General features: G+C 38.7%; 5 protein-coding genes across 9 annotated transcripts in view; all 5 read left to right on the top strand.

The window, feature by feature from the left end:
- The window catches only part of LOC128526586 (membrane-spanning 4-domains subfamily A member 4A-like), a 24541-nt gene extending 4752 nt beyond the window's left edge, over window positions 1-19789 (top strand). For all 3 annotated transcript variants that reach the window (XM_053498591.1, XM_053498590.1, XM_053498592.1), the window contains exons 3-8: window positions 50-160; window positions 253-309; window positions 4634-4786; window positions 4993-5100; window positions 13674-13754; window positions 19617-19789. In XM_053498591.1, coding sequence (XP_053354566.1) covers window positions 50-160; window positions 253-309; window positions 4634-4786; window positions 4993-5100; window positions 13674-13754; window positions 19617-19703 — 597 coding nt within the window. In that variant the 3' untranslated portion in view covers window positions 19704-19789. The remainder of the gene's footprint in view (window positions 1-49; window positions 161-252; window positions 310-4633; window positions 4787-4992; window positions 5101-13673; window positions 13755-19616) is intronic.
- Window positions 19790-29427: 9638 nt separating this feature from the next.
- Window positions 29428-46144, top strand: LOC128526727 (high affinity immunoglobulin epsilon receptor subunit beta-like). The gene is made up of 7 exons (XM_053498861.1): window positions 29428-29589; window positions 32170-32280; window positions 32381-32437; window positions 33951-34082; window positions 37484-37597; window positions 42657-43055; window positions 46139-46144. The coding sequence occupies exons 1-7, from the start codon at window positions 29428-29430 to the stop codon at window positions 46142-46144; spliced, it is 981 nt and encodes a 326-aa protein (XP_053354836.1).
- A 991-nt stretch (window positions 46145-47135) lies between these two features.
- Window positions 47136-51652, top strand: LOC128526075 (membrane-spanning 4-domains subfamily A member 8-like). The gene is made up of 7 exons (XM_053497645.1): window positions 47136-47319; window positions 48438-48548; window positions 48648-48704; window positions 49392-49505; window positions 49752-49865; window positions 50402-50482; window positions 51066-51652. The coding sequence occupies exons 1-7, from the start codon at window positions 47158-47160 to the stop codon at window positions 51126-51128; spliced, it is 702 nt and encodes a 233-aa protein (XP_053353620.1). The 5' UTR covers window positions 47136-47157; the 3' UTR covers window positions 51129-51652.
- A 436-nt stretch (window positions 51653-52088) lies between these two features.
- Window positions 52089-66275, top strand: LOC128526335 (membrane-spanning 4-domains subfamily A member 12-like). 3 transcript variants are annotated; one of them, XM_053498094.1, is made up of 9 exons: window positions 52090-52690; window positions 56750-56933; window positions 59172-59365; window positions 59504-59614; window positions 59720-59776; window positions 61542-61697; window positions 61946-62059; window positions 65187-65267; window positions 65885-66275. In XM_053498094.1, exons 3-9 carry the CDS (start codon window positions 59198-59200, stop codon window positions 65948-65950), a joined length of 753 nt encoding a protein of 250 aa, XP_053354069.1. In that variant the 5' UTR covers window positions 52090-52690; window positions 56750-56933; window positions 59172-59197; the 3' UTR covers window positions 65951-66275. The 3 variants fall into 3 exon arrangements, with proteins under 3 accessions (XP_053354070.1, XP_053354069.1, XP_053354067.1); XM_053498095.1 differs by lacking the exon at window positions 56750-56933 and having other exon boundaries at window positions 52089-52690; window positions 59185-59365; XM_053498092.1 differs by lacking the exon at window positions 56750-56933 and having other exon boundaries at window positions 52093-52690.
- Window positions 66276-69947: 3672 nt separating this feature from the next.
- LOC128526334 (membrane-spanning 4-domains subfamily A member 4A-like) overlaps window positions 69948-72089 on the top strand; it is a 6276-nt gene continuing 4134 nt past the window's right edge. Inside the window, exons 1-2 of the mRNA XM_053498091.1 lie at window positions 69948-70151; window positions 70887-71059. Coding sequence (XP_053354066.1) covers window positions 70913-71059 — 147 coding nt within the window. The 5' untranslated portion in view covers window positions 69948-70151; window positions 70887-70912. The remainder of the gene's footprint in view (window positions 70152-70886; window positions 71060-72089) is intronic.

Here is a 72089-nt window from a genome sequence, read left to right as displayed (position 1 = left end):
CTTACATACTTATTAAAAGGATTTTAAAAAGAATGTGTTTTGACCACAGGTTGTCCAAATAATGATTGGTGTGTTGACCATATTGTTTGGTATCGTACTGGCGATCCTAGCTGGCAATCCCAGCGTATACAGTGGAGTTGTTTTTTGGAGCTCACTGTTTGTAAGTTTTCTCCTGTTTTTCTTTTCTTTTTTTAAACCTAAAGATACTGAGTAAATATCGTGTTACTTTAAAATAAAACTCTGCATTTACAGCACATCATTGCTGGTTCTCTGGCTGTTTCAGCGAGCAACAAACTTCATGTCTGTGTGGTACGTAAACATCAACAGAATCTTTCAGCATGAAAATACACAGATTTTTTTTTTTAGTTTTTTGTCTAGTATAACATAGTAGTATAATATAGATTTCTCTGTATTTATTTTCTGAGATATTTTTATTAACACCTGAGGTCACTTTTTAAAAAAAAATATTTATTTCCTAAACTGTTTTGACTTGAATTTGTATTCTATAATGTTTTAAAACATTACCAGTAAGCAAATTCAAAACAAGTCACTGGAATTCTACTTTAATAGACATAGACCTGTTTCTTACTTTAGCTAGTTCTACATTCGACAAAAAAGTCACACATTTATTATTATTATTATTATTATTATTATTATACAGTGGCAAGGAAAAGTATGTAAACCTTTCGGAATAAAAAAAAAATGTCATTGATCTTGATCTAAGTCAAGGGTACTGACAAATATAATGTGTCCAAAAATAGTAATAGAAATTATAAAATGTTACACTTTTATGTGTTTATTAAACACATACATTGAACATTTATAATGGCAGTGAAAAAAGTAAGTGAACGCTTGTATGTATAAGACCTGCACATCACCAAGAGGAATTTTAGCCTGACCCTTATAGCTAGGTCCTGATGCAGCAAAGCCAACCATGATGTTTCCTCCACCGTACTTTATTGTTAGGATGATCTTTTCATGATGACTTTAGGTGTGCACCAATTTAATTTTTAATAAGTAGCTACTTCTTTTGTGTTTTTCTGCCTTGGACACCCTACTTGTTCAATGTTTTATGTACTGTAGACTCATGAACACAGATGTTAGACAGTTTCAACGATGTCTTCAAATCTTTGGCTATCACTCAGGGTTGTTTCATCACCCAATTGATAAGTCTTTGTTGCTCTTTAGGTCATTGCGACAAAAAAAATGTCACAAGCCTCTTTTTGGGAGAGAAACAGTCCCAAAGTCTCTATTTAAATAACTGCAGACAGATGAAGTCTTTGAAATCACTTTGTACCTCTTTTCAGCTTTATGCAAATCAACAATTCTTGATTGTCATGATCTGGGTGTAGATTTAAAGGACGCAAATGCAGGAATGGTGAATATACAGCCTTTCAGCAGTTTGTTTATTTTTCAGAATGTCTTTTCAACCAAAACACACAAAATATAAACTAAAACAACAGAGCGTGCTTCTTCCGAGCCTCCTCAGGCTGGGTCTGCAGGCGGATAAATGCTTAAACACAAAGATTAGTTCCAAACGAAAAGTGACAATCACAAGAGCTTCCAAGCCCGATGTTTGGCGTTTCGACCTTGAACTTGACGAAAAAACGTGTCTGTCTGTGACAGACCTTACCCCGACCCTGCAGACTTTGGCTCAGCCCTGAGGAGGAAACATGCAGACGTCTCGGGTTAGTGACCAGCAGCAATCAAACATAACGACAACAGTGCACGGACGTGATTCTCCGGGTTCGACTGGTTAAATAGAAACACAGGGGAGAGACACAGGTGAACATAATTAGTGCTGGGGAGACATACCAACATAGACACACTGGGGGGGGACAAAGCTGTGTCTCAGTAGTCCGGAGACCCAGATCTTAATCCTCTGGACTGTGGAGGTACAGGTGTGACATTGATCATAGATCCTTTGAAAGTTTTTTTTTTGGTGAGGCCTGGCTCTCATAATCGTGTTCTTCTTAAAAACTTAAAGTTTTTTTTTTTTTTTTTATCAGTCAAAAGTGGCTCTAGTCCACAACTTTAAACTAATTTTTTAACAAGACTCCAGGTATATCAACATCTTAATCCAATCAGCTTTTTTTTTTTTTTTTGAGGCCATTAACTGAAGCTTTTACTTACTTTTACATCTCATTAGCACTATTTAAGGTTGTTCTTAATAACGCATAAAGGATTAGAATCTTTTGTGTTATTATTTCAGGCACGTTATATTTGTCAATACTCGACTCATAAAATGTAATCTGATCTTTATTTGACAAATTAATGCAGAAAACCATGAAATTCCAAAAGGGTCACATACTTCTTCTTGCTACTGTAACAACAATTTAATTTTACACCCATGAAGACACTTATTAAATTTAACTATACAGCGATGCACAACACAAATCTTGCTGTTGAAGGAATACCCAGAGTGTTGAACTAACACTGTACAGTACAGTATTATATGTATACATACAGACTGTCAGAAGCGAGTAGCACATACAGCTTAGAAAGCTATAAGACAAAGACTTTTCCCACACACAAGCATTATTACTGAATTCTAATTATCATGCCTGCAAACTGTTAGCCACTAGTATTCATGTGAGAGACACAAAAACTCTGTGGGTACAAAACATACATTCTTGTGAATTTAACCCTCCTTTTGTGTTCAGGTCAAATCTGACCAATTTACAAGATTCTAAAAAATGCAGTAAACTTGTATACACCCATGGGGTTCCCGATCATTGGATCAGAATAGGTAAAGCTACAGTATATATACAGTACCCTTAGTATATAAAACAGAGTTCACGCACATTTCTACACTCCTTTCCCACACCTCAACACGCAGGTGTCTTTGAGGAGACACACACATATCACACTTTTTATGCCCTTTGACGTCCATGGCAACATGGACGGGAATCTATCAACAACATAATTTTTAACTGTTAAAAAAACAAAACTTCAACATTGTTTCAATCATACAGCTTTCTTGCAGCTCTGTTATATAAAGCTTTTTTGAGGCCTTAATCACAGGTTAAGTCTTTGGGAGCACAATGGCCAAGAGATATACTGCACGTGAAGTCGTAGAATTCTATTTGGCAATGACAGTGATCAAAAGGAGAGAAGCCAGGTTGACAGTGAGGAGGGTTTAGAGAAGGAAGAGTCCAAGGTTGAGGATGATACATAAGTATAACCTGAGGAGGAAGACTCTGACACTGATGAAGAAGAAGAACCAGATGAAGTTGTCTTCTCCTTTTATTTTAAAATGGAACCAAACAACAACCTGATATGCCATATCATGAATATGACAAACCTGGAAGGGAGAAGGATTTATGGCAACACCAGGAAAGAGGTAGGCCTGGCTACTATTAAAGCCGATGTGGGTGTTTTGATTTTTCTGTGGTGTCTACAGATCCTGGAACGAATCTGCATCCAGCTTATGGGATGTGGACATTGATCTGGCAATTTTTCACACCACAATGATCGAAGACATTATGATTATGATTAGGACATTATGAGTGTGAGCCGAAAATGAACACAACAGGAGGGTTAATCCATTATGGTACCAAGTTTTTTATATTGCATTTGCTTTTTTTGTGTTTAAGCAGTTTTTTTAATTCATCATAATAATTATTATTATTATTTTTAGTAGAAATAGTATTAGTGGTGCTTGCAAAGCAAAACACTAGTATTATCTCACAGGCTTATTATTATTATATGTTTTTTATTATATTTTATTCTTTTTACATACAAACTTTGTCTACAAACTGTGACTTTTCTAAGGGGTGAGGGGTAAATTGCCCCCATAGACTTAACATTCTAACATTGGGACCAACTTCTAATTCTAATGTAGAGCAGGAATTTGGTAGAGATATAAAATTTAACACATCTGTGGTTTTATATACTGTACTGTGTATAAATATTTAATTTTGATAATGTTTTTTTTTGTATTTATACACGGTACTGTCACTACTTTATGTTTATGTTTGCCCCCACTGTGGGACGAATAAAGGAATAACTTATCTTATATTTTTAACATGCTAATCATGTTAGCATCATGCTAATCATAATGGAGTCATGCTAGCAACATGATAATCACCTTATCGACATGCTAGCAAGATAATATAGTTAGCATAGGATATTCCGCTGTGGCGACCCCTTGCCGGGAGCAGCCGAAAGACCAACAACAACAACAACAACATAATGCTAGCAACATGCTAATCATTTTAGCATCATGCTAACTATATGATAATGATGTTAAAGCACACATGCCCAGTCAAAGAAAATTTTATAAATTGGAGGAAATACATTTCAGGGGTCTTATGGATTTACAGGTATGTGTCACTTGTAATAAAACCTCAGAACTTTAAAATTATTTAGCAATATCTTAGTAATAACTGGGTAATTTCAATAAAGACATCAAATACACTTTATAGTGAAATTTCTCTGCATCACCTTTGCACAATTTGCTGTGTAAATCACTTAATGGTTTCTTTTTAAATAAAAGGAAACAATAAAACAAAACCGGTTTACTAATAAAAATTAAAATTTATTAACAGATTGCCACATATGCGCACTAATATGAATGATGAACAACATTTTTGTTAAATCTTTTGTTAATCTTTTCTGATTATCTTCTCAGGTGAAGGCAGCGCTGGGGCTGAATATTTTTAGCACGATAGCTGCAGGAATTGCCATCGTAATGCTTTCTCTGGATTTCGTGTTTGGCCCGTATCCTTACTCTTGCGGCTACTATAATTACAATTATGGATGCAGCTATTACTACTCATCAATGGTATAATTTACTAATTTATTATGATTTTAGTGTAAAATGTGGCAAGGGTAAGAATTGGCAAAAAAAATTACCAATACAAAATTTAATAAAAGGTTAACAAAAATATATTAAGTATATTAAAGTCAATAAATTGAAAGCATTTTTTAAACATCTGAATACAAAAAAAGTTGAAAGCTGTATTTTTATACTGTGAATCTATATTTCAGAGCAAAGGAATCAGTGGAGTTCTGATAGTTTTCTCTGTGCTCCAGTTTGCCATCTCTATCGCAGTTTCAGCCTTCACTTGCAAAGCTTTCTGCCCCAATCAACCTACTGTAAATACTGTTTACTTATCTATTAATTATTTGTTTGTTTTTAAGATGAATGTCACAGTTTTCTGAGGTTTTACACATGTCAAAGGAGAGTTTCTTTATTATGATAAAACTGGTGTGGAGCTAAAAAGTCAAATAATTAACAAAAAAGAATAGCGGAACAAGGTGAACAAATGTCTCAACCAGGTGTAAAATCAGTAAAAGGAAGTGAACTTTCAATCAGGATTTAAAAGTTTCTAATGTAGGTGCCGCTAATATTAATTATTAAATAGTATATGGTATAATGGTAACTGTTTTATTACTTTTTAAATGGTTTTACAAAATTCACAATTCAATACATCTCTGAGCTTTTACAACGAATACATTGTCAAGAAATCTCAGATCATCAGACCAGTTACTCCTCTCTGCCCCAAGGTCTGGATGAAAGCTCAGACGTGGCCATGCATTCGCATGTACAGTGGTTAATCAATCGGAATGTAGGTCCTACCGTCGCCGCGCTCGGCGGTACCGTTTGGCTTTGTGCGTTTGCTGGCTTTTACCGTTGAGTGGCGCTATATAACTACAGGCTGACGCCTCATGCCTTAGTTCATTCTCTGCTGGATTAATGAGACACGGAGTTTTAGAACTGCACGTAGTGGCGGATAAAATCAAGTAAAACATTGTAGTTAAACAAATTTATAATCACAGAACTAAAATGACGATACAAATGTAGAATTTAAATTAAATTAAATCTTATTAGGATCAAATTTAAACAAAATAAATGTTAACACAGTGACCTTTTAAATTTTATCACGTGTAATTAGAAAAGACGCGTGTAGGGTTTTGTGTCGTCTTATATCTTGTGTTCTTTAAATTTATAGTAGATTTATTAACTAAAATAAATGACCATAAAAATTATAACATTGTCAGGACGTTCTACTGCGTCAGCTGATGTTGGTCATTCAGCCCCGCTGTGTTTGTGCGTTATTATAAAAATGAAATGCAGTAGACTGTTATGATCTGTAACGGATTCGACCCATGTTGCACGGGCGGCACCATAAAGCACGGACACGAGGCGAGGTCTTACGGGAAAAGGGTAATTTATTTAGGTAAAATGGGAAAGGAAAGTGTTGAAGGAGGGAGAAAGGAAAGAATGGGATAAAGGTTGTGCATGTGCAGTTCCGGGGGCTGTGCCACACTGGCATGCGGGCACACAGCTGATGCTAAGTGTTGGTGCGAGTGGCAGAACTGAGCACGCGGAGGCAGCGCTCCTGCACGCTCCCTCGTGACGGCGCTTCTCCCGCTGTCGATGGCCGGCGCGAGTTCTCGCTGACGCAAAAACCTAACCACACTTTTTATCGAAGTATAATAGTGCCAAAATTCCTCAAAGCAAAATAGCAGGTTGAATTACATGAACTAAAAAAAAATGGTTGCAATAAATATGTTTGAATTTTTCTGCATTGCAATTTCATCTGAATTGAAAAAAATCCTTAGAGCATTTACAATGTTTGAAATTTTTGCCACTGCAATTTATTGTTGTTGTATATTTCAAGTAAAAATGTAATTCAAGCATTTAAAATTCAATGCAAAAAGATTCAAGTTACTAAATTGCAGTTCAAAAATATTTTCAAGTGTTAAAAATACAATCTTACAAATTCAGGTCGATAAAATTCAGGTAACAAAATTCAGGTTGCAAAAATTCAGGTAACAAAATTCAGGTTGCAAAAATTCAGGTCACAAAATTCAAGTCGCTAAAATTCAGGTCTTCACATCCGGGATATCACAGGCAGAGCAGTGGAGAGCCGATTGCTGCTGTCCGTGCCGCAGTGTACTTTAAAGTGTGCTTCCTGCTTCCTGCAAAATAAAGTGTGTATGTGTTAAAATTACTCCTCTGCTGTAAACACTATATTCAAAGCAAAGCCAGCGCTCTTTCATTCACACGCGAGAGCGATGGGTTTCCCGCCCCTGAGCTCGGTAATGTTCAGTCTGTGGAAAAATTCAGTACAGCAGCAGAAACAAATTTAGGAAGCAGTCAAACAGCATGGGTTCAGCGCGTGACACCAGAGTAACTGCAGAAGTCTGACTCTGTGCGAATAAACTGATAGGAACAATTCCAGACAAAAAAATAAAGACAGATATATACGATAGATAGATAGATAGATAGATAGATAGATAGATAGATAGATAGATAGATAGATTAATACTTTATTGATCCCGATGGAAATCCCAGATATCCAACAGCAATAGAGACAGTAACAGTAAGACAGGTTATAGACTCCACACTGTATATCTTACAGTCAGTATACAGTCAGTATACACAGGGTAATGTGAGAACTGACCAGAGTTACTAGTGCAATGATGGACAAAAACTATATATAAAAAGTATATAAAGATAATAAATATAAATTACAATAAAAAATAGAAATGGGGTTAATTGCAGTGCAGCCATTGATGTACAATGTTATATGTGACAATGTCACAGTGCGACAGGTATTTATGAGTCGCCGTATAAAGTTTAAATCAAACTTCACTCATACACACACATATATGAAACAGTCACATATACACTACTAACTGTTTAAATAACTACATGAAGACTTATGACTTCATACTTAATATTAAACTGAAACTGAAATGTTGTAATTGCATTGCATAAAATAATTTATATAATTTATTTATATTATATTTTAATCAGACTGACATTAAACCGTACTATCCACACTTTACGTTTTTCCTAATTACAAAGTTTTTGTGTTTACCTTTATTTATAAGCAATATAAATTTAACAAAGTCTAAACAGCATGTATGTTGTTGCTGCTGCTGAGGAAATTAATCACATCTTGTTACTGAATGTGACTGAACATCACCGAGCTCAGGGGCGGGAAACCCATCGCTCGCGCGTGTGAATGAAAGAGCGCTGGCTTTGCTTTGAATATAGCGTTTACGGCAGAGGAGTAATTTTAACACACACACTTTATTGTGCAACTGGCAACCCGGCCTGTAAGTTAAGAGGGCTGCGTTCCGATCGGTAAGTAGTTTCTGAGAAGTAGACTGCACAGGGAGCAGGAAGCACACTTTAAAGTACACTGCGGCACGGACAGCAGCAATCGGCTCTCCACTGCTCTGCCTGTGATATCCCGGATGTAAAGACCTGCATTTTAGCGACTTGAATTTTGTTACCTGAATTTTTGCAACCTGAATTTTGTTGACCTGAATTTGTAAGATTGAAAAATAATGAAGATTGTATTTAACACTTGAAAATATTTTTGAACTGCAATTTAGTAACTTGAATCTTTTTGCATTGAATTTTAAATGCTTGGATTACATTTTTACTTGAAATATACAACCACAATAAATTGCAGTGGCAAAAATTTCAAACATTGTAAATGCTCTAAGGATTTTTTTCAATTCAGATCAAATTGCAATGCAGAAAAATTCAAACATATTTATTGCAACATGTTTTTTTCAGTTCATGTAATTCAACCTGCTATTTTGCTTTGAGGAATTTTGGCACTATTATACTTCCATAACTTTTCCTCTTCGGCAGCGGGGCTGCGAGGGCGGGCACGGTGCGGGAGTGAAGATGCCGCGGGAGCTCGCGCAGCTCTTTCTCGCGCTGTCCTCAGCGCGGAGATCAAAGGGCGGAATTCTAGTGTCCTTGTTTAAAAGCCCTGGGCCGCGTCACATCTCCCCACTGACATGCTTTTTTTTTTTTTTTTATATTCTCCATTACATCACGTACTTCCCAGACCTCGGACAAACCTCCGCGCCTTGCTTTTATAATGCGGAGCAAGCCCGAGATCATATTAACGTTAATTATCGCCAGCCGGCACAAATAGGTGGCCCCGTCCCTTTGCCGGCTATTTAGGGAGCCTACGGAGTGAGGGAGTAGTTATAGTAGATTTGGGCGTACACCCATCACACGCCGTGGCAGATCATCATAATTGTCCTAAACTTGTATTTCATAAGGTTTTCCGAGCGGTGGTACAGCGCAACGGGGGTCATTATTTACTATTAAACATTAAACGAATTTACAAAACTTAATGCATGCGATTAAGCGCTGATTCTACGTAGGAAAGTAAAGAAGAGGATCCTGATGCTCAACATTTCGGAGACCAAACCCCATTTAAATTAAATTAACAAATATTGCATATAAATAACAATAGCCCATGTTTAAAAAAGCATTTTATTTAGATTATAAAAAAATAATCCTGCATCTGTTTTAGGGTCAGCAGATGTCGGTCTTTCAGCCCCGCATGTGTTTTTGCGTTATTATAAGAATGAAATGCAGTAGACTGTTATGATTTGTAACGGGTTCGACCCATGTTACTCAAACAACTCAGTTCAGGTGTAAGTAAATGGATAGAAAGTAAATGTCTGTGCTGTTTGGGGGAGGGACGTGCTAATGATTTGGTCAGCTCTGTGTGTGTGTGTGTGTGTGTGTGTGAGAGAGAGAGAGGGGTGTCGCGGTCATTTTCAGTGAAACAAAGACTCAGCTGAAAAATGTTCGGCACATCAGTCACTTAACCCCCAATAAAAGGTATTTAAGTGTTATGATAGTTGTAATATAACAGATGCGCACTGAATACTAAACCTAAACCAGGCACGGAGATTAATGAACCAAGATAGCCCCCATACCCGTAAAAAAAAAAAAAAAATACCAAAGAATATTATTGTGTATAGACTGATTAAAAACAATGCAATTTATGCTATCATAAGGAAAATCTCAAATTCTTCCATTCCAATGATTAAAAAAGGTAACAATGTCAACTTTAGAATCTAGAATCCAGGAGATTAAAATTACACAAATTGAAATCACTGAAAGTCTCTAGAAGAGCCTCAGATTCAAGAGGTTTTTAAAGTGGGGAGAAGTGCATTTCAGTTCCCCTGAATGTATAGGTGAGAACAGCCGATTCACACCTGGGGAGGGTGAATAATTTGTATTTGAATGTTGTCTGGCATTGTAAAGCACTATAGTGACACTAAAAGAACAACCCAGGATTAATAGGAATTCTTATACTGCATAAACATTATTTAGCACAAAAAAATTCCTCGCGCTCGGGAAAACTATGCGTGCGGTTGAGCGCTGGTTAGACTATAGGAAATTAAATCGGAGGGTTTTTATTTAGACTATTAAAAAAATAACCTGCGTCTATTTTTAGGCGTGCCAGCTGCCACTTTTTAGTCAGAAGTTTTCAATACAAAGCTTATAATGCCCACATGACATGACGGAATAAGGCACGGCTGGTGATGATTGGGGTTTGTTGGGTTACAGTGGATTTTACTACGCGGTGTGAGTGCAATGGCCATCCGTCTGCTCGCGCTGACTCTGCTCTCCGCGGATGGCCGTACCGCCCCCTCCCACCTCTCACTCCTTTGAAGTCCCCGGGGCGCGTTCCATTTGCCCTGCTTGCATGCCGCACTTCCGCGTTGTTGCACGCGCGCTGAATACACAGCGCGTAGTAAAATCCACTGTAGCCCAACAAACCCCAAGTATTTTATAGCGCGGGGTGCAAGCCCGGGCAACGATAGCAACGATAGCTCACCAGTCATGTGTAATTCTGCGGTCCCGCTGGTTCGCATGTCTGAAGGGGAGGCCGCCTAACTAGTGAGCGAGGAGCGATATTGATTTGGGCGCACGCCGTGACAGGCTGAAAAAACTGTCAGATTAATGTGCAAAAACTATATAATAAAACTATATAAGACTACATGCCTTTATAAGACTCAACTTTTATTTAAGCGCACTCACAATAACGAATAAACGTTGTGATTTTGTAAGTGTTGTGATTTTGTAAGTGTTGTAAGCTGCGCTGCTCTGTATTGTTTTTGGTGAACTTGAGCACGTCAGAAAATGAACGCAAACGTTTTTTTAAATGGTCAGAGTCAGTCTGCTTGCTGTTTTCCCGACGCGTTCATAATCATTAGTCTACTTCTGCCGGTGCGCTCTGGAAAACTTCATGCATGCGGCTGAGCGCTGATTAAAACTATGGAGTAAATTAAAGAGGAGAATCACGATGCCGAGTCGAAGTCCTGAGCCCAAACCTCATTTAAATTAAATTAACAAATATTATAAGTAAAAAAACAATAGCCCATGTTTAGAAACCGTTTATAAATTCTTTCCGACATGAGTTGGCCCGGTGTTATGCGCAGAGCGCCGGGAGATTTCCTGAAGCTCCGAAATCACTAGGCATGTTTTCTAAATAGCCGCTATCTTTAATAACTGATGGAGGTTTTGAGCTGTATACACACGCATTTCTGCCTAAACAACTCTTAAAACTACACCTGTAACACAATAAACAGTAATATTTCAAACATTCTGCAGGCTGATATTTGGAGAAAGGAAAGAATAATGAATAAACCAGTTGTTGGGTCAAAATAACCCAACCAGGTGTTCATTTGTAAACTACATCTCATATGAGCCAACATGAGCAACCCAACAATGTGTTTAAAGTACCTGAAATAATCCAGAACTTAAATAACAATAAACCGATACAGAGATACGCTGTATAACGGTCACTGTTGTATTTACGGCAACGAGCGAAAATGTCACTTTGCGCCACCTGGCGGCCATTTTACGAATGACTTTGAAATGCAACTGATTTATTTTGGCCGCTGACGTTTTTACGCGGCGGTGAGCGCGACGGTAATAACCATTCCAATTGATCAACTACTGTATATGCGTATACAGTATATTAAAAAGGAGGATGGGACCCAGAATATAACCCTGTGGTACCACACAAGTTAGGGGAGACTCAGAGGAAGATCCACTAGGCTTACAGGGAAGGTCCCTAGTGCAAACAAAAAACAAAAAAAACGCACTAATATAACAGGATCCCCTGAATCAGACGTCTTTTAAAGATCAATAGAAAAAGGTTTGTTCCTGTGCTGCGGGGTGTGTTTTAAAAACAGACTATAGTAATACAAAAAAAATGCAATTTTAATTAGAAAAATCTGGAGCTGTAAACCTTCACACAACCTTCTCTAATATGTTTGATAGAAAAGGCAGTTTTGATATCAGTGTAAAATTTGTCAAGATTAGGCTTTTTCAGGACAGGCTAAACAGCTGCATGTTTAAGAGCATCAGGAACAATTCCATTTCTAAGACTACGATCAATGTTAGTTAAGATTAATTATTAATGTTAATATGCTAGGACCAATTGTATTACAGTAAAGATTTTGAGTCAGGCTGGAACAATGTCCAAGGGGCAATATGTTGGTTTCAAATAAACAATGGTATCATGCAAAGGAGAGAGAGAGAAACAGGGTTCAGGAAAGTTAACCACACTGCGGGAATAGATTGCTCATGAGCAGGAGGTGTAATAAGTGCTCTAATGACATTGATGAATGTTAAAAGATTCTCTCGTATTTTCAGTAATATCATGACTGGTAGTCTCTGTGGGTGTTTAAAACAGTGTTTAATGGTTTAAATAAAACTATTGGTCTGTGATGGTTGTTTTTAATCAAATCAGAAAAAAATATTTAGTCTTGACAGTCTTCTGATATTCTGACAGGCATTCTTCAAAAATCTTAAAGGACGCCTGTAATTTCTTTTTCTCCATTATGTTAATACCAAACTTAACAGGGTTATGATCAGAAAAATAAGCATCACATATCTGAACATAATATAAATGCAATTCGTATGATAAAATTAGATCCAGAGTGTCGACTTTGGGTAGAAACACAGCCAGTAATAAAATCTTTGTTGAACTCTGATAAATGGTAAATAACAACAAATAGAATGGGATGTTTTAGTTCCATATGAAATAACTGGAGTTCAAAACTAAAATAAACTTCACTGTTTACTGTTCTTCCTTGTTCAACTGTTCCAAATTATTGAGACGTCCTCGGAATCCGACACACGTCTTAGTGAAAGAAGGTTCCAGTGAATTAATCATCTGCTGCAGCAACAGGGAAACAGTTACCTGAGATAAATTCAATGCACAATACATTGATAGATGGGTTGCAGTGAGCGACGTGTAATATAATGACCTTTGGGTAAGAGACCAGAAATAAGAAACTGGTGATGAGTGTGAGCCTTGAATCTTACAGATAACCCTTCCAGTTTTCCTTGGCACCTACAGCATTTGCACTCATTTTGATGGAGTGCAAACATATGGGGTTGTTTGTACTCCATGCACTCCATCATAGTGGCGGAGGTTCACCAATGTGTTTGCTAGAGTAAAGGGTGTTGGTTGCCTCATAGATTGTGTTTATAAAGTCTGACAACAATAGAACGTATTGTAAGAAGTGTTAATTGATCGTACACCAGTAGAAATGAGACATTGTAAATTAAACAGTGACTAAAACACGGAGACCACACGGCAAGCCATACATACCAGTGCCATCTTCAGGGCTTTCATCCTGCATTTAACAAAGCTTTAACATTTTTCCACATATTTGGATAAATTTTCAGTCAGGATCTAAAGACCAGTGCTAATGTGACACTAACTATGCATTAACTATATTTATCTAAGATCAGGAATGATCAGAGTATTGTGACTATAGTGAAGAATTTGGGGTGTTACACCTATTGTAAACATGTGCAAATATAATTATTGTGTATTGTCTAACTATAAATCTGTGTATGTTTTGTATAGCTGAACACTATTACAGTGATTCCAAACTCTGCGAGTGGTGTTCTTATGGTCAGTTCCATCCCAACTTATCAAGCACAACCGGTAAGAGAAATCTGCAGGATGTTGTCAAGAAATTTAAAATCACTAAAGAGCCTCAAAGTCCAAAAAAAAAGGAAAAAAAGTTTTTTGATCAAACAAAATCTTAACATTCAGGTATGAGTGAAAAGTTCATTTGAGTTAAATGTATATACTTATACATACAATACAATATATATATATATATATATATATACTATATGTACACATGCACACGTCGGCCTGGCTCGCACTCGCCGCTCTAATTGGTCCCAAAGGTGTTCTATTGGGTCGAGGTCAGGACTTTGTGCAGGCCGGTCAATTTCTTCCACACTAAAGTTGCTTATCCAAGTCTTTATGTACATTGCTTTGTGCACTGGTGCGGAATCATATTGGAACAGGAAGGGGCCGTCCCCAAACTGCTCCCACAAAGTTGAAAATTGTCCAAAATGTCTTGGTATTGTCACGATCTGGGTGTATTGGCAGGTGTTGACGCCGTGGGCGGAAGGAGCAGGCATAGAGGCAGAGGGGTGGTGTAACCAAAAAAAGAGTCTTTTTAATGATAGTTAAACAAAGTATAAATAAAGATACAAACAAAGGAACAAACAAACTTAAATGATACTTAACTTTGTGCTAACAGGAGCTCTCTGGCAAGACACAGACAAGGGGAGACACCTAACCCGCCCTGCGGCGAGACACCTAACCCGCCCTGCGGCGAGACACCTAACCCGCCCTGCGGCGAGACACCTAACCCGCCCTGCGGCGAGACACCTAACCCGCCCTGCGGCGAGACACCTAACCCGCCCTGCGGCGAGACACCTAACCCGCCCTGCGGCGAGACACCTAACCCGCCCTGCGGCGAGACACCTAACCCGCCCTGCGGCGAGACACCTAACACGCCCTGCGGCGAGACACCTAACACGCCCTGCGGCGAGACACATAACACGCCCTGCGGCGAGACACATAACACGCCCTGCGGCGAGACACATAACACGCCCTGCGGCGAGACACATAACAGGGGGACAAACACAACAGGACATAAACGAGGTGTGGAGCTGAAACGAGACACTAGGGAGAACGGGAGACACTAGAGACACGGGAGACACTAGAGACGCGGGAGACACTAGAGACGCGGGAGACACTAGAGACGCGGGAGACACTAGAGACACTAGAGAGGACAGGAGACACGTAAAGACGAGACGAGAGACCAAGAGAGGGACAGGACAAGGGCTAAAGACATGGCAATCAGCTAGGCATGGCTTCTAGCTAAACATGGTTAAGCATTGCCTAACCATGGCAGTTAGCTACACATACACCTAGCTAAGCATGTCTTCAGCCCCAACATGCACTAAGCTATACTTACCTAATAGCTTAAACACACTAGGGAATAGGGGCACAGAAACACAGACAAAGACTACCCAGTGGCTAGGCGAGGCAGCCCTCCAAGGCTAAGCGAGGCAGCACTCACAAGCTAGTCGTTACTCCAAAGCCCGGAGGGACCGCACTCTAAACCTAGGCACACTGGGACGCTAGGGGGAGAGGAAACACAGACAAGGGATACCCAGTGGCTAGGCTAGGGGACCCTCAAAGGCTAGGCTAGGGGACCATCAAAGGCTAGGCTAGGGGACCATCATAGGCTAGGCTAGGGGACCATCATAGGCTAGGCTAGGGGACCATCATAGGCTAGGCTAGGGGACCAGCAAAGGCTAAGCTAGGGGACCAGCAAAGGCTAGGCTCAGGACACATCAAAGGCTAGGCTCAGGACACATCAAAGGCTAGGCTGAGGACACATCAAAGGCTACGCTGAGGACACATCAAAGGCTAGGCTGAGGACACATCAAAGGCTAGGCTGAGGACACATCAAAGGCTAGGCTCAGGACACATCAAAGGCTAGGCTGAGGACACATCAAAGGCTAGGCTGAGGACACATCAAAGGCTAGGCTAGGGGACACCTAAAGGCTAGGCTCACTGGGCAACTCGGGGGAGAGGAAACACAGGATAGCTAGAGACACAGAGGGGCTATGGCTAGAAGCATGCTAGTACTGTAACTGTACTATAAACTCAACATAGCATTTAGCTAATCATGCTCCTAGCCACACATACACCTAACTGCTTACCTGCTCTAGCTAACCACAAGAACACAGGAGGACAGGACTGAATCAGCTCCACTAACACAGACACACAAAACATACACAGAGACATTGCCAAATAAGAGAGCCCAAGTTAACACAACTAAAATCAAAGTACAAATTAAACAGATAAAAAACAAACCAAAATGCCCACATAACTGACAGTGGTTTTACCCAAAAAATGCTCGACCCAGTTTCCCAGTCTAGACAGCTATTTATAGATTGGTTGATTGATCTATTTATAGATCCGGGCGGCCGATGCAGTACTGGCTTTTCCTCCGCCGTGCCGCGGTGGGTGCCCGACATCGAAGCCGGGTGTTAGACGCTGTGCTGGGGTGTCGCTCCGAAGGCGGTGAGCCTTGAATAAGGGCTACTGGACGAAGGTGGGGGCCTCCACATGAGGCCTGCTGGTGTTGCTGGGACCTCCTCGAGGCGCTCGACGACGCTGCAGCCGGGACCTCCCCGTGAGGCGCTCGACGACGCTGCAGCCGGGACCTCCCCGTCAGGCGCTCGACGACGCTGCAGCCGGGACCTCCCCGTCAGGCGCTCGACGACGCTGCAGCCGGGACCTCCCCGTCAGGCGCTCGACGACGCTGCAGCCGGGACCTCCCCGTCAGGCGCTCGACGACGCTGCAGCCGGGACCTCCCCGTCAGGCGCTCGACGACGCTGCAGCCGGGACCTCCCCGTCAGGCGCTCGACGACGCTGCAGCCGGGACCTCCCCGTCAGGCGCTCGACGACGCTGCAGCCGGGACCTCCCCGTCAGGCGCTCGACGACGCTGCAGCCGGGACCTCCCCGTGAGGCGCTCGACGACGCTGCAGCCGGGACCTCCCCGTGAGGCGCACGACGACGCTGCAGCCGGGACCTCCACGTGAGGCCGAAGGGTGCTGCAGCCGGGACCTCCACGTGAGGCCGAAGGGTGCTGCAGCCGGGACCTCCACGTGAGGCCGAAGGGTGCTGCAGCCGGGACCTCCACGTGAGGCCGAAGGGTGCTGCAGCTGTGGCCTCCACGTGAGGCCGAAGGGTGCTGCAGCTGTGGCCTCCACGTGAGGCCGAAGGGTGCTGCAGCTGTGGCCTCCACGTGAGGCCGAAGGGTGCTGCAGCTGTGGCCTCCACGTGAGGCCGAAGGGTGCTGCAGCTGTGGCCTCCACGTGAGGCCGAAGGGTGCTGCAGCTGTGGCCTCCACGTGAGGCTGAAGGGTGCTGCAGCTGTGGCCTCCACGTGAGGCTGAGGGGTCTAAAGTCCCAGCCCCCTCTGCTATGCCTTGATGGGTCGAGCATTCTGTCACGATCTGGGTGTATTGGCAGGTGTTGACGCCGTGGGCGGAAGGAGCAGGCATAGAGGCAGAGGGGTGGTGTAACCAAAAAAAGAGTCTTTTTAATGATAGTTAAACAAAGTATAAATAAAGATACAAACAAAGGAACAAACAAACTTAAATGATACTTAACTTTGTGCTAACAGGAGCTCTCTGGCAAGACACAGACAAGGGGAGACACATAACCCGCCCTGCGGCGAGACACCTAACCCGCCCTGCGGCGAGACACCTAACCCGCCCTGCGGCGAGACACCTAACCCGCCCTGCGGCGAGACACCTAACCCGCCCTGCGGCGAGACACCTAACCCGCCCTGCGGCGAGACACCTAACCCGCCCTGCGGCGAGACACCTAACCCGCCCTGCGGCGAGACACCTACCCCGCCCTGCGGCGAGACACCTAACCCGCCCTGCGGCGAGACACCTAACCCGCCCTGCGGCGAGACACCTAACCCGCCCTGCGGCGAGACACCTAACCCGCCCTGCGGCGAGACACCTAACCCGCCCTGCGGCGAGACACCTAACCCGCCCTGCGGCGAGACACCTAACCCGCCCTGCGGCGAGACACCTAACACGCCCTGCGGCGAGACACCTAACACGCCCTGCGGCGAGACACCTAACACGCCCTGCGGCGAGACACATAACACGCCCTGCGGCGAGACACATAACACGCCCTGCGGCGAGACACATAACAGGGGGACAAACACAACAGGACATAAACGAGGTGTGGAGCTGAAACGAGACACTAGGGAGAACGGGAGACACTAGAGACACGGGAGACACGGGAGACACTAGAGACACTAGAGACACGGGAGACACTAGAGAGGACAGGAGACACGTAAAGACGAGACGAGAGACCAAGAGAGGGACAGGACAAGGGCTAAAGACATGGCAATCAGCTAGGCATGGCTTCTAGCTAAACATGGTTAAGCATTGCCTAACCATGGCAGTTAGCTACACATACACCTAGCTAAGCATGTCTTCAGCCCCAACATGCACTAAGCTATACTTACCTAATAGCTTAAACACACTAGGGAATAGGGGCACAGAAACACAGACAAAGACTACCCAGTGGCTAGGCGAGGCAGCCCTCCAAGACTAAGCGAGGCAGCACTCACAAGCTAGTCGTTACTCCAAAGCCCGGAGGGACCGCACTCTAAACCTAGGCACACTGGGACGCTAGGGGGAGAGGAAACACAGACAAGGGATACCCAGTGGCTAGGCTAGGGGACCCTCAAAGGCTAGGCTAGGGGACCATCAAAGGCTAGGCTAGGGGACCATCATATGCTAGGCTAGGGGACCATCATAGGCTAGGCTAGGGGACCAGCAAAGGCTAGGCTAGGGGACCAGCAAAGGCTAAGCTAGGGGACCAGCAAAGGCTAAGCTAGGGGACCAGCAAAGGCTAGGCTCAGGACACATCAAAGGCTAGGCTCAGGACACATCAAAGGCTAGGCTCAGGACACACCAAAGGCTAGGCTGAGGACACATCAAAGGCTAGGCTAGGGGACACCTAAAGGCTAGGCTCACTGGGCAACTCGGGGGAGAGGAAACACAGGATAGCTAGAGACACAGAGGGGCTATGGCTAGAAGCATGCTAGTACTGTAACTGTACTATAAACTCAACATAGCATTTAGCTAATCATGCTCCTAGCCACACATACACCTAACTGCTTACCTGCTCTAGCTAACCACAAGAACACAGGAGGACAGGACTGAATCAGCTCCACTAACACAGACACACAAAACATACACAGAGACATTGCCAAATAAGAGAGCCCAAGTTAACACAACTAAAATCAAAGTACAAATTAAACAGATAAAAAACAAACCAAAATGCCCACATAACTGACAGTGGTTTTACCCAAAAAATGCTCGACCCAGTTTCCCAGTCTAGACAGCTATTTATAGATTGGTTGATGGCTACCTCGGTTCAGGTGTGCACTGCATCACCTGACCAAGGTGCCTGCTGGGAAACTGAGTCGGCCAACAAAAACTACAAACTAAAAACAGTGACCTCTAGTGGAGGACCCTTACAGGTATATTGAAGTAGTAAAAGTTTATTTCACTGGAACTAATGAGCCCAACTCCTGAGAAACAACCCAACATCATAATTCCTCTTTCACCAAACTTCACACTTGGCACAATACAGTCAGACAATGCCAGACAAATGCAGTCAGACAAATGTCTGCATTCCTAGCTGCTTGATTTTATACACCTTTAACCATGGAAGTGATTGGAACACCCAAATTTAATGATTTGTATGGCTGAGTGAATACTTTTGGGTATATGTGTCAGAACATTTGTGTTTGTTAAATCATAATGTTAAACCATTCATTTACTGGGCTTTAGCTGGAATTCATATTATATTTGTCTACTTGCCACAAGTTGAAATTTTTTTTTTCTTTTTGTATTTTTGCATTTATCCTTTACCAACCATTTGTTTTACAGGTCACTACAATAAACAATGTGTCCATGAGCAGTCCACCTGTGGTAAATCTCCCAGCGTACCATGAGAAAGGCGAAGTACACAACTGAGGATAATACTTAATAAGAAATTACTCTGGTTAATATATATATTTTTTTTCACCTAACTCAAAATAAAAACACAATCACACTCTGATCATTGGTTACTTTAACAACATACACTACTGTTTAAAAGTTTTAGAACACTTTCTTACTCCATGATCGTTCCTGATTTTTATTTCTTTCTACATTGTAAAGGAATGCTGAAGGCATCCAAAAAAAAAAAAGCATTAATCTCCTTTGAACAGTTGATATTGAGATGTGTCTGCTACTTATGCTCTGTAAAGACTTCATAACGCCTCTAATCTGAGGTGCTGTTAATTGGTAATTTTTCAGGCTGATAACTCTAAATGAACTTCTCATCTGCGGCAGAGGTAGGTTTTGGTCTCGCCCTCCTGGAACGGCCTTCATGAGAGCCAGTTTCATTATGGTGCTTGACGGATTTTGCAAATGCACTTGACGATACTGTTCTTGCAAGAACTATTACAGAAAGGCTGACCTCTGTGTCTTAAAATAACAACTAACTGTTGTTTTTGTTGTTGTTACGTAATTATCTAATCCCATATGTGTTATGTTATAGTTTTGAAATCCCCAGTATTGTTGTAGAATGTAGAAAATAAATCACTAAACAAAAACAAAGAAATTTGCAAGTGTTCTAAAACTTTTGAACGGTAGTGTACATTTAATAGAAAGTGTACAGTACATTAAATATATATTAATAATAAGTATATTCTATGTACAGTACAGTGATTTATTACAGATCAATTATAATGTTAATTGATCTGTTGCAGAGAAACTTTTGCTAGATTTCTAAATGTTTAAAAAAATAAGTACACAATATTAATCATTTTTTGCTAGCATTCACTTCTGTGTAAATTTGTTTTATAAATACTTATTTACAAAAAATCTTCATAATTTCTGCCAGTCATTTTTGCTGCACACTTATTTCCTCTTTAATTCAAATTTTGGCTAATATCAAAAAATATGAATTAATAAATAAATAAATCTGTGAAATTCAGAATCCTGCTTGTTCAATTCAATTTTATTTTTATAGCGCTTTTAACAATTGTTATTGTCGCAAAACAGCTTTACACAATTATTAAGAATTATTTAAGTCTGTATGGAATGTAAGATTGTCCCTGGTGAGCAAGCCGTGGGCAACAGTGGCAAGGAAAAACTCCCTGAGATGGTACAAGGAAGAAACCTTGAGAGGAACCAGACTCAACAGGGAACCCATCCTCATTTGGGTGAAACAGAAAGCAGGAATTAATCTGCATTTATACAGTGTGTTAGATGGCAGGCAGTTCAGCTATAACAGTTGATGTTAATTGATGTAAATAAGGACTTCAGGTAGTTATTGGAGACAATTGCAATCTTGAACTATCGAACAACCGCAGCCAAGTCAAGTCCTCAGAGTTGAGGCCAGAACTGAGTGATCAATGAGAGTGGAGAAGACAGCATCTAAACACACCAGTTCACCATAATACTCTACGTCCATGAGTTCCCCAGATCTGCTCCTTTACCCAAACTAAATCTGTTTATAAAAAATGCTTGATTAAATAAAAAAGTTTTTAGCCTTGACTTAAACATTGAGACTGTGTCTGAGTCCCGAACATTATTTGGAAGACGATTTCATAATTTTGGGGCTTTGTAAGAAAAAGCTCTGCCCCCAGCTGTAGTTTTTATAATACGCGGTACTGATAAGCAGCCTGCATCCTTTGATTGAAGTAAGCATGGCGGATCGTAAGACACTAGCAGTTCGCCCAGGTACTGCGGTGCGAGACCATTTAATGCTTTATCTGTCAAGAGTACTATTTTAAAATCAATGCGAAATTTCACGAGGAGCCAATGCAGTGAAGATAAGATACAGTAGGTGTTATGTGCTCGTATCGTCTGGTTCTAGTGAGGACTCTCGCTGCTGCATTCTGGACTAGCTGAAGCTTCCAGTTAAACAACCAGACAGTAAGGCATTACAATAGTCCAACCTAGAGATGATAAAACCATGAGCTAGTTTTTCTGCATCATTTAGCGACAGTATATTTTTTATCATAGCAATATTTCTGAGGTGAAAGAATGCTATCCTGGTAATATTATCTACATGTGCTTTAAATGAAAGGCTGGAATCTATAATCACATGAGGTCTTTTACTGTTGCATTCAATGGAACAGAAAGACCATCTAAAGTTACAGTGTGATCTAGAATCTAGAACTTCTAGCTGGTCCTGTGACTAGAACTTCTGTCTCATCAGGATTAAGTTAAGTTAAGTTAAGCCTTTATTCGTCACACATACATTACTGCACAGTGAAATTCTTTATTCTTCACATATCCCAGCTTCTTGTTAGTAGGCAGGGGTCAGAGCGCAGGGTCAGCCATTTTTACAGCGCCCCTGGAGCAGACAGGGTTAAGGGCCTTGTTTAAGGGCCCAACAGCGGAAACCAAGCTGGGGCTCAAACCGCAGATCTTCCAATCCGTAACTCAGAGCCTTAATACACTGAGCCACAACTGCCCCGTGTTTTAGCAGAAGGAAGTTAATTAGCATCCAATCTCTTATGTCCTGCACACATTGCTCAACTTATTAAGCTGTTTTTTTTTATCATCTGGTTTTGCTGATACATATAACTGTATCGTCAGCATAACAATGAAAACTAATACCATGTTCACGGATTATGTTGCCTAGAAGAAGCATGTATAGGGAAAAAAGCAGTGGGCCTAAAACTGAACCTTGTGGAACACCAAACTCCACTAGAGAACATACAGAATAATCACCATTTAAGTCTACATACTGATAACAATGGGTCAAATAAGATCTGAGCCAGGAGAGGGCTGTACCCTTAATTCCTACTACATTTTCTAATCTGTGAAGAAGAATCCTATGATCAATGGTGTCAAACGCTGCACTGAGGTCGAGTAAAACAAGCATAGTTACACAACCCTGATCAGAGGCCAAAAGTAGGTCATTTACTACTTTAACAAGTGCTGTTTCTGTACTGTGATAAGGCCTAAATTCTGACTGATACAGTTCATGTAGGCCATTTCTATGTAGATATGAGCATAGCTGCTCCGCTACTATCTTTTTGAGAATTCTTAGAAATGAACGGGAGGTTTGATATTGGCCTGTAATTGGACAGCTGACAGGGGTCGAGGTCAGGTTTCTTAATAATCAGTTTAATAACTGCTAATTTAAAAGATTTTGGAACATACTCAATGCTAAGTGAGGAATCAATTATTCTCAACAGGGGTTCTGGTATCGCTGGTACTATTTGTTTGTCGGTACAGGATCTAATATACAGGTTGATGAATTTGCAGAAGAGATGAGCGAAAATTGGTTCATTCTCTTCAAGGGGAGAAAAGTATTCTAGGTTCCGATTTGACATAGTTAGTTTAATATCTGCATCAATTGCATTGTCCAGTTTTAAAGCCTCAAATTGATGCCTGATATTTAAAATTTCATTATAAAAAAAAAGTTCATAAAGTCCTCACTATTGTACGATGTTGTCGTGGAGATTTCTGAAGTTGTCTTATTTCAAGTTAATTTTTCCTACAGTGTTAAATAAAAATCTAGGATTATTTTTGTTATTTTCTATAAGAGTGGAGAGATATGTTGATCTAGCTACACTAAGAGCTTTTCTATAGTTCAGGATGCTCTCCTTCCATGCTATTTGAAATACTAACAATTTAGTTCGACGCCATTTACGTTCTAATTTCCGAGCGGTCTGTTTTAAAGTATGTGTGTGGTTATTATACCAGTTTCTTATCTCTAATAATAGTTTTTTTTAACTGGAGCTACATTATCTAAGGGATAAAATATTCAGTTGCCTAATCGAGTTCTGTGGAGTCAGACGGTGATCTAATCAAAGTAGGTAACTCTGGGAGATTACTGATAAAATTCTGTGTGGTATTTGATGTAAATGTACGTTTAGTACAGTAGCGTGGTGCTGCGCATACATTATCACTATAACACACTTTAATTGAGACAACATAGTGATCTGATATAACTTCAGACAGTGGAATTGCGAATAAATTTCTTATGCTTAGTTCAAAAGATACACCCTAAAAAATGCTGGGTTAAAAACAACCCAATCTGTGTTGTTTTTAACCCAGCTGCTGGGTAACTATTGGACTAACTAAATGCTGGGTTAATTCTACCACATAAATTGGTTAAATGTTCTACCCAGATGTTGGTTCATTTTAACTGGAATGTTTAGTTAATTCTACCTCACAAATAGGTTATTATTATTTTCATGTTTTACAGTGAATCTGTAAAAAAAAAAAAAAAAAAACTACCCACGTCTATTAAACATTTAAATTACTTTGATATACTGGTTTATTACAAAAAAAAAAAAAAACTTAAAAGTTTTGCAAACCATACATATATGCAATAAACAACATCCTATTAAATGTTCATAGAAAAAACGTTTATTTTTTAAAAGCACAAGAACAGATAATCAACAGCGACATCATTACTATACTATTACTCATAAGGGCAGAATGGAGTAATAACACAAATAGGCTGAGGCAGCTTCTACAGAGCAGGATCTCTCTGTGACATTAGATATCTTTTCTGCAGAACAAAACTATCCAGCCCTGGTTCCGTTTTAACATACAAACACTGTCTAAGCTAGGGTATGGGTAACCTGAAACAAAAACATGGAGACAGCTACTACCAAAAATAAAATAAGCAAAATAAGCATGGCTTTTGGGATAAAGCTCATATATATATATGAGCTTTATCAGACTAGTTGGTCTTGTGGTCTGCGTTGATTTTAAGCTAATTACCGAGGAGATGCATTGTCATAGCTGGGGTCATACTGGCACATTATAATCACCCAAATATTAATACTTCCACCTAGTAGTTATCTGTACAGCTGACTGATAGTTAATTTAGTCTGAGTCACAAGCAGCTTTGGTTAAAGAGGGCTACCTGGTTAGCTTACATGCAGCAGTCATATTTGCATACTACTTGCCAAAGGGGGAAAGGTGTAAAATATTGTTATAACTCGGGAGAAACGCGGGTGACTTTTGACCGCGGAGTAAATTACTAGCTAGTGAAAAACGGGAGGGTTAGCAGGTGTGTATATTTGTGAGAGGGTCAGTGTTTTGTAACACTCCAGCATTTTATTGTCTCAAACAGTGAGATTAATAAAGTTCTTATGTTAATGTGGTTGCTAACGCTAGCAACCTAACTAAATGCTAGCGTCATGCTAATACTACAGTTACAGTTTCGTCACCCTGCAAACATTCTACAGAGAAAGATAAAAAGCTCAGACATCTTATCCGTTTCCTTCACACACAGGTGGGGTTCTTTGGCTAACTATAGCAGCTATTGTCAGCTAAATTATCTTACCTCAGACCAGTCTGAAAGTTTAAGTGTAACCTCAACACGGTAACAGTAATAAATCTCACATATAGTAATAATATTTTAGTCATATGTGACTTAGGTGAGTGAACATGTGAATACAGACCTTGTATTTAACGTCATTTTCCCTTAAATGAACCGTCATCAGCGGTGTGGGAGCTCAAGAGAGACACGAAGCTCTGACTGACAGCCGCTGAATCCACCGGTGAACTTTGGGGGAGGAGCCAATCAAACTTCAACCCAGCAGCTGGGTTACACAAAAACTACCCAACTCTCTGTAAATAACCCAGAAAAATGACCCAACAGAGGAAACCCAGCACTTGGGTAGAAAAAACAACCCAGCGTTTTTTAGAGTGTATAATTAAATCTAAAGTGTGACCTGCTTTATGAGTGGGTCCTACTACACACTGATTTACTCCTACTGAGTCCAGTATGGACATAAATGCTCTACTCAGAGGGTCTTTTGAATTTTCAAAATGAATAATAAAATCTCCAGCAATTATTGCTTTGTCTACAGAAACAGAAGTTGTTAATTATTTTTTTATGACAGCAGTTCTGAAACAAGCATAGGTTTAATATGAACAGGTTTATACTGGTGCACTTGTTCTATTGACACTTGTGAAAGTAGTCTATAGTTAGTTGGAACAAAAAAAAAACTTTACTTAAATTTAAAGTTTAATTTTATTTGTCACATGCGCAACCATACACAGTATGATATGCAGTGAAATATGATTACCTGTGAAGTAAAAAGAAATATTTCACTATGCGGAATAAACTGCAATTTTATATATATATTATATTACCAACAATAAAATAAAAAGATTTTTACTTTTGAAAAGTACAAAAAATGTACAGCATTTAATAATTGCTCAGGGTTTCTTTACTTCCACCTGAGTATTATTAATATTGTGGCGTGGGCGGGGTTTTGATGGGCTACCATCATGCTTTGCGGAAGGGATTGTTTTGTGTTCACCCTGTTGGGAAAAGGTGTTTAAGTTAGTGGCTTCGGCCGGAGGTGTGTGTGTGTTTAGATGTCTGTTTAATTAGTGTGGATGTGCTTTTGTTGTCATTACGTGCTGTTAGACAATAAACTTCTCCCAGCCATTTTGCATTGGGCAGCCAGGAAGCTCACTCGTCTCTCCAAGTTCCTGCGTGGCGGTGAAAAACGCTACAATATTTTATATAATATAATAATAATTATTATTATATTCTAATTTATTAAGATGCACCTGTCTGTACACACACACACACACACACAATTTCACCTGAAAGTAAAAAAGCCCTGACCAAGTACAGTATTCAATTAAATTAAATTAAATTTTATTTGTATAGCGCTGTTACCAAGTGACATTGTCACAAAGCAGCTTTACAAAATCAATATAATTACTCAAGTTTGTACGAAATGTGAAGCTGAGGACAACGGCGACCGTGGCAAGAAAAAACTCCCTGAGATATTAGTATTGAGTGCTGTAGATAATTTTAAAATTTTATGAGATATTTAATTTTGCCCCACTTTGATCTACTGAGCAACAGTCCAGTCCTTTTTGTCCATAGCCCAGGTAAGACACGTCTGATGCCGCCGTTGTTCAAGTTTGGCTTGACACGAGGAATACAACAGCTGTACCCAATGTCCTGGATACATCTGTGTGTGGTGCACTTACTCTAGGTGTCTGGTCAGCAGTTTTCCCATGATTGTGTGTCCAACTGAACCAGACTAAAAGACCATTTAAAGGCTCAGGAAACCTTTACAGATGTTTTAAGTTAATAAACTAATTACAGTGTGACACAATGAGTCTTCAATATTAAACATTTTCACATTTTTACAAGTACTGAATTTGGGTTTTTAGTAGCTGTAAGCCATACTCATCAAAATTTGAAGAAATAAACACTTGGAATATATCAGTCTATGTGTAATTAATCTATATAATATATGAATTTTACTTTTTGAATTAAAATATTGAAATTAATATATTAAATATTTTTTAATATAACTTTTTGATTGTATAATTTATTTGGATGTAAACTGCTCGTTTCTGTTTCATATGTTGGTGAGTTTTTGCACTGTATTTTATAATAATAGTAATAATAATAATAATAATAATAATAATAATAATTTCTGTTTGGCATGTGTTAGAAAATACATTCTCTGTCCTCTTTCTTTTTTTCTTTTTTTTTTAACACAATGCAAAGTTTGATGTCAAGTACTATACTATCAAGACTATCAAAGAAACTTGATCCGCATGAATCCATGATATATATGACGCTAAATTCTACATTTATTTAAATAAACTTTAACGGCACCACGCAATGTAATCAGAGGGTCTGGAAAAATTCCACTGCACATGAACCAAATGTATGTTTAGTGATAAGACAAAACAACTTCCACATACCAACGCTTGACCATGAAACAGAGCTCAGTGCTTGGCTCCACCAATCATTACTTGCAGCACTATTTATACTGTAGGTCATGTTTTTGGCAGCACATGTTTTTCTGAGGAACAAGCATCAAAATCGATGGGATATTTCCACCACTCAGACAAGTGGCCTGGAGAATAACATCACTAAATAGCAGTGGCCCAGTCGAAAAAAAAAAAACTTGCAGACTATGCAGATATCAAGCAACTAGTACAGACATGTATTATATTTATATGCACATGTTTTCCATCCAATAATAAAAATACACAATACACAAGGTAGCAAAAAATATGTCCTAATCCCTAAAATGTGAAAACAAACAAACCAACTAATGGTCATTGTCTCAAAGAAGCTTCACAAAATGAAAAGAAAATTTATGGAAGTGTGTATGAGTGAGAAAAAAAATGTGATCACCGCTGCTGCAAATTGTTCAATTGTTTGTTTGTTTTTTTAAAAAAAAGAGAGGCTGTGCTTCCATAGTATTTGGAAATTTCAGATCTGTTCACATGTTTGTACAATATCTTTTTTTATTATTATTATTTCCTTGTTGAATCTGTGTCACTAAAACTACACTGTACACACTACATCTTTGGAAGAAGGGAATGGGCGGGAATTAATGGCACACAGAATAAACAAAAGCATGTATTAATAGGAGTGAGAAACTTACACAGACAAAGAAGAAAAGGTGAGAAAAAGAGGGACTGTACTGGGAAGGACAGGAGGTAAGATAAGCAATTTTGTTTTCACTAAACTAAATGCTTTTCTACATGCAACAGTATCAGGGTTTGGAGAGTAGATTAGCTTCATTTTGTTGAAGACTCTGTTTTGTTGCCACTCTGTTAGCGACAGCATGCCTATCTGCCATGCCATTTAGATATTTATTATGTTTTTTAATTGTTGAACTATAAACCAAAAGGGTTATCCCTGACATAACCTCCTAAAAAAGGCACTACTGTAGAGCACCAAACACATACCTTCAAAATCTTATGTCAAGCTCACCAACACTAAGCCATTGGGACTGGGTGGGAGCTATGGTCAAACAAGGCAACTTGTAACATGGGGACAAGGCTGAATCTTGGCACATGAAGGGAGTTGGAACTTAGCACAAGGAGGAACTGGGTCTTTGTAGGAGGATGGTGCTAGATCATGCCACGCAACCTGTGCTCAAGAGCAGAGCTAAACATGAGCAAAGCATTCTATGTCTGTCACGCTGGAATGTTTGGAAGTGTAAGTCCTCAATTCCAGCATTAATATCATGAGGTTAAAGTGTGCTGTGGGTCTGGGGTCCAGCGACAGCAGAAGCTTGGGCTTGTATATGCATGGCAGGATGGGAAGCATAGCAGGATTACAAAGCACGAAATTGCTATCAGGAGATGGTTAAATACAAATATCACTTAATTCAACTTAACTGGTCAAGATCTGATCATGGAGGCCTACCTATCCTTGCCAGTTGGGTGGCAAGCATGGCCCCTTTTTTGCAAGATTTTGCATCCACCCCACTGAATGCTGAGCAGGAAGCACAGAATGGAATAAGTCATTCTGGATGGTGAGTCCTTGTTTATGGTCGCCAATGCGTCCTCACTATAAATGCAGTTCCCTGTGTCACAGTGCATACAGGGAGCATTTTCACCCTGAACACCTTTGTGCTTCATCTTTGGTCACGTGTTTTGTACAAACATTCATTTTCAAACATATTTATAGAATTAATAAACCAGATTGAATACTTACATCTAGTAAAAAAAAATATTTTTTTCTTTACTATAGTATAGACTATACAATTTTTTCCACACACAAAAATAATAATAATAAAAATTATTACTATTGTTGTTATTGTTTAAACCAGGTATAAATACTTTAGTGATGTCATCTTTTGTACCCCTCTTTCTTTTAACATTATACTATTATGTTAATAGTGAACTTTGTTTTTTGTTTACAGATTAAAAACTCTTAAGAAGTTCTTCAAAGATGGCCAGTGCTTCTATACCACACACTAATGTGGGAAGTGGCTGCACTATCATTACTCAGGTTGTTCCCTCATCAACAGCTCCAGCTACAGTGGAACAAATTTCCCCTCAGACGAAAATCCTCTTGGAGACATTCCTAAAAAGAGAACCCAAAGCACTTGGAGTAGGTGCAATAGTGTACAATATTAATAAATAAACATGGCTTAAATATTTGCATTTAATGTTATTTAATCACAAGCTGAATGTTGTGTAATTACTGTTTACAATATACTTTTTATTATTATAATTTTTATTTATTTGTTTTTTTTATTTTTGTTTTATGTAAGTCTGTACTTGGAGAGCTACAAACAGCCAGAACCAAATTGATCATGAATTAAGTCAAACAGGGATGTAAAGGCTGATTTTGTATTAAATATAGTTTTAACATTTAAGATCCAATGTGAAATCCAAATAAAAACTTAGTAGTTAATGGCTAGTTAAAGCTAACGCAGGGTAACATGTGATGCACCAAGTAGATGGCCCATTTGGCACCACAAACCACTTTGGGTCTCAGTATATGGAGTTTGCATGCTCTTCCAGTAGTTGGTTGATTTCCTCTTCATACGCTGACATGTCTTTGTCCTTCCCCAGTACAGTACAGTATTAACCATTGTTTCTGCCAGTATTATGTGTGTAAGGATGTGCATTTGCCATGTGGTACCCTGGCACCCTGACCAGGGTGTACTACATCTAGTGCTCTGTTTCCCTGGAATAGGCTCCAGCCCACCAGTACAGAACAAGAAACGTAGAAAATGTGTGAGTGAGAGGGAAAATACAAAGCTCCATACCACCATGGGCATCGCTAGGCTATTTTTAGGAGGCTTTAGCCCCCCTAACATTTGTACTCAGCCCCCATAAAAATTCTCCATAAACTTCACACAAATTGGTGATCGCCCATCGTCCCCTTTAAATTTGATACGAAAGCGGCGGCAGACTTCGGCTTCTCTCCGTCTTTCAGCGCTGTCTTCAATTCGCCATCACAGAGGGAGGATTAAGGCGAGGTGTGTGTTTTTCGATAAATTGTTATATCTGCATCAGTGCAGTCCTTTCTCATAAAAACAGTTTACAAAATGTCATGAGGGATTAATCAGTTAAATCTTCGCTGTGTTCACCCTCATCACACCAGCTGTTTCCTGTAGTGAAAATGAAGCCCTTGATACACACTCTATGAATCTATAGTATAAAACAATCATACGTTGCTGTTTTAATTGGAAAACCTAACTGTCATATGGCATTAACTACCATAGAGTTATGCACATAAATGATTAAAAATAAGGACAGACAGCATTCAGTGCACTTGTTCTAACTTCATAGCAGTGTGATTTACAGAGATAGAAAAATCCTGTTTTTTTGTAATATTGCATTGTGTTTAATAATGTCCCAAATCGTAAAATACATTTTTTAGCCTTAGAGTAGGGTTTTTGTCACTTTGATTGAGAAAAAGTTACTTTTTTAATGTATAGAAACAAAAAAAAATGAATGATATTAAAAAGAAGCTTTGTTTAATTACATTAAAACAATGTTTGTCAATATTAATGAATTTGAATAAATAGCCTAGTAGCTATGAAACTTTAAGCGGTTGAACAGAGAACCTACTGTCTTATTTATGTAGCTTAAACACTAAATTAAACTAGATAACATGATGATCAAAGTTTTAAAATTTATGTTAGAAAAGGTTATATATGAAGGAAAGGGTTAAACGACGGAGGATGGAAAGAAAGGTAAGGAATGTTGTGCACATTCAGGTCTGGTGGGAAGTGCCCCGCTGGCTGGCGGGCACAGATTGGTGAGCGGTGGGCAGCAGCTCCTGCCACACGGGAGTCCTCTCTGCCTTCCGGCGGCTGGGCGGCTTTCCCTGGCTGGGAACAGGGGCCGTAACATTACCCCCCTTGCGGCCTATTCCTCTTCAGCGGCAGGGTCACCAGCGCAAAAGAGCTGTGTGAGGTCCAGCAGTGAGGTTGCAGCTGTCCTTGCAGTGGAGATCACAGGGGTACTGGCCTCTTTGAAATCCCTGGGCATGCCGCGCTTTCGTGTTTCTGCACGCGCATTGCACTCTCCGCTTTAGGAAGTCCTCAGCAACCCAACAGGCCCCGAGCTACACTTTCCGCTGTGTTTTATAACGTGGGGAGAAGCCCGGAATCATTAGAAGTGATAGCTCACCAGCCGTGCCTAATTCCGCAGCCCCGCTCCTTCGTGGACCTGCAGAAGGGGAGGCCGCCTAGCTAGTGAGTGAGGAGTGAGCGAGGAGCAATATTGATTCGGGCACACGCCGTGACATTTTTTTCAGATCTAAAGCTTGCTAGCACAATGTAGGCACTTTCACAGTACACAGGGGTCAGCATGGACACTCTGATCGGTCCCGCACATGCACTGCCCCATTTTCAGTAGTGTGTTGTGACATATCTGACATACCAGATAAAAGCTTTAATTAACCTCTTAATTCAAATGCCCAACATCCAGTCCCACTTTCAACACATTGACTGGTTCCCTAAAAACTTAAGTACAGTCTCTCACACACTGCCGTGTGGCATTGCATGACATCATCTATGTAACCTAAATCATGTGAAATTGATCATAATATTAATGTAAATGAAATATTAATGTAAATCAATATAATATTTTTTTTTCTCCCTATACAAATATTGCATACAGTAGATGTGAATATAATTTTTAAATATACATATATTGTTGTGTTTAACCACAGACTGTCCAAATAATGATTGGTGTGATAACAATATTGTTTGGCATTGTGATTACGGTCTATCCTTGGAACTTCAGTGCATGCTCTGGAGTTGTATTCTGGAGCTCAATGTTTGTAAGTGTTTTTAAGTTTTAACAAATTACATATAGTTTAACATTAAATTGCATTATTCAAATACTTAGTAAAACAAAACAAAAAAATTCTGCATTTGCAGTACATCAGCACTGGATCTTTGGCTGTTTCAGGGAGCAACACGCTTAAAACATGTGTGGTATGTAAACCCTTTTAGAAACACCCATACATTCAGGATGTTTATCCACTTTATTACTTCCTCAAAGACGATGATTCACTTGCCTTCCAGGTTTTAATCATGAAAACAGTTCTTCTAATTGCTTTTTTTTCTTGATGCAGGACAACAATTTAACCCTTCTGAAACAGATAAACATCTTCGCTGCGACCACATTATATGTACAGTATTTTGACATGGTTGTTTGAGAAATGAGAACCTTTCTGCATCAGTTAGAGTTAAATACTTGAACCATATTAATAACTACCATAATTATTCAGTGAAAGGCTCTTAACTATACAGATCTGGCCTTTAAAAACGCATGTTTTCGGAAAAGGGATCCCACGACTTGCCGCGGTTGTGCGCGGCAAGCTGTGAAAATGCTCTTCAATACCTGTAGGGGGCAGTCATGTTTCAGTCTAAAGTATTGTGTGTCTACTGAAGCCGAAAAATGTTATGTCTCTTAGGCGCCCATTGACAGCAAGCAACAGAGCTCATAAACGTGTCAAGCTCAAACTGATATGTATTTATTCATCATTTTCATTCAGAATTATTATTATTAGTAGTAGTAGTTCTCCGAATTTAATATTATTATTATTGTAACGCACCCGCGCGTGTGCAAAAGGACTACAAAGATGTATGACGTTAGCCTATAACAGTATTGTTTTATTGTTTTTATGCGCTTTAAACACAGACGGGTACTGGTGGCTCAGTGGTAGGTGATTATCGCTTATGCCTATTTAAATTGAGTGATTTTCTCCTGACACAATATAATGAAAAAGGTACATTGTAATTTTACTTAAAACGTGAAACTCTCACATATTCTGGATCCATTACATGTACTGTAAAGTGAAATATTCCAACCTTTTTTTAAGCCATGTCTTAATTTCACAAGCAACAGGAATAAACACAGACTTAAAAAGATAGTTACGCAAAGCTGATACATGAACTTTGAAGAGTTTTTTTTTAAGAGCCACCAAGGACAGACATCTACAGGAAATGGGCTACAACAGTTGGATTCCTAGCATTAAGCCACTCCTGAACCAAAGATAACATGAAAACTTACCTGAGCTTAGGAGAAAAAAACTCAACTGTTATGTGGTCTAAAGTCTTCTTTTCCCACATGAGTAAATTTAGCATTTGCACATAAAAATCAGATTGGAACACATATAAGCTAGTTAAATTTACAGTTTGCACATGATGTTTTAAGTCAAATTCAAATTAAATTTTATTTTTCACAAACACAGTCCGATATGCAGTGAAATGCTTATATGACCACCTGTGAAAGATAATACCTTTTATATCTTATATACAATATAAGAAAAAAATAAGAAAACGTATCTGTACAAATATAGAAAAAGAAAAGATTCTGTACAATTTAGAAAAATATAGAACAATATAGATTTCCAGTTTCTAAACTTTTTCAACTTTTTTTCGAAGCTGGTTTGGTTTAATGTTTTTGTTTTTAAATAAGCTGTTTTTTTTTCTTTTTTTTTAGGTAAAGGCCACGCTGATGATGAACATCCTTAGCATAATAATTGCAGGAATCGCCATAATTATCCTTTATCTGGATTTGACAGTTGGGAAATTTCTTTACCCCTGCAATGACAGCCCTAGTCTTTTAACAGAGGTATGATTTGTTAATTGTTATTTTAGCATGAGATAAAAAAGCCAATACATTTATTTTTATGATAATGATGTTGCACAATAAAGCAAAAACAGATGGAAAATTATAATAATAATAATAATAAGAAGAAGAATGCAACCACGGGGGGGCGCAATCCAGTGTCTTCTTGTGCCAGTCCCAAGTCTGGATAAAAAGAGGGTTGTGTCAGGAAGGGCATCCGACGTAAAACATTTGCCAAATCAATGATGCGAATCAAGAATATAATTTCCATACCGGATCGGTCGTGGCCCGGGTTAACAACGACCGCCACTGGTGCTGTTGACCTACAGGGTGCTGGTGGAAATTGGGCTACTGTTGGTCGAAGAAGGAGAGGAGGAAGGCGTGTTCGTAAGCAGAGAGAGAAGAGGAAAGGCAAAAGTTTAGAAGTGATAGTAGGGACTTTGAATGTTGGAACCATGACAGGGAAGGGAAGAGAGTTAGTTGATATGATGCAGAGAAGAAAGGTGGATATACCGTGTGTCCAGGAGACCAGGTGGAAAGGTAGCAAGGCTAGAAGCTTAGGATCAGGGTTCAAATTGTTTTACCATGGTGTGGATAGGAAAAGAAATGGAGTAGGAGTTATCCTAAAAGAGGAGTTTGTAAGGAATGTTCTAGAGGTGAAGAGAGCATCAGATAGGGTGATGAGTCTGAAGCTGGAAATTGAAGGGATAATGTTCAATGTTGTTAGTGGTTATGCCCCACAGGTAGGATGTGAGTTAAAAGAGAAGGAAAAATTCTGGAGTGAGTTAGATGACGTGATGCAGAGCATCCCCAAAGGTGAAAGAGTGGTGATTGGTGCAGACTTCAATGGACATGTTGGGGAAGGGAACAGAGGTGATGAAAATGTGATGGGCAGGTTTGGTCTTCAGGACAGGAATGTAGAAGGACAGATGGTAGTGGACTTTGCAAAGAGGATGGAAATGGCAGTAGTTAATACTTTCTTCCAGAAGAGGCAGGAACATAGGGTGACATATAAGAGTGGAGGCAGAAGCACTCAGGTGGACTACATCTTGTGTCGACGTTGTAACCTGAAAGAGATCAGTGACTGCAAAGTGTTGGTAGGGGAGAGTGTAGTCAGACAACACAGAATGGTGGTGTGTAAAATAACCCTGGTGGTGAGGAAGGCGAAGAGGACAAAGGCAGAGCAGAGGACAAAGTGGTGGAAGCTGAGAAAGGAAGAATGTTGTGAAGTCTTTAGGGAGGAGTTGAGACAGGCTATGGGTGGTCAGGAGGTGCTTTCAGTTGACTGGACAACTACAGCCAATGTGATCAGGGAGACAGGTAGGAGGGTACTTGGTGTATCATCAGGTAAGGGGAAAGTGGACAAGGAGACTTGGTGGTGGAATGAGGAAGTCCAGGAGTGTATACAGGGAAAGAGGCTAGCTAAGAAGAAGTGGGACACTGAGAGTAGAAGACTGAAGAGAGTAGACAGGAGTACAGGGAGATGCAGAGTAAGGTGAAGGTAGAGGTGGCAAAGGCCAAACAAAGAGCATATGAGGACTTGTATGCTAGGCTAAACAGTAAGGAGGGAGAGGGGGATCTGTACAGGTTGGCAAGGCAGAGAGATAGAGATGGGAAGGATGTGCAGCAGGTTAGAGTGATTAAAGATAGAGATGGAAATGTACTGACAGATGCCAGGAGGGTGATGGGAAGATGGAAGGAGTACTTTAAGGAGTTGATGAATGAGGAAAACGAAAGAGAACAAAGAGTAGAAGAGGTGACTGTTGTGGAACAGGAAGTAGCAAATATTGGTAGAAGTGAGGTGAGAAGGGCGTTGAAGAGGATGAAGAGTGGAAAGGCTGTGGGTCCTGATGACATACCTGTGGAGGTATGGAAGTGCTTAGGAGAGGTGGCAGTAGAGTTTTTGACAAGTTTGTTTAACAAGATCTTGGAGAGTGAGAGGATTCCAGAGGAATGGAGGAGAAGTGTATTGGTGCCAATTTTTAAGAACAAGGGAGATGTGCAAAGCTGTGGCAATTATAGAGGTATAAAGCTAATGAGCCAGACAATGAAGCTGTGGGAAAGAGTAGTGGAAGCTAGGTTAAGGGCAGAGGTAAGCATTTGTGAGCAGCAATATGGTTTTATGCCTAGAAATAGTACATCAGATGCAGTATTTGCTTTGAGGATGCTGGCGGAGAAGTACAGAGAAGGTAACAGGGAGTTGCATTGTGTCTTTTTAGATTTAGAGACAGCGTATGACAGGGTGCCAAGAGAGGAGCTGTGGTATTGTATGAGGAAGTCTGGAGTGGCAGAGAAGTATGTTAGAGTGGTGCAGGACATGTATGAGAGCTGTAAGACAGTGGTAAGATGTGCTGTAGGTGTGACAGAAGAGTTCAAGGTGGAGGTGGGTCTGCATCAAGGATCAGCTCTAAGCCCCATTTTGTTTGCTCTGGTGATGGACAGGATGACAGATGAGGTAAGACAGGAGTCCCCATGGACTATGATGTTTGCAGATGACATTGTGCTCTGTAGCGAGAGCAGGGAACAGGTGGAGGAAAATTTGGAGAGGTGGAGGTATGCTCTGGAAAGCAGAGGAATGAAGGTTAGCCGCAGCAAGACGGAATACACGTGTGTAAATGAGAGGGACCCAGGAGGATCGGTGAGGCTACAGGGAGCAGAGGTAAAGAAGGTGCAGGATTTTAAGTACTTGGGGTCAATGGTCCAGAGCAACGGAGAGTGTGGAAAGGAGGTGAAGAGGCGGGTACAGGCAGGTTGAAATGGGTGGAGAAAAGTGTCAGGTGTGTTGTGCGATAAAAGAGTATCAGCTAGAATGAAAGGAAAGGTGTACAGGACAGTGGTGAGACCAGCGATGCTCTACGGCTTAGAGACAGTGGCGCTGAAGAAAAGACAGGAGGCAGAGTTGGAGGTAGCAGAGCTAAACATGTTGAGGTTCTCTTTGGGAGTGACAAGGATGGATAGGATTAAAAATGAGTTTATCAGAGGGACAACCCACGTTAGATGTTTTGGAGATAAAGTCAGAGAGGCCAGATTGAGGTGGTTTGGACATGTTCAGAGGAGAGATTGTGAATATATCGGTAGAAGGATGCTGAGGTTGGAACTGCCAGGCAGGAGGTCTAGAGGAAGACCAAAGAGGAGATTTATGGATGCAGTGAGAGAGGACATGAAGTTAGTTGGTGTGAGAGAAGAGGATGCAGAGGATAGGGTTAGATGGAGGCAGATGATTCGCTATGGCGACCCCTGAAAGGGAACAGCTAAAAGACAAAGAATAATAATAATAATAATAATAATAATAATTTTATTATTTTCTGATGGATTTGGTAAAAAAGAAGATAATTTTAAGTGGTACTGTAGGACTTTTTGACATACAGTAGGTGTATTTCAGTAATAGTAGATCTTTATTTCAGAGCCGTACCAATGGAATCACAGGTGTTTTGCTGTTTTTTTCTGCGCTTCAGTTTGCCATCTCTGTTGCAATTTTAATTTTTACTTGCGAAGCTATCTGCGCCAATGGACCGACTGTAAGTTTTTTTTTTTCCTGATAACAAAATATTCATTATTGTCAGGCATGTCACAGCTTTCTTAAGTAAAAACTGCCATTTGAATGCATGGTTTTGTCTACTCGTCTGATCAGAATAAGCTAGTCAGACCTCAGCTCTAAAAGAATTTAGAAGCAAACACGACAGCTTCCTCCATACGGGAGGTTCAGTGCTATCTGACTGTTTAGTTTTGAGCTTAAGGTAAAACGTAAGAATAAGAATTAATGTGATTCAATATAAGCAGTCTTGTGTTTCTGTTTACTTCAGTAATTGTACCATACTGATTGATATGTTAATCAGAACAATGCTTATACACTTTCTGTTCTTTTAATTCAAATTGTATTTAATTTTCATGTTATAAAAAGTGAATTATTACATATACTTTAAAAATAAATTAAGCACAAACCAAACTTGTTGCTTCTATTCTTTTTGTAGCCAACTTACAGCAAATTTATTCGTGTAAATTTAAATCAAGATCATTTCTGACTCCAAACAGTTGTGGTTACCTGAATGCACACGTCAGTTCCAAAATGCCATCAGTTGTAGTAAAGGAAGTGTTAGAAATTTGGTGACCATAAACAAAGGAATGATTGTGTCTGAAGGGAAATTGAGTCTGGTTTGGCCATATTGTGAGGTTGTGGGGAATTCTCGAAGTTGTTGCCCTTACAGCAACAAGTGCTGATGTGACATTAACTATAGGCTACTATAGGAGTGTAAATATTGTGAACAATTTGAAGTGTTCATATGTATACTATTATTAACGTTTAAATACTGTTATTGTGTACTGTGTATCAGGGGCGGACTGGCCATCGGGAGCACCGGGACATTTCCCGGTGGCCTGACAGTCGTTCTGGCCTGCCGGCTGCCGCTGTGCAGACGATCAGCCTGGCATGTGATAGGCTGGTGTATAACTACGAATTAATTGACGGATCTCTCAATCTACGAATCAGGCAATGGAAAGGGAGGGGAAGATTAGAAGATCAGGAGGGAAAATTACACTCCCACATCACATGACCCAATGTCAGCGACGCACTGCCTAATATCTGGCTATATCCAGAGACAGGGTATATCTGACTAAATCGTTTAAAAAATGGAGCGTAAACGCAAAGGAGAAGCAGAGAGTCAGCGTATAAAAAAAGGAAAAAGCCCTGGCCGCAGACGCAGCAAGCTGCTGCAAAATCCCAGCCATGTTCGCCAGTAAGGGAACAGGTCGGTCAAGATTACATTTACATTATATTTATAATAATTTGGCAGACGAACACTTTCATCCAAATCACTTAGATCATTACAATCGATAAAACTAAACCAACAAACGAGCAACAATATGTAAGTGCTGCTGTGCTGTGTCAAGTCTCGTTTCGTCTGAAAAGGTGACGAAGGAAGCAGCAGTAGCACTAGTGCTGTAAATGCTCCTGCTGTTGAGCTAGAGGTGGTGGACAGTTCAGCGTCTGAGTCAGAGCAGGGACCTTCAGGTAAAGTTAAAGATAAGCAAAACTAAACATGCAGGCAGCAGGCTATACTTTTTAAACAACATGTGCTTTTTTATGATTTATAAGATCAGTAGTAGGACTGTGATTTTGGGGACATACAACTGATGGCTGCACAATTATAAGTACAGATTATTGAACACACTTATTTCATATTGCAGAGCAACTACATGTGCAGAGTGAGAGAGAGAAGGATTCAGGAAAAGATTAAGGAGACAGTAAAAGCCTTTATATCTCTTTTGATTATTTTGCCTGTCCACAGTCTAAGGATTTAGATTTTTTTTTTTTAAGTATCACCCAATTCAAATGCCTACTGGTGTACTAGTAGTGCTAATTACTTACTGTTTACTCTTACTGGTCTGTTCCACATAATGCCATAATTGAGTAAACATTGTTATCTGTTACTTACGCTGTTATAGGTTTTGTTAAGTTTATTTGTGTTTGTGTTTCTGATGCATTTGATATACTAGAGTTGAGCACTGAAAATACATAAAATGTAAATATTTCAACATGTGAATGTGTCTCTTATTATCTCTTTTAAAAAGCCAATTTTCTATTTGTCATTGGTTTGGTAGTATAAATGGTGTATTCCTAGTGAGTTGTTAAGAGCTATTTTTTTTATTCATTTATATTGCATCTGGTAGTCTACCTGTTACAATAATAGGGTTAGCCTACAAGTTTATCAGTCCAGTAGATTACATGAATAGGGTGGTGGTGACTGCAGCAGCAGAGGTGGCCTGGGAGTGGAGTCAAATTCCCGGCCTGAATTATTGTCCCAGTCCGCCACTGCTGTGTATCCATGAAGCTCTGTGTATGTGTTGTATGGTGGAACATCATTAATCTGGTTCCAAACCCTGAGAGTGCTGTTCCTGCGGTCGGTTCCTTCCCAGCTTTTCAAAGACAAACGGTAAGATAAACCTGCAGCAGGTCATTATGGAACTCCAAATCACTGGAGAGTTCATAAGAAGTCATGTTTAAAAAATAAAAATAAATAAATACTTTTGGTTAAGCTTATTTTCTTCCTGCACATGTCTGTACACTGATCAGTCATAGCATCAACAACAAATGACATTTACCTTAATATTTGTTATGAATCATATACCAGTAAGCTTGTCACAGGATCATGAGCTCCCAACTCAGTCATGCCTGTGGTAACCAAAGGCCTGAATACGATCCAACAGAAAAGCCAAAGCAGCATAATTTACTGAAAAAAAAAAAAAAATCTTTGCTGGTTACGTAAGAATAGCCCAGAACACCCAATGCAGCCACCACATATAGGGCTCATCTGGCAAAGCGACCTAGGCCTGTGACTTGACCTCCAAATGTTCCAGATTTCAATCCGATCAAGCAATGTACCGGACAAACAATTCTGTTCCACAGAGGCCCCACTCTACAAACCTCCGGGTTCCAGATACCACAGCACACCCCAGAAGCCCTTCTGGAACCACACCTCAAGGGGCCAGGGCCACCCTGGGAAGAGTTACATAATACTGGGCTATTCAAAGTGGTTTTACATTCTTCTCTCGCTAGGGATGACATACCAACCACTCTGAATAGCCAGAACTTTTCTTTAAAAAAAATAAAAAAAATAAAATTGATTAAATGAAGATCTGATGATTCTGTGTGCATTATATAAACCATTTAATCTACTTATTTCGACAAGAAATCATATGTTTATCTATATATTATATTTTCCTTGATTTCTTTTCTTTTTCCACAGGGCTTTAGTACAATGAATGCTGTCAACTTAAGCAGTCTACCTGTGGACAGTCCTCCAGCCTACAGTGAGTAAAGCTAAACACTATTCCTAGGGACAGCAGAATGATGATGAATAATCAGGAAATAAATAACGTTCTAATAAGACATGGTATAAAAACCTTTAACACAGATATAAAATCCACACATACTAAGTCTTTGTAATTTTACATCCGTATTTATGTAAGCTGCATTACAATGCTTAAGTGAAACATAAGTAATTTTTTTTCTTGGTTTTGACGCCTATTATATGCCAAACTCTGAACATTTAGTATTTTAGTCCCTCTTTATGGCCATTCCATCATGTCGTAGTTACTTTTTAACATAACTATTTACCTTACAAAATTACTGTCTTTAAAAAGTATTCAGTTACATTACAGCGTTACTTTCTGATAAAAGTAACTATTTTGAGTCCTTTTCCATTGCAGAAAAAAAAAACTCCTTTGATTCCTCATGCATGTTGTTTTAGTCAAGACCTTTATAATTGTTCTATCGTTATCACTCAGCGAGTTTGACCCATAATCTGTTAACTCCTAATACCCCTATCTCACCTACGCAGTTGAGGGTTAAGGGCCTGGCTCAAGGGTCCAACAGTGGCAACTTGGTGGTTGTGGGGTTTAACCCTGGGATCTTCCGAACCGTAGTCCAATGCCTTAACCACTGAGCTACTCCTGGCCCCTGGTTTCATGCGGTGGCCGTAATTAAGTATATAAATAATAGTACTTAAATGGCAGACCTAACGCATTAGCATTCTTGTTACATAAAAAAAGTAATCCAAGTACTTTTTAAGATGTTACACCCAACACTGGATGTGAATAATAAAAGTGAGAAGGATATACTGTAGTTGAGTGTGCTCCCTCTACCATGCTGCTGGAAATTTTAGTGGGAGAGTTTTCCCAGAGCTCAAGGTTCTCTGTGTTAGAGAAAAAAATCTGATGTTCTCCATGCAGCAATAATGACATTCATCTAGTCCACTCAACACATCACTCTTTGTTCTCTTTTCTTTTTATTTTTAGGTTCTTGGGAGGTTGCGATGCAGATCCAGATCCAGCATTGCTCATGTTCTTTGTCTGTTCACTGACCCGAGATGATTACGGGAAAAACTCAAAGCACTCCTTTATCTGTGGGCCTTTGCTTTCACAGTAAACTATTAATCACTGTGTTAAATAATTAATATATGATTAATTTTAATCAATTGTTAGAAGGATTATAGCATAAAAAATATTTTCTATTTAATATGAATAAATACAATAATGAATAAATAATATTGAAGTTAAATAAAGCTTAGGTGAAAAAGGGCTCGTGTATTTTTAGGAAAAGAATATCTATTTTACTATGATGGATTGGCACCCTGTCCTGTCTTACTGTAGGTCCTGGGATAGGTCCTCCGCCACCCTGTATACAGAATACAATGGACAACAGGAATTAAGGCCTATTAACAAACTTTTAAAACAAATCACACACACACACACACACACACACACACACACACACACACACACACATTAAATCAAGCATCATGTGACATCCATAACCACTTGAATGTTGATGCTGTAAAGTTCTATTTGTTTTTCAAGAGCTCTCTTGTTGTGCGGACATCCCTTATCTGTGAATGTTTCTGGCTGTAATTTCCTCACAACTCATAACTAACTTCTTATTTTAAAGTACAGTAGTGTAATGGTTAACCCCTAGAGGGCGCCAAAGCGTCTAGTTTGTTCTTTTCTGTTTGTAGTTTTGATTAAGGAATCGTGACAGAAAGCTAGACCATAAAAGTGGCATAGCGGAGGTCGCTCCCCCAGATGTTTTTTGGGGGGGGCGCTATTACCATTTCGCCAGAGCTGGCGGAATGGCTGGATGGCAGCGATGAGCAGAGAGAGACAAGGGCGCGACAGAGCTGGGAAGGCTGCAGGCTCGCCATTCGGCGGACGCCGTTCAAAGGTGAGGCAGCGGGGAGCTACATGGTCCCAAGCACCGACCAAGATGCACGGGCCGAGGAGGTCTGGCAGGACGGTGGCGAGGATCAACCGGGAGACGACTACACGTTTTTGACGCAACAAAATAGGGAGTGCATTTCAGACCTGCGGGAGCAGGTGGCGCAGCTCCAAATGCTGCTCGTCCAGTTTCGGGAGAGCCACGCAGTAGTCCCGGAGGTTCTCCCTCTCCCTAATCTGAAAGACGCACTCCTCTTAGCCGCCGCCGTAATACTCTACGTCCATGAGACCCCCAGATCTGCTCCTTTATCTAAGGCAAATCTATTTATAAAAACGCTTGATTAAATAAATAGGCTTTTAGCCTGGACTTAAACACTGAGACTGTGTCTGAGTCCCGAACACTATTTGGAAGACTATTCCATAACTTAGCTGCTTTGTAAGAAAAAGCTCTGCCCCCAGCTGTAGCTTGTTTATGCATCTAGCTGAACAACCAGACAGTAAGGCATTACAATAGTCCAACTTTAAGGTGATAAAAGCATGAACTAGTTTTTCTGCATCGTTTAGTGAAAATAAATTTCTTATCCTGGCAATATTTCTGAGGTGAAAGAATGCTATCCTGGTAATATTATCTACATGTGCTTCAAATGAAAGGCTGGAATCAATAATCACACCAAGGTCTTTCACTGTTGCATGTGATGAAACAGAAAGGCCATCTAAAGTTACGGTGTGATCTAAAATTTTACTCCTAGCTGTATGCGGTCATATGACTAGAACTTGTGTCTTATCCAGATTAAGCAGAAGGAAATTAATTTGCATCCAATGTCCTGCACACATTGCTCAACTTCAGTAAGCTGTTTTTTCTTATCAGGTTTTGCTGAGACATATAACTATGTGTCGTCAGTGTAACACTAAAAACTAATACCATGCTTACTGCGTAACAGCAAGAATCTGTCACCGGGGGAGGCAGAGACGGAAAAAAAACCCAATAGCACACACAGGTTTACTTAAAGGAATTTTATTTGAGGCTAAAGGGTTAAGTAAATAGAGGCTGAAAAAGCGGTGTGTGTGTGTGTGTGTGTGTGTGTAAGAGTGAAAGTCAGCGCACAGTAGTGGGGGTTGTGTGGTGCTTTTAAGGCCTAGGGATGGTTCCTAATCGGATACAGGTGTGCCGTGATTGAACCCCACACAAGGCACAAGGCATGGAACAGGAAGTTTCCTGTGCCTGGAGCCACGTTAAGACCAGATGCCTCGAAGTAAAAAAGAAGGGTGCAACAAGGGCGCTGGATCGCTCCGCAAACCGGGAGAGGAGGGCAGACAGCTTCGGTTTAGTCGTGACAGACTCAACACACCAGGTTTCAACTAATAAAGTATATTCCAAAACTAATGCTTGTCTTGTACAGACAACTGTATGTATTTTAGTTTTTGTGTTTGTCAGTCACCCTAAATTTTGTTGAAGACTATAGACACTATAGTTCTGTTTTTTTTTTTTTTATTATTTTTTAATAACCTTGTGTAAATTAAATCTGCTGAACTCATGAATAAAATCTGTGACAGTGGGACATGAGAAATTACCAACCTTCCAGGAGGAATTCTGACATGTGACACCATGATGTGAGTTCAACATGTAGGAGTGTAAGATGGAATATTAGATTAAGAATGAACAGTGTGATTTAATATTTAGAAGCACTCTTTTGTCACCCTTTTTTTCATGAAATTGTCCACTACTGATTAATACTTTAATCATAATTTTTTTTCTGATATTTTAATAAAAAAAAAACTTCTACAGAATTGTTATTATAGTGAACAATATGCAGTGCTGTAACTTACATAAACATATAAGTATTGGTATGTCTAACGATGAAGATCTGTGGTATATACAGTAGGTAAATGTCATTACTGTAGTTCAAAACGCTGAAACTGATGTTTCTGTGGTCAGTTCCTTCCCAGCTTATCAAGAACAACCGGTAAGAGAAGTGGCCAGGATGTCATTATGAAACTCAAAACCATTAAAGAGCTCAAAGTTATTTTTTTATTAGCCATAATATTAACACTGATTATTAGTTATATACCAGTAAACTGGTGACAGCATCATGGGCACTTAAGCCTCACCCATGCCTATGGTGACCAAATGACAGCCTGACCAGTCTGATCTCACAGAAAAACCAATGCAGCACAATTCACTAATAAAAAAAAAAAATACTGACCACAATAAAATGGCACCCAAAAATCCAGGGCCTGTGACCTGGCCCCCACATTCCCCAGATCCCTATCTGTTCAAGCACCCGTAGGATGCACCGGACCAAAAATAAAATTAAAATGAATAAATTAATTAATTAATTCAAAGGGGGGCATAGCAGCCCCCTCTTCCACAACCCTAATCTGGACTAGTAATGTTAGTCCACAACACCTTGACACCTGGACATGGCAATTGTTTCTTGGAATAGCAGCAGAATAACTTCATATAGGCTATAAACAGACAGAGAAGAACATCATATATGGGATACACCGACCATGAAATACAGGACATCACTGCACCTAGGCTGCTATCACAACTGGAACTCCATAAGTGTCAAGTGAAATACAAAACAAAAATATATATATTTTTTCAATAAAACTTTATTTTAACACAAAGCATAGTGTAAGGCTTCCCAAGCCTGGAATTGAACCCGGATCAAACTGGCAACAGGAAGTGAGGTTTTGTTTTAATTCTAAGTTAACAAACTCCATCAGCATGAGGTTATGATATTCATGATGCTAAATTGTAAAACACATTTCTGTAACTTTAACAGTATCATTCCATGCCATCAGAAAGTGTGGGTCCAATGCATAAATCCACTGCACATCGCCCAAAGTTTACATGAAAATGCAGTCATGTAACATCATAACAACCTGGCTCCACCCTTGGTGCTGGGGTTTACCAATCATTCCTTGCAGTACTGTTCATGGTGGTTGGGATTGTCCAATTGCTGTGGCGGCTTAAAGGTTACTCCAGGTCAAATTTTTCTTTTGCCAGAGCTGATTGGATGTGCTGAGTGCTTCAAAGAAATGTTCAGATGAGTAAAAAAAAAAGGCAAGAGGCTGTACTTCCGTAGTTTTCGGAACTTTTACGTCACATCTGTTTACATCAGTGTCTCTGAAAGTATACACATCCTTTTGCAAGAAAGGGATGGGCTGCAAATAACGGTACAAAGAAGAAACTTTAGCATTTGGTAGCTGGAGAGAGAAACAGACACACCCATACACAAGGAAAGAAAGATAAGAGAGAGAGAGACAGCCAGCACTGCTAAAAGACAGGAGGTAAAATGAGCCATTTTGTCTTTCTGAAATAAACACTTACCTATTTTTAACAGGTGTAACAGGATCAGGGTTTGTTTTAAAGAGGGATTAAGGAGAGGAAATGCTTTGAACTGGCTTCATTTTGTGGCTTTGCCTTGAAAACCAAGTCCTTATGGACCATTTTAAATTATAGAGTTACCTCAGAAGTTCAGTGTCAAAACAATTTTCTGGAGGGGACACACAATCCTGAGAAATGATGAAAGTAAAAGTATAATTAATGTGTTAAAAAATTACAATTAAAATCAGTAAAAAAACAAAAAAAAACAAGATCAGGATATTAACAGGAACATTCTGTTTATTCTGTGATTTGTTTATTGTTCAATTTGTTCCCCCCAAACTCCTGAAGCATGCATCTATTTGTTTGTCTGTCCTCATAATTGAATATTCAACCAAAATTACTAGCAAAATAACATACCAGATGCGAGACAAAGAACAACTACCACTGGGATTTTAAATAAACAAGCTAATCAGACTTAACAAGGTATATGTAAACATGAGTAGGAATATGACTGTGATGCAGTGTACGTTGGGATCTGTAGTCTGGATCTAACTTCGACATAAAAATCCTGGTTACAGGGGGTTATCTCTGACAAAGTCTAATATTAGCATTTAGTCTTAGTTACCAATTATTTTTTTAAAAAAGAAATTTGATAAATGGTACATGTACAATCAGTGGCTGGAAGAGAGAATTTGTAGAAGAACTTGGAGATATATAAGATTCTGACTGATAGATAGATAGATAGATAGATAGATAGATAGATAGATAAATAGATAGATACTTTATTACTTTATTACTTAATTTAATACTTCAGTACAGTAACACAATATAAGTGCATATATTATTTTTATTTAGTATAATACATTTTACAACCTTTTATTGTTATTATTATAATAATTATTATTATTATTACAACTATGTACAAATAGTTTAGTTATGTCATCTTTTGCAATTCTTTTTCTTCTCATATCATACCACCGTACTGATAGTGATAGCTGTTGTATTGTTTACAGATAAAACAAACAAACTTTAAAGATGGCCAGCGCTCCTATACCGCTCACTAATGTGGGAAGCGGCTACACCATTGTTACTCAGGTTGTTCCCACATCAACAGCTTCAGCTACATCAGGACAAAACTCCTCTCAGGTGCAAAGCCCACTGCAGAAGTTTCTGAAAGGAGAACCCAAAGCACTCGGAGTAAGTTACATTATTACATCACAGAGAGAAAAAAAAAATTGAAAAAGTTATTCATTAAGGTTTTTTATATTCAAGTATTTGTAAATAATAACAAATATCGTTGGGATGATATAATAAAAGTATAATAATATATTATACTGTTGGACAGTCTGGTGGTTATGGCCTGTATGGACCTGTACCTGAGGGTATAAGCTGGAACAGGTGATGTGCAGGGTGACGCTGATCCTGCAGGATGTTGTGCACTTGACGAAGGCAGCATGTAGTGTACTGTTCAATTTAGTGAAGCTTAAACAATATCAATGTCTAGCTACAGGCTAAATGCTTATGCTCATGCTAAAGCTAACAGGATACTAAACAAAATGTGAAACAAATAGATAACATGCAGAATCAAAATAGTTTTGGCTTTAAAAAAAAAAACACAGATCAGTGGAAATAATTAAAAACAAGGAACCGACAGACCATAGCACAGTACCTGAAAGTAAACTTTGCGTGAGTGTTGGCCCAGGGCTTAGCACAAGGCAGGCCAGGAAAAAAAAATAAAAAAGTTAGCCAGTGTAGCCATTACAGCATCCACTACCAAAATAACATTGATAGCAATTGTAGTCCTCGTCCTAGAACACTGTGCTATCAGACACCGACTTCAGCATTCTGCTGTTGGCCTTTTGCTGGAGTTGTGCACTTCTAGCCTTGTAGTGGAGCCTCTTGTTGGAGCATGGTGTTGAGAGCCAGTCTGAACACCCAAACATTCTGTGCAGTTAGCTTCTCATTGGAATGTAGTGCTGGGAGCCACCCTGTCAGCCCCACTCTAAGCACCCATGGGCTCTCTTGCTTTTGGCAAACATAACATCGGGAATACTCCCCCAAAAATATAAAACATCTTCTACAGGAAGCAGATTGGAATTATTCCTCCCATAAAATTACAATCATGACATATGCCTTGAACTCAAGTTGTTGTTCTTGCAATTAGTTATGAATTAGTTATGAACCATGCAACCTACATCATTTGAGATCAATCATCATATTGATGTAAATAAATTCATTAATGTAAATCAATGTGATAATCTGTGTGTGTGTGTGTGTGTGTGTGTGTGTGTGTATGTGTGTGTGTTTAACCACAGACTGTCCAAATAATGATTGGTGTAATAACGATATTGTTTGGTATCGTGCTGGCGGTCAATCCTATATCCATCAGCGTGAGCACTGGGGTCGTCTTCTGGGGCTCACTGTTTGTAAGTGTTCTGACATTTTAGTGACTTAAATATATTCACATTATTCAGTGTCAGTTTCAGTAAAATTATAAATAACTAAATACATTTCTGCACTTGCAGCACATTAGTGCTGGTTCTCTGGCTGTTTCAGGGAGCAACAAGCTTAATGCCTGTGTGGTACGTAAACCTCCTTTAGAAACCCACAAACTTCTTTTCAACCATTATTTCTGTTTGTCTCTTGAATTAAGATAGTGACTTACTTCCTTGATTTGATAATTTAATTTCATCTGCAATTTCATCTTACTAATTGTCCTTGATCATGTGTGTTTCTATTTAATATTATCTGTAGTGATGGTAAAATGAGCCACATAAAACTGCAGGCATTTTTCCCTTATCACACTATTACAAAATTAAGTATAGAATTTTTTTTATTTTTTTATTAAATTCCTGATTTATGGTCCAGACACAATATATTCTACATTCATTATACTGTATGTAAAGCAATTATTTCCAGCCTTTTTACATTCTTGATTATCGACAATTACAGATTACAACTCATGAAAATAAAGACTATTTCAAGCTAATTATTATTCATACAACATAAATACAGTGTATCTGCACAGTCATTGGAAACAATGCTGAATTTACATTAGTCCAGAAGATGATCATCGACACCCTTCACAAGGAGCATGACATTGGATCGGAACTCATTTTGATTGAAATTGTTCAACATTTATGTGAAAAGTTTGCCAAAGAAGGGTTAATTAAAACTTTTGTTTCAAAATTGATTTATTAAACTTTATTGATTCAGTTTGAGAGCTGCTTTTAGTTTGTTGTTGTTTTTGTTTGCTGTGTTTGTCTCAGGTGAAGGCCACTCTTGGAGTAAATATCTTAAGCACAGTAGCTACGGGAATCGCTATCATCCTTTTTTCCCTGGATCTGGCGTTCATGCCATTGTTTTCTTCCCATTTTGCAGAGGTATGATTTGTTAATTAATTGTCATTATAGCATGAGATGTGTTATGGTATGAAATAGGCAAAGAATATACACAAAAAATAATCTAAAAAAAAACTATGTAGTAAAGGAAAATGATGTTTATAATTTTCTGTATTTTCTGTATAAAATTGTATTTTCTGAAAGGCTTATTAGAAAAATATAGAATTAAAAACAAATTTTACGACTTTTTTAAATTTTATTTTTTATAATATTGGAACTGTATTTCAGAGCCGTACCAGTGGAATCACAGGCGTTCTGCTGGTTTTCTCTCTGCTCCAGTTCGCTGTTTCCATTGCAATTTCAGCCTTCACCTGCAAAGCAACTTGCAATGGTGAACCCACTGTAAGTATTTTTTTTAACAAAAGATGTATCACATAGATTTTTGAGAAAAACTCATTTAAATGCATGTTTTAGCATTTATGTCTATCTCATGTCTATTGTCTTAGTGTAAAACTAAGTTAGGCGTTTTTTTTAGCAAATTTATTCATGTAACCTCAAATCAAGGTCATTTCTGACTCCAAAACGGTTGTGTTCACCTGAATGCTCGAGGCAGTTCCAAAATGCCATCTGTTAAAGTGAAGGAAGTGTTAGAAATTCGGTGACTGTAAACAAAGGAATGACTGTGTCTAAAGGGAAATTGAGTTTGGTTTGTCCATATTGTAAGGTTGTGAGAATTTCTGGAAGTTGGTGTTCATTCCAAGAACCATTGCTGATGTGACATTAATTAATGCCATCTTTATATTTAGCTTGAATCAAGAACAATCTAGAGGATTAAAACTAAAGTGATCAATTTGGAGTGTATACAGTATATGTATACTATCATACATGTAAATATTGTGTATTGTCTAACCATGAAGCTCTATGTATTTGTTGTATAGCTGAACATCATTAATGTGGTTTCAAACCCTGAGAGTGCTGTTCCTGTGGTCGGTTCCTTCCCAGCTTATCAAGCACAAGCGGTAAGAGAAACCTGCAGGATGTCATTATGAAAGTCCAAATCACTGAATAACTCAAATGTTTCATGTTTGAACAAAAATTATTTTAGATCATTGACTTAACAAACAAACGATAAAAAATGAATTAGCTAAAGTTTAGCTTACTTTCTTCCTGCTCATAGTCATACATTGATCAACCATAATATTAACACATTAACAGTTAAAAAAAACCTGTAAACAGGTGGCAGGATCATGAGCACCCAAGGCTCAGCCATGCCTGAAGGGATCAAAGGCCATCCCGTCCGATACCACAGGAAAGCCATAGCAGCACAACTCGCTGAAAAATTTAAATACTGGCCATGATAGAATGGCACTGTAACACCCAATGTATCACAGCCTACCTTGCCTGTGGCCAATCAGGCAAAGAGCCCAAGGCCTGTGACCTGGCCTCCAAATGACTCGGATCCCAAGCCAATCATGCCAAGGGACCAGAGATGTCCCAGTAGAACCTACACAAATCCTGGAATTAATGTTTTGCATTAATTGCTTTATTTTTATGGCTAATCGGTGAACAGTATATTGATAGTGTAACATCTTTTTTCCACAGGGCGCTGTTACCATGAGCAGTCCGCCTGTGGAAAGTCCTCCAGCCTACAGTGAGAAAAGCTAAACACAAAACTACTAGGGGAAGGATAATGGTGCTTGGGATTGGGTTGCTGCCTAAAATCGAACCACAATAAAACAAATAAAAACAACAACAAAAACAATTAACAATATCAGGAAATAGATCATTAAAAACTTTGGTATAAAATCTACATGTTTATAAACCACAAGTCTTTGTAATCTGGTACCTCTAATCATCATGTAAGCTATGTTACAAAGCTTAATGTATATCATAAGTCTTTTTCTCTCCTGTTTTTGACCCCTATCATATGCCAAACTCTGGACACTTCCTTAGATCTGTTTAGCATCTCAGTCCCTGTTTATGGCCTTTTACGTCTGTACTTTTATTCTAGCATTTTATTTACCCTTCAATCTTTGCCAAATTTTGCATGTATTTTTCAGGTTAATTCAAACTGCTGTATTGATTAGTAGAATGTCTGTAAATTAAAGTAAAATATGTTACTTTTCATCCTTAACTTTGGTGAAGTTCTCTTCTGATGAGAATAATAAAACTGCGAAGTATTGAGTTGACTGTGCTCCCTCCACTACTCCTTTATCCATAGGCCTTAGCTTTTACACTTAACGCTTAATGTTACCTCATTTAACTATTAAGCGTTTTACATCACTAATCCATTCATTAACATTTTACACGTCACGGCACTATCTAAAAAAGTAGAAAAATAACTTTTTCTACTGAACAGTGGTAGGATTAATATTTTAGATGGTTTGAATCTGAATATAAAAAAGATATGGAGAATCAAGACTACTTTGAGCATTAACAAAAACCTATTATGACGCAATGCATCAGAATGATTGTTCTTCTTCTTGTTCTTCAAACTCATTTACTGTATCTTTAGGAAGAATGTATCTGTTAGAATTGTTAATTATCAGGGCATGGGAAAAATCGTTTTGAGGAAAAGTGTTGAAGATTTTTTTTTTTATTGTAAACAATGCTGATGTGACACCACGCAATCATGTGTTGTGTGGAATAATGTCAATGTATATCATGCAGTGATGATGTGCTTAAAATTCATATTGATGCCAAAACATCAATATTATACAGTATAATGGAGCACAATCACATACACATGCTTATACTAAACCATATTCATGAAGTCCTCCAACTGGTCACAAGAAGTGAGGCTTATAAACTGCCCTTGTTTTATTTCACATGTCTGGCTTCACCCTTAGTGCTGTGGTCCACCAAGCATTCCTTGCAGTACTGTTCATATTGGTTGAGGTCCAATTTGAACAAAAAATGTTTCAAGGTTACTGCAGGTCATGCCTTTTGGCAGAGATGACTGAATGTGCTGAGTGCTGCTGGGAAATGTTCAGCTCTGTCAGATGAAAAAAAAAAAAGAAGCACAGGCTGTACTTCCACTGTCTTTGTAATTTTTTTATTCGGTGTTCCGGGAATTATACACATGGACTTGGAAGAAAGGGTTGCAAATAACGGTACACAGAAGAAACGAAAGCATTTAAAAAGCAGGAAAGAGAAAGACACACCTATAAACAAGGAAGGAAATATAAGGAGAGACAGAGAGAGAGAGCACTGCTAAACCAGTGGAGGTAAAATAAGCCATTTTGTCTTTACTGAACTGAAAGCTTTCCGTTTTTACAGACATGTACTGTAACAGAAGCAGGCTTAGTTTTAAAGCTAGATTAAGGAGAGAAAGTGTTTTGAACTGGCTTCCTTTTGTGGTTTTGCCTTGAAAATCGGTTGCTTATGGACCATTTTGATATGTAGAGTTACCCAGATATCAAATTCAATGTAGAGAAAAAAAAGAAGAAAAAAAAGATTTTCAGGAGTAAACGTACAATCCTGAGAAATAATGAAAGTGAAAGTATAAATAATGTGTGAATTTAAATATAAAATAAAGGAATTTGTTTTTAAAATATACTGTGTCATTTGTAATTGATAAATGATCAAACTAATGTTATCTTTTTTAACATTATAAACTAATGTAAAAAAGTACTCCTTGCACTCAGGACTATGATGTATGACACATGTCTGTTTCAATGTTGTGATGTTAGTCATTAGCACTACTTAACACAATCAAAATGAGCTTCTGCTTTAGATATTTTACGGGATAGTTTTTGGACAAATTCATAAAAAAAAAAAAAAAAAAAAAGAGCACAACAGTGTCCGTCCCAGCACAGCTTCAACAATTTAAAAAAAGCTTTAATTCAATTTGATAAGATTGTCCCTGATGAGCAATCCGAGGACGATGGCGACAGTGGCAAGGAATAACTCCCTGAGATGGTAAAAGGAAGAAGCCTTGAGAGGCTCAACCAGACTCAACAGGGAACCCATCCTCATTTTGAATAGCAGGGATTGATCTGCAGTCATCCTGGAGGCTGGAAGTTCAGTATAACAGGAGATGTGTTTAAGTTAATATGGAGTCCAGTACATTATTGGAGGCTCAGGTAGACTGTTGGAAACTCCAGTCCTGGACTATCGAGCGACTGAAGTTACAAGTCCTCAGAGAACAGCTGTCTGCATCACCCGAGGACAGGACCGACTTGGCAACGTGAGGGCTATCAAAGTAAACGCGAGAAAACTGGTACGAGGGACACAATAATCTGGCAAAGATCCAGTGCGCTGCGCTTCCTTATAAGCACAGAGAAATCAGCGCTGAATGAGAAACCGGTGTGCAGGCGGGGCGGAGCGGGGGCGTGGAAGTGACATGACAGCGTGGGAAAACAAGGGCGCGTGATGAGGAGCTTGACAGCGTGGAAACGGAAATGTCAACTGACAGGAGCGGTCTTAGATCAGCGCTGAGAGCATGACAGGGAACTTATCTACTGAACAGTGGTAGGATTAATATTTTAGGTGATTTAAATCTGAATATAAAACAGATACGGAAAATAATGACTACTTTGAGCATTCACTTTAAGCGTCACTCCCAATCCATAGTGTGTGTGTGTGTGAAAGTCATCCTACAAGACCCGCCTCCGATAAAATGCACCTCCTGTTGTTCCTTGCTTAAGGCCCTAACAGTGCCAGCTCGGTGTAGTCTTATAAGTTTCGGTTTGCTTCAGTAATAATGACAATGATTGATACTTTAATAATTAAAATTCAATTTTTTAACATTTTATTATTTTTTAAACTAAATTAAGCACTATTATATTATTATTTTTAGACAGCAATTTTTTTTATGTGATTTTAAATCAAGAAAATTTGAAAACTGCTGTGTTTGTCTGAATGCTCAAGGCAGTTCCAAAAATGCTCTCAGTTGTAATAAAGAAAGTATTAGACATTCAGTGACCGAAAGAATGAGTGTGTCTGAAGGGAAATTGAGTCTGGATTGGGCATATTGTGAGGTTGTGAGGAATTCTGGAAGTTGTTGTTCATAACAACTAAGAGAAAGAGAAACCTGCAGGATATCATTATGAAACTCACCAAAGAGCTCAAAGTCATGTTTGAACTAGAATATAATTTTAGATTATTGACCAAAAAAAAAAAAAGAATCAATTAAATGTTAACTTATTTTCTTAGAAACATAGGAACCAAAGGCCATCCCGTCCAGTCCAGTACAACTGATTTTTTTTTAGTAATATTTTCATCGGTATGCTGTAGTATTTATTTGGTATTAATGAATGAATGAATAAATTAGGTAATTTATTTAATAATTTATATTATTTAAAAATAATAATTAATTTTTTTCCCCCCACTGGGCATCAGTGAATGCTTTTATCATGACCAGTCCATCCATGGAAAGTCCTCCAGCGTAATGTAAGAAAAGTCCACCAAACAATTCGCAACAGGATAATGATGCTTGGGATTGAAGAAGATGAAGAAAAAGAGAAAGATAATAAAGAAAAAGATAGATGAGTCTGCTCCCTCCACCCTCCTAACACTTCCTTTTAACGTCAGGCAAATTTTACCAGTGACAAAGAGACAAGTCATAAGGCCAACTATTCTGTGCAGGTTTTTTAAGCAGTTTATGAAGGGTGATTGTTACATTAGGACTAGTAATGTTAATCTATGACACCAGGACACCTGGACACCTAGCCAGAGGCAGATTGTTGGACAGAATAGCAGCCACTCCATATACTGTAGGGTATACATCGACACAGAATAACTTAATACATGGATTGGGATAGACAGATCATGAAATACAGGAAATCATTGCAACTATGCTGCTTTAGCAACTGGAACTTTATGTGTGTCAACAGATGTGCTGAGATGATAAAATTAACAGCTAAAGAAAGAAAAAAGTGGAACTGTTTATTCGTCTCTATTATTACTGGCCAAAGGAAAATTTAGAGTAGCAGTTCCTGTTATCACAAACAAACAAATAGCTGTGTTATTATTATTGTTGTTGTTGTTATGTATAATAATAATAATAATAATAATAATAATGCCATTAAGCATGTGTTAGAAACTACAGTGCCATGGAAAAGTACAGTGGAACCTTGGATTGCGAGTAGCTCGGTTTGAGAACGTTTCACGCTGAGGAATTACTCTGTCTTAGTGCGCGTCTCTCAATGGTATAATCAACATCTGTGAACGCGTGTACTGTTTACTGTAACATTGTGACCACATGTGTGCGTAAAAAACTTTTTTGTCTAATTTTGTGTTTGTATGCGTGTGTGTAAAGCGTGGGTGTACTGTTTATTACAACACACGTGTGTAAAGCAAAAGAAAGTCTCGTTAGAGGGGTTAAAGATCCAGTTTTTTCCTCCTTCCGTTAGCTTGCAGTTTGTGTCTGTACCCCTTTCCCCCCCTCTTGCCTTCACACACACACACACACACACACACACACACACACACTCTTCCACATGTTTGCTGTGTCCCTCACATAGTCTGTCACAAACTGCAAACATGACTTCTTACGGCGTTCTTTCAACAATAGCTTTCTTCTTTCGTCACTCACGCATAAAGGCCAGATTCGTGGAGTGCACAACTAATACTGTACCTTGTCCTGTGGACAGATTCTCCCACCTGAGCTGTGGATCTCTGCAGCTCCTCCAGAGGTATCACAGGCCTCTTGGCTGCCTCTCCGATTCATGCTTTCCTTGCCCGGCCTGTCAGTTTAAGTAGACCGTCATGTCTTTGTAGGTTTGTAGTTGTGCCGTACTCTTTCCATTTTTGGATGATGGTTTGAACAGCGCTCCACATGCTCCACATGACATGTTGAAAACTTTGGATATTTTTATAACCTAACCCTGCTTTAAACCTCTCCACAACTTTATCCCTGACGTGTCTGGCGTGTCCCTTGGGCTTCATGATGCTGTTTGTTCACGAATGTTCTCTAACAATCCTCTGAGGGTATATATGGGGTGTATTTTTACTGAGATTACACACAGGTGGATTCTAATTAGGTGACTTCTGAAGGCAATTGGTTCCACTGGATTTTAGTTAGGGCTATCAGAGAAAAAGGAGGCTGAAATGCACACCACACTTTTTAGATTCTTATTTGTTAAAAAATATGTGCCACTTTCTGTTGGTCTATCACATGAAATACAAATAAAATACATTTACATTTGTGGATTTCATGTGACAAAATGTGGCAGTATTTAAGGGGTATGAATACTTTTGCGATGCACTGTAAGTTCTTTGTGTTTTCTGCAGTACTAATACATCTAGTTTACTCCACACATTGCTTCCATTTTTTTTTCCAGCGCTGCTCATGCCTGTTTAATGACCCCAGGCGTTTACTGGAAAAGTTAGTCTACTCATGTGTTTGTGCAACAGCTGTGTGGGAAAAACATGCGCTCTGAAGGAAAGGGTTTGGCTAAAAAAAACTGCATGTGGAAGAAACAGAAACATTTAGGAGCGGGACAGAAAACCAGAGAGAGGCAGAAGGTAAATATCCTTTTCTGTCTTTGCAGATACTGTAGATATAGTAACAGGATCGGAGTTTGTTTTAAAGAGGGTTTGAGGAGTGTAAATGCTTAAAGCTGGCTTACTTTTGTGGTTTTGCCTTGCACACAGGGTGCTTATGGGCCATTTTAATAGCATTACGTCAAATATTATGTTCCGTGTGGACAAAATGATTATTTTCAGGAGCGGGAAACATTATTAAGGAAGTGTGTTACAAAATTATCATTAAAAAATTGTGAAAAACACAAGTCAACTAATGTACTCAAGTAAAGTCAAAATGGTGTGTAAATGTTTTTACTGAGAAAAATGAGTGTAACATGTTTTGATGTAAAAAAATAAAAATAAATTCTTACAAAACAGGCAAACCTCCCCAAAGTTCTCCTTTCACTCAGGGCCGTGGTGCATGTCTATTTAAAAACACACACACACACACACACACACACACACACACACACACACACACACTAATAGAAACACTGCTCTGTCTGGAAACTTTTCAAAGGTGAAGTGTGGGTTAATTTTTGTATTTTTACCTAATAGTTTGTATTAATTATAGTTATATCCATGTAACCTGCGGATCTTTGGACTGTGGGAGGAAACCGGAGTACCTGGAGGAAACCCACCAAGCACGGGGAGAACACGCAAACTCCATGCACAGTTCAGCCTGCCCGGGAATGTTTTTCAACACTATTATTATTATTATTATTATTATTATTATTATTACCCTAATTTTGTAATTGCATTTGTTTTAACGTAACGACTTTGACAATTAATGCAATTGTGCAAGTCATACTGATGGCCCAATTGTTCCTCCCCAACAACAATACTACACTGGTACCTTGGCATAAGAATTTAATCTGTTCCAGAGGCGAGTTCTTAAGGCAAAATGTTATATTGTAAAACACATTTTTCACAGGAAATAATGTAAAAGTAGATAGAAATATTACCTTATACCAATATCCATCATCATAATCATATTTTTGCAATTTAGAAAAGGCAGGTAAATGAAGTAAAATATGAAATAAATAGACATTAAATCTCACTTAACCTTGATTTATGATTAGGGTTTCCTTTTCCTCTTGCTCCTGCCCTTTATTATATTTTCGCAACCCATGGTGTGTCATCACTAATACTTGCACAAAATGCAAAAAAAATCCCATAAAAATATATATGAACATGCTTTGCTTGGCTTTCACACACATGATGCAAACATGACGCCCAGATGCAAACTAGATTAGAACAGTTTACGGACGTGCGAGTAACTTAGCTGGTGCTCGGTTCACTCGTATGCTGAAAATGCTTTGCATGCTGAGGAAATTTTTTGCAATGCAGTTCTTAAGGTGAAAAATTCTTATGGCAGGGCGTCCTTATGCCAAGGTACCACTGTATTAGTTTTCTAAGAAATCCAACTGACACTTTCTGATTTGAGACAGGGCAGTCAAATTTACACACTTACATTGCATCATGTAACTGGAAAGGTGGGTTTCCTGCCTGCTGTAAAAAAAGAATGGAAATGATGCATCAAACCTTTTGGGGGTTATGAATGTTTATTGGCAACAAAACAAAACAAAAAGTCTTCATACCAGTCAATAGACTTTACACTTTGTTTTCTTTTCTTTTTTTTTTTTTATAAAAAAACATCAACTTAACCATTCAAGACCATCCTGATCCCATTTCAACATTTGAAATACACACACCAAACATGATATCTTTCAAAATTAAAGCTTCTTATTTCAGTCCATTAAACAGTGAATGCTCCAGCAATAACGGTCCTCGGGAAATGTACAGTACCTGAGAATCAGGGCAGTAACTTACCCATTTACTGTATGTGATTGCAAGGAATCACGTCAATTTTTTTCTTTGTGAGAACAGGGGCTAAACCACACCCCCTTCACTTACACACCCAGGGTATGGGAATGGCAATATCTCAGGAACCCTATGGCCTAGAAAGGAGCCATCTTCACTGTCTTGCTAAAGTAAAACAATCCATCTGTGTGTCCCTACTTTATCCAAGAATTGCCTCTAATTATTGTTCATGTTATTATTATTATTATGTGTAAATCACACTGTCTAAATATGGTGTCAAAAATAATTAACAATTATGGAGCATACAATATTTGAAAGCTGCACAAAATTAGAAGCATTATGTAGTGATGTATTTTGTTTTTTCTCACCTTATACCAATCATGATGAAAGTAAAAGCTTTTCTTTTGTTCACAGATTATTAACACAGAGGTGCTTTAAACATGGCCAGCTCCATCCCCAATATACAGTTTCCTAATATAGGAAGTGGCTACACCATCCTCAGTGAAGTTATTCCCTCATCAACAACCCTGAGAACGTCTGAACACAATTCCTCTCAAACGCAAGGGTCACTGCAGAAATTTCTGAAAGGGGAACCCAAAGCACTGGGAGTAAGTTACGCACAGTTACATCATTCTATATATACAGTATAACAAAATACTCCATGTATTTAAAAAAAAATGTGTGTGTGTGTGTGTGTGTGTGTGTGTGTGTGTGTGTGTGTGTGTGTGTGTGTGATTTAACCACAGACTGTCCAAATAATGATTGGTGTGACGACCATATTGTTTGGTATTGTGATTTCTGTCTATCCTTGGACCATCAGTGTGTACTGTGGAGTCGTGTTCTGGAGCTCGCTGCTTGTAAGTGTTCTGAAATTTTATTAATATTATTCAGTGTGTGACAAAAAACTAAACAAATAAAACAATTTTATAAAAAAAAAAAATTTGCACTTCACTGCATTTCAGCACATCACTGCTGGTTCTCTGGCTGTTTCAGCAAGCAACAAATTTAATGCTTGTGTGGTAAGTAAACTCCTATAGAAATGCACACATACAAAATGGAATTTACAATAATAAAAGAGAAAAAAATGCTAAAACATTTTTGTAAATACAGAGGAGCAGGTGTGGAAGCAAACTGTAAAATGAAACCAACATTCCAAGACTGAAAATGTACAAAAAATAAGGAAACAGCCAATAATAAACAATAATGTTGGATTTTAGTAGATATACTGTAATTGTAAAGTATAGATAGATAATAGATGAACATCTATATTATACACTCACCTAAAGGATTATTAGGAACACCTGTTCAATTTCTCATTAATGCAATTATCTAATCAACCAATCACATGGCAGTTGCTTCAATGCATTTAGGGGTGTGGTCCTGGTCGAGACAATCTCCTGAACTTCAAACTAAATGTTAGAATGGAAAAGAAAGGTGATTTAAGCAATTTTGAGCAAGGCATGATTGTTGGTGCCAGACGGGCCGGTCTGAGCATTTCACAATTTTCTCAGTTACTGGGATTTTCTCCACTACAAATAGGAAAAAGAGGCTACAATTTGCACGAGCTCACCAAAATTGGACAGTTGAAGACTGGAAAAATGTTGCCTGGTCTGATGAGTCTCGATTTCTGTTGAGACATTCAAATGGTAGAGTCAGAATTTGGCGTAAACAGAATGAGAACATGGATCCATCATGCCTTGTTACCACTGTGCAGGCTGGTGGTGGTGGTGTAATGGTGTGGGGGATGTTTTCTGGTGGTGGTGGTGTAATGGTGTGGGGGATGTTTTCTTGGCACACTTTAGGCCCCTTAGTGCCAATCGGGCATCGTTTAAATGCCACGGGATACCTGAGCATTGTTTCTGACCATGTCCATCCCTTTATGACCACCATGTACCCATCCTCTGATGGCTACTTTTAGCAGGATAATGCACCATGTCACAAAGCTTGAATCATTTCAAATTGGTTTCTTCAACATAACAATGAGTTCACTGTACTAAAATGGTGCCCACAGTCACCAGATCTCAACCCAATAGAGCATCTTTGGAATGTGGTGTGTAGAAAATATTTGATTTTAAGTGTGTTTCATGATATTCTGTGTTCGTGAGAACAGAGTGTTTTTCTTCCTTTTCTCACGACAAAAGCTGCACTTTAAATAAACACATTCTATAGTAGTTTATGTTAAAGGTCCTAAATTTATGTTCTTCTTCACCGTATCTTTTAAAAGCATTCCAGACTGGATGTAAACATTCCTGCATCCACCTTTTCTTTGGTTCTTTGTGTGTGTGCGTATATAAACTCCTGTCTCCCACAATAAACTTTGAACGTCTCACTGAGCACTGACTTGTGTGTATCATTGAGGGGTTCCCTGGATCCAGGTGGGACAGACAGAATACAGGCTGAGCACTGAGTAGACAAAAGGAGGTCTATCAAAATTCAAGAAATCCTTACATGGTGGAACAGAAGCTTCGTGCCCTGGATGTGCATCCCACAAATCTCCATCAACGGCAAGATGCTATCCTATCAATATGGGCCAACATTTCTAAAGAATGCTTTCAGCACCTTGTTGAATCAATGCCACGTAGAATTAAGGCAGTTCTGAAGGCGAAAGGGGGTCAAACACTGTATTAGTATGTTGTTCCTAATGATCCTTTAGGTGAGTGTAGATGAACAATTATGGTAAAAGTTTGCTCTCGAATCTTGAATTTAAATTTGTTTTATCCAATTTTTAAGGCTTCTGATGCTGTTTAGGTTTTTGCTTTTTTTTAATAACTGCTTTTTACTCAGGTGAAGGCCACTCTGGTGATCAATATCCTTAGCACAATAGCTGCAGGAATCGCCATCATCATGCTTGGCATGGATTTGGGGATCGGACCTTTGCCTGCCCCCTGCCTTAACGAAGGCGATGACTATTCTCAATGCAGACCTAGCTTTTTCGCTGAGGTACGGTTTGTTAATTAATAGTGATTGTAGCATGAGATGAGTATAAAATGTGTAAATCATAGTCAAATAAAAAATAAAATAGAAAAGTATTAAACATATGTGGCATATTAAGGCAAAAACAATTGTAAAGTATATTTCCTACATTGTATAGTATAGTTAAAACAAATAATAAAAAAGGGTTATTTTACATGGTAGGATTTGTTGACATGTAGGAGGTGTATTTTAGTAATAGTGAATCTTTATTTCAGAGCCGTACCAATGGAATCACGGGCATTCTCCTGGTTTACGCTTTGCTCCAGTTTGCTGTTTCTATTGCAGTTTCAGCCTTCAGCTGTAAAGCTGTTTCCACTAATAACATTACTGTAGGTATACAGTATTTACATTTCTAACAGTAGTTCCTCTTTTTCATCTTTCTAAACACTCAGGCACATCTTACACTAACAGCAGGAACCACAGGATTCATAAAACTGACTTTGGGATAACTTTGAAGAAAGGCTCAAAACAAAATTGCATAGCAACCTTAAAGCAACAGAATATCAATCCTTGCTTACAGCATTTTGGATTTACATCCATGATCCTTAAACCTTATAATGAAGTTTAGAAATCCTGAAAAGAACAAACACAATAGATCCCAAACGCATGTCTTGCGTGTTGTAGCATTATCACTCACTCACTCAACCACTCCTTGTCTATACTGCTTTATTCCATACACAAGATTATGTCTTTTAGACTGTGGGAGGAAACCACAGTACCTGGAGGAAACCCACCGAGTACAAGGAGAATATACAAACTCCATGCACTCACACCCAAGGTGGGAATCGAGCCCAGAACCTGGAGGTGCAAGGCAACCATGCTAACCACTAAGCCACTGTGCCACTTGTTGTATCCCAGTTTAATGTTATTCTGAAAATTTTTACTTGTAGTATATCATGGCTCATAAATGCAAACAATTCTTTGTGATAGAAACAAACGAAGGAGAAGTATCAATTCGGAACTGACACATAAGGTTATTAAAAGACTGCTCAGGACTCATCATTGCCGTGACCAAGTCTGATACCTGCTCATGTCATCGGTTAAACCAAATATAGTTGAAAAATCCTGACTATAATTAGGATGAGCATTGCAGGGAGGTATTTCAGCTATGAGATAAAATAAGCTATAATAAGCTAAATAAATAGTGTTTTACAGTTGTATTTACAATGTTTGTGCTCATGTCGTTATTTCAATGTTATCCCAAAAACATGTAGTTATTGTCGATCCTATGCTTCATTTCATCAAGTCAATTCTAACTTTACCAAATACCACCAATGTCCCAACATCCGTAAGGTTGCTAAATTAATGTTGCCACAACATTTCATCATGCAAAAAATTTCTGTTGGGAAATTACATCTACCTGGTGAAAGACTATTCACTAGACAAAATCATCTGGGGCCTCATGTACAAAGACTTGCGTTGAATTCATACTAAAACATTGCGTACGGACAAAGCTGTAAATGTGCGTACGCGGTAAAAAAATCTGACGTATGAAACACTGCGAACGTGGAATCCCTTGCATATTCTCTTTGTACATCCGAATTAACGTGAAATTGAGCGCAAGTGCACGAGCGCAAGACCCCTCCCTGCCTCCTCCCCCGTATAAATATGTTAATGACTCCACTTTGGCAAAACCAAACGAAAAAAGCAATGGCAAAAACAAGCAAGAAGAGAATCTTTACAGAATGTGAATTGGAGGTAGACCAGAGAAAAACTGTGTTATTTGCAAGTTTGTCTTCCGGAATTAAAAATAAAAAATAAAAAAACTTAGCTGGAATAATATTTTTAAATACATCACTCACCAAGAAGCCACCCATCGCGCACCCTGCCACCCAGGAGCCTCATCCCAACCATGCTGTTTGTGAGGATGAATGAATCATGACCACAATATTTGTTAGGCGCATTTTGAGCATCACATATTATTTGCACATTTATTAATTGGAAATATTTACGATTCACGTATGCAAATTCGACTTCAGGTGGCGCCTTTATAGCAGTGTGCGTGCAGTCAATCGCTCTGATTACATTAGGAAAACCGGCGATCGCTGCAAATTGCGCTTTAATGTTTGGTTGGTCAACTGCATGGTATGGAAACCTTATATACCTGCTAGACATGCGGATGATCCCGTCCCATACAGCTGGCATTGCACGGCTCAAAGATGACTGGCTTAACCCCGAGCATTCTGCCAGTTCCCTTTGGAAAAAAACAGTTGAAAGGAAACCAAGCGTTGTCAGCACCTGTAAGGGAACGTGTAATGTGTGGCTCCTCGCTGTCTCTCTTTCCAAATTTGGACCCACCTCAGCACAGAGCTCCAAGAGGATAGCTCTTGGAAATCTGAAACGGCTAATAAGCCCGTCATCATCGTGGGCCAGAAAATCACTGTGATCCCTAAAAACACGTCTCTTCGGATTCGGCCATTGACAATGTCCTCTAATAAGGCCAACACTGCCATTGCCATAGACTAAGGGTTGTATACATTTGCAAATGCTTTTATATGTTCTAAATCAAATAATTGGTAGAAAAATATTGTGTCAATTAACCCATTTTATCAATTATAAATGTTTTTCATGTGTTGGTGCGATACTTTGTAGTGTGCAATTTAACATAATTGCCACTAGGAGTCGCCAACGAAAATAATACAAACGCACACAAGAAATACACGTACGCCAGACATGAAGTTGGCGTGGAAGAACGCACATTCTCACGTTAATTTCACTGTTAGTAAATCCGACCGTGAGCGTGAAAACTGGCATAAGCAAAGTTTTTGTGCGTACGCAGCGTTGATACATGAGGCCCCTGGTGTTTAGAAACAATCTTTCCTCCAGAATTTCCCTGAGCTATTGATAAATCTAAGCACAGGAGAATTTATATCAACAAGTTGATCTTTTGGTGTAAATTATAAAACATAATTACAGTCAAATTCAGATGTCTGTCAGTCAATTTATAAACAGACTTATCAAGAACAATAGTTAAAATCAGAACACAAACATGGGACACTGTAAAAAGGTCCTTTGTATTGTGTCATCATTGTGGGACTGAGGAATTACAGATGTACCCTGTACGCAAGATAGGACAGATCTGGCTCTCTGACTCAGACTCAGGAAGTCAAATATTGTGTAATCTATGATTTTTCCCAATTGCAACACTTTGGTATCAGTTCACCATGTACAGTAGGAGGCTGCTCTAATTTAAAAAATAAGAAAAAAATCAACAGTGTGATTAAATTTTTTTAGCACTTTTTTTGTTTGTTTCTGTTGACAAATATTGATGTTATGAATATAAATCATGTAAATGATTAGTTCAAGTAAATGCCTAAAGCAGTTCCAAATTGAGAACGTTCATAGTTTTCAGTTGTCATGATAGCAGTGTGAGAAATGCATGTGTTTATTACTCTGTTTATTTAGCTAAGATCTAAATGTACTAAAACTATAATGCTCTTTGTATGTGTTGTATAGTTGAACATCATCAGTGTGATTCCCAACGCTGAGAATGCTGATCCTGTGGTCTGTTCCTTCCCAGCATATCAAACACAACAGGTAAGAAAAACCTGCAAGATGTTGTTTGAAAACCCCAAATCAGCGAAGAGCTTAAAGTCGCATTATACACACACACACACACACACACACACACACACACACACACAGAATACCTTTTGATTGAATAAAATTGTAATTGTACACCAGGTGAAAAGTCAATCTTGAATAATTAAATTGTTAATTCAAGACTTGTTTGCGTCAGTTGAAAGCCAAGCAAAGCAAGGTTACATTTGTTTGGGGATGTCGGGCATTTTTCTACAAGATTCACTAAAGATATAGCACCATGGGTGCCAAGAATGTTAGCAAGGATGGTAGCAAGAAGAAAAAGAAGTCACTTTCAGTTTGGTTTTTAAAGCAGCCAGTGCCAAGAGGAATCAAACATTAAGTTTAAATGAGATTTAATGTCTATTTATTTTATATTTTACTTAGGTTACATGTCTTTTCTAAATCCTTTGATTGTTTTTATATGCAAAAATATGCGTATAGTGTTGAGACTTGCTAATATTGGTTATATTTTTTATATTAGTAATAGGATTTACATTATTTCCTATGGGAAATGCATTCTGCAAAAAGAAATTTATTTATTCATTTATTTGTTTGATTATTTATTCTTACAGGAGGTCAGTACAATGAAAGCTTTGGGGATAATCAGTCCACCGGTGGGAAGTCCTCCAGCGTACTGAGGGAAAAACTAATCAGTCCACTGAGGATAATTCTAAACTGAATATCATACTGTTTCCATATCGTGTTCTGTACCAATCACACTTCACAGTTCTTGCTGTAACAAATAACTACACAGTCAACATTTCAGTAAATACATACCTGTACACTGTGAACACATACACGCATGCAGCATATCAAAGGTAAAATGATATTTAATGGTCGCTGCTCTTTTGTGAGAAAAATGAAGATAAAATGTTTCTGAAATGAAGATTTTTACAATATTAAGTATTATTCTACAGAAATTAATCAATTAATAAAATGAAAATAAATAAATGAATAAATAAATTCCAAATTGTCAGTCATTTAATTTAGCTTGTTTAATTTCATAGCACACTTATGAAGCTTTTTTTTTTTTTTTTAGTATTGTAAATAATATTTTAAATTTTAATAGCCTCCAGTCCAGATTAGTTCCGTTGTGCCCACCTCTTGTTAGGCCCTTGTTGTTGGCACACCTTACACTGGGCACCTGCACTGAGTGGCTGGATGATCTAGTTTCATCTACATATACCAAATTTTGTAGTCATACATGTTTTCTTCAGAAGACAATAAAATTTACCAGCATCATCCATTATCAACCGCCTAGTAGGATGTCTGATTTTAATGTTTTGTGCATTTTGACATGTAGTTGTTTAAATAATGTACTTCTCTTATGGGATTCAGAAATACATAAAAACTGCATTGCTAAAAGAACAGGAGATTAAATCAGCCTTATTATTAAACTTTTTAATTTTATATCAATAGAAATGTTTTCTTGGCTATTGAGAAAATGCAAACAGCGCAAAATGATGCAAACTTGCATAAGATTCTGAGCAGCACCTTGCGCTCAAACTGGGTGACAAGCAAACTGGGAAAATTGATTGGCTTTGAATTTTGCAAGGAGTAAAATGTAATTTGCCAGAAAGAATTACACAAAATACATTATTTATGGGTCTTTTATCTTCAGTGCTGGTAATACAGTGGGGCAAAAAAGTATTCAGTCAGCCACAAATTGTGCAAGTTCTCCCACTTAAAAAGATGAGAGAGGCCTGTAATTTTCTTTACCTCAACTATGAGAGAAAGAATAACAAAAGAAAGACACCTAAAATAAAAGACACCTGTCCACAACCTCAAACAGTCACACTCCAAACTTCACTATGGCCAAGACCAAAGAGCTGTCCACTTGTAGAAAGTTCCCCCATCATACTGCAAGAAAGGCCAACCAGACAACTGAGGATAATCCTACAGAAGTTTTTTTATTCAGTGGATTTGTTACTGACATTGTCACAAGATGGAAAACACATATACATTCTAGTATTGTCTACCTACACATTATATTGCTTATTTGAACCACCTACCACACATTTAACCTTTAAGTAACTTCGTAAAAGAATACATGTACCTTGATTACCTGCATGCAGTGTATCATACGGTATGGCCGAAAATATACAGGACTAAAAATATACAGTACAGCCATCTCGAATGCACATTTGCATTTGTCAGTGAGGCATAGCTCCAGACAGACATGTTCTAATGAACCCAGTAGTGAAAAGAAACCTGTGTTGTGCAGTCATTGTTGGAAATCTTTCTCAACGGAGAAAAAAGTATTCATAGTTGAGTATTATTTCCGCTCCGGTTGTGAATGTGAGCCAAAGTGTTGCTGCACAATTCCTCCCCTTACTCATCCAATTCATCCGATCTAACACCACCTGATGCCTACTTGTGGGGAGCGTGTACTACTGTGAAGATCCGCCGAGAACTGCGAATCTGTGTGAACAATGTGAACACTGTCTACAATGAGGCAATGCTCACACACTTGTAATACCTACATTACGCACTAATACACGCTAATAGTGTGCATGTTAGTTTCTTTAGAAATAATTTCAGTATTGCATATTTTGGTGCATAATGTATGTATGATGGTATATAGTGCCTGATAATCCTCAAAAACTTGAATCATAACATTGTAAAACAAACAAACAAATAAAAAACAAACAAGCAAACAAAGAAACAAACAAACTAAAAATTATGTTGTGGGTTTCTAACATATATAGGGCAAATGTATTAACATTATATAAACAAATAATTTAACAATTATGCTACCAAACAGGAAGGATGTCTACAGTAAAAACTTGGATTGTGTATATATGGCATAAAAAAGAATAGGATCTCAGGCGATTTGTTCCACAACCCTCCTAAAAATCAATAATAAATATAATAATTAATATAATAATAATAATAATAATAATAATAATAATAATAATAATAATAATAAAATCATACTTTATAATATTATATGATAATAATCAATCAAAATAGGAAGTAAAAATGTAACAAATTAACCTGCACTTTACCTTTGAAAAGAATCCAGACAGCAGTATTTTTATTAGTGTGTGTTTGTGTGCGTATACGTGTTCATGTGTGTGTGTGTGCGTGTGTGTGTGTGTTTGGTTGCATGTACATGTGTGAATGCGAGAGGAGAGGAGAAAGGAGGAGTTACTGTGTAGGACACACACACACACACACACACACACGCACACACATACACTCTAACGGAAACACTGCTCTGTCATGATTCTTTTCAAAAGTAAAGTGCAGGTTAATTTGTTTTATTTTAACTTTACAGCAGTGATTTTATTAGTATATAATGGAATCTTTGCTGTCTGACAAAGAGGGAGACTCTGAAAATTAAATCTTAAACAAGGAACCTCCTCAATGTGACTTTGCTTTTGCTTGGCGCGCACACATGTGGTCACACTCTTATAATAAACAGTACACACTCACTGGATGTTGACTATATGAGTGACAGGTGCACTGAGACTGAGCATGGAAAATGATTGGCTCAGCTTGGCAGACAAAGCGCTAGCGTACTACTCGTATATCAAGACCTCGCTTATTTATTAAGTAAAAAATTTATTTTAATATTTTGCCTGTCTTGCAAAATGCCTGCAGGCCGAGGTACTCACAATCCAAGGTTCTGCAGCTTAAATGCAAAATGAGATACAGTGAATCCTCGGATTGCGAGTAACGCGGTTTGCAAGTGTTCAGCAAGATGAGCAAAGATTTTTAATACATTTTGACTTGGTTTATGAGTACTAAGTACATGATCACAACTAAGCTAATGGTTTTCTCTCTTTTGCGCTGTCGATTTGTGGGTAATCGTCTCGCCTGCTGGGTCTTAGTGTGCGTTAACTATAACACTGTGACCAGGTGTGTGCGTGTAAAGTCTCTTTTATTTTGTGTTTGTATGTGTGTGTACACCACGTGTCTACTGTTTAACACACGTGTGCGCGAGTGTAAAGCAAAAGAAAGTCTCATTAGAGAGGTTAAAGCATGCAGTGATTCAGTGATGCAGTGATGCGATATGTGCACACGCGCATCATTGGACACCATGCTTCTTCACACACTCCTCCTCCTCTCTCCTTCACACACACACACATATACACTCTAACAAAGACACTACTCTGTCGTGATTTTTTTAAAGTGCAGGTCAATTTGTTTTACTTTTACTTTACAGCAGTGAGTCCGTTAGTGTGCGTGCACACTCAAATTTGTTTCAAGATCTTCCTTGTTCATTTTCCAGATGAGGGTGTGTGTATGTCCTGTAGTCTCCGGCCAATATCAGTGCAGCATCCCAGTGTTGTGTCTGGTTCTGTGTAAACGTCTCATACAGCTCAATTAAAGCAGTGTCCATGGCATAAGGTGAATGTTATGATCAATGTTAACTCCTGTGGATGTGACTCCCACCAACCTGGAGCTACCGACTTCCCCAATTCCATCAGTTGTTAATCATTTTAAATAACTAAAAACTAACTTAAAAAACAAGGACAAGGAAAAACAGGTTGGAGCAGTCATCATTGCAGCCGACCTCACCGGTCCCATCTTGGAATATGTGTTGGTCAGAAGTTTTTTCAGCTCTGTGAGGTGGACCATAAGCATTGACAGACTAAGTTCAGATCCTCACTGTGTCTCTGTGCAACATCAAGGCAAGCAGTTTCAACAGGGATTTTTTTTTTTTTTTTTTTTTTGTCATAGATCTCGACACAGGAAATCTGCGTGACTAAACCTGTAAAATTTCATCCGATGCCACAGTGAAGAAACTAACCAGAAAGGGTTGAGAGAAACACACCAAGTCAAACAGAAAAAAAAGAAGAGAGAGAGAGAAGAGTGTACATCTAAAAGAAGGTAAAATAGACCATGCATATACATATTTTTTCATTTTAACTAAATGACTATATAAACTAAGTGGATTAAATAATTAAGGAGATACTGTGGTGTAGGTGTACATTATGTAAAGATCCTTGTTCAAAGCAAAAGTGTACTTGTGCAAAATGGTGAAATCTACTGAAAGTCTAAAGTTTAAGCTTTTAAACATGCTCAGTTATGAAGAGTAAACATCTTAAACTGATAAAAATTTAGGTGATGTAAAGTTTTACTGTTTTACTTACTGTACCAATAAAGTAAGAAATATAACAAGCGCTGTGCTGTACAGATCAGATTAGAGTTTGTGCCTTCTTTGTTTTTTTCTGCATAATAATTGCATTAATCTTCAGACACATTTGGATAAATAGTGCTAGCTACTGTACAATAGTTTATATATTCTAAATTACCAAGCAAGATGCAAGTGTGGGCATATCAAACATCATGTCAAACAAGCAAGACTCGAGCCTGGGTCACTGAAGATTATCTACAGTATATTGTGAACAAAATTCTAATGCTAGTGCAAGATAACACAACTGAACATGCAGGAAATACAACTAATGTGAGACAAGAAGCAAAGCTGGGGTATGTCATACTGTAGGCACTGGGCTGAGACTCGGCATTAAACCTTGCCTAACCCTGGGTCGGGACCTGGTGTGGGCATTAAACCACTTTACCTTATCATGCTGACTGATTTTTTTTTTATTTTTTGGTTCACAGATTAAAAACCCAGAGGTGCTTTAAAGATGGCCAGCGCTCCTGTTCCGCTTACTAATGTAGAAAGTGGCTTCGCCCACGTCACTCAAGTTGTTTCTTCAACAGCAGGACAAAATCCGTCTCAGATGATCAGTCCACTGCAAAAATTTCTGAAAGGAGAACCCAAAGCACTGGGAGTAAGATACACAATGACATCACAACGGAAATAAATAAATAAATAAATTAATTAATAATTAAAAGCCTACTTTAGATTTAAATGTCTAAAAAAAATGCAACAATTAACTTATATTAACATTCTTTTACAAGAAGACCTTTTTGTGTGTGATTTTTCATATTAAAATGATTAATATATAAACAATTTAACATCTTATGTATATATATATACATAAATATGGTTAAAAATGGAATGGTTATTATGTACTAATGAAATAACTATACATTCTTTACATTTAATAGATCATCTACTAATCATGTACTATAAACTATAAAGGCACTGTAACTGGAAATAAGACAAAAAAATTTTTATGAATTTAAAGTTCAAACAGATCCTTTCTATTGGTACTTTCACTGTGTACAGGAGTAAGCCTGGATACTCTGACCAGAAACACAGCAGTGTGTTGTGTATCTGGTCCTCTAAATCATTATTAAAAATCTTTAACAGTTCTCTGATTAGATTAGACCAGAAAATAATCAGTACCCTCACCTTTAGCCCTCGATACCCTGTCCCACATCCAACACTTTCAACCTTTAACTTTCCATCTATAGACGTGGTTTAACATCCCACACAGTGACGTGAATCATCGTTAAGAGGTCAGCAACGTTACTTGCATCATTTGTAATTGGTCATACATTTTTGTCTCATTGATGTAAATGGGTGCATTTGTTGATTTGTTTTTTCACTACAAATGCATTGCATTAATACAAAATAAATATATATATATATATATATATATATATATATATATATATATATATATACACACTACCGTTCAAAAGTTTTAGAACACTTTCTAACTCCATGATGGTTCCTTATTTTTATTTCTTTCTACATTGTAAAGGAATGCTGAAGGCGTCCAAAAAATGCATTAATCTCCTTTGAACAGTTAATGGTGAGATGTTTCTGCTACTTTTGCTCTGTAAAGACTTCATAACGCCTCTAATCTGAGGTGTTGTTAATTGGTAATTTTTTCAGGCTGATAACTCTAA

Source organism: Clarias gariepinus, chromosome 6 (assembly GCF_024256425.1).
Source record: "Clarias gariepinus isolate MV-2021 ecotype Netherlands chromosome 6, CGAR_prim_01v2, whole genome shotgun sequence".
NCBI classification, from domain to species: Eukaryota; Metazoa; Chordata; class Actinopteri; order Siluriformes; family Clariidae; genus Clarias; species Clarias gariepinus.
The sequence above is the reverse complement of the archived record's forward strand: the minus strand, read 5'-3'. Positions and strand labels throughout refer to the sequence as shown.

Bases quoted from the DNA above. Each gene is read 5' to 3' on its own strand.
- LOC128526727 (XM_053498861.1), top strand. From the start codon at position 29,428: ATGGCCAGTGCTTCTATACCACACACTAATGTGGGAAGTGGCTGCACT. The intron at 29,590-32,169 runs GTAGGTGCAATA...GTTTAACCACAG, and splicing joins GAGAACCCAAAGCACTTGGA to ACTGTCCAAATAATGATTGG. The intron at 32,438-33,950 runs GTATGTAAACCC...CTTTTTTTTTAG, and splicing joins ACACGCTTAAAACATGTGTG to GTAAAGGCCACGCTGATGAT.
- LOC128526075 (XM_053497645.1), top strand. From the start codon at position 47,158: ATGGCCAGCGCTCCTATACCGCTCACTAATGTGGGAAGCGGCTACACC. The intron at 48,549-48,647 runs GTAAGTGTTCTG...CTGCACTTGCAG, and splicing joins TCTTCTGGGGCTCACTGTTT to CACATTAGTGCTGGTTCTCT. The intron at 48,705-49,391 runs GTACGTAAACCT...TGTTTGTCTCAG, and splicing joins ACAAGCTTAATGCCTGTGTG to GTGAAGGCCACTCTTGGAGT.
- LOC128526335 (XM_053498095.1), top strand. From the start codon at position 59,198: ATGGCCAGCTCCATCCCCAATATACAGTTTCCTAATATAGGAAGTGGC. The intron at 59,615-59,719 runs GTAAGTGTTCTG...ACTGCATTTCAG, and splicing joins TGTTCTGGAGCTCGCTGCTT to CACATCACTGCTGGTTCTCT. The intron at 59,777-61,541 runs GTAAGTAAACTC...CTTTTTACTCAG, and splicing joins ACAAATTTAATGCTTGTGTG to GTGAAGGCCACTCTGGTGAT.